Source organism: Panulirus ornatus, chromosome 68 (assembly GCF_036320965.1).
Source record: "Panulirus ornatus isolate Po-2019 chromosome 68, ASM3632096v1, whole genome shotgun sequence".
NCBI lineage: Eukaryota > Metazoa > Arthropoda > Malacostraca > Decapoda > Palinuridae > Panulirus > Panulirus ornatus.
Genome location: NC_092291.1, coordinates 25,433,555 through 25,505,643, shown reverse-complemented (window position 1 = coordinate 25,505,643; position 72,089 = coordinate 25,433,555). Strand labels below are relative to the sequence as shown.

Below are 72,089 nucleotides of genomic sequence, written 5' to 3'. Positions count from 1 at the left end.
AACGGCCTCGTGTGCACACATCCAGTCTCCAGCTGTCATACATAACGTACCAAAGCAAACAATAACAATCCGTATCCACTCCCTACAGACCACTTCACGGTTTACCTTGACCGATTCATGTGCCCTGGTTCAGTCTAGTAGCATAGCACATCGACCCCCATATACCACGTCAACTTAATTCATTTTATCCCAAGCACGCCTCTCACCCTCTTGAATAATACCCAGGCTCTGATACCTCAAAATCTCTTTAACTCGCCTATATTATCTTCTCGGTTTCTCCTACCCCATTGCTTCCAACGTTTCCAGCACAAAATTTCCATTTTGTCCGTCTCTCGTCCTTCATCCTTCCCGTTTATCCGAACCAGTTCAGCATAGCTCGTTATGTCACTCAGTATGACTACGCTGACAACCACACGAGTATGCTGTTATTATTTCTCTCACTATCCGCTCGCCTCACTCCACATATCGCTCTCAAGCACTTCACTTCAGCGCATCCACTTTCTTTCTTTCTTTTTCATTCAGGCGTCAAGGCACACGTCCAAGAAACATTCTCGGGATTGCAGTACCTTCAGACATACCCATTTCCTCCTCTCCTTCCCCCCCTTCCTGACACTGGCCGTTCCCCTTCCACACATTCCTTAGTGCAGCCAGGACCCCGCTCCCCTTCCACACATTCCTTAGTGCAGTCATGACCCGCTCCCCTTCCACACATTCCTTAGTGTAGTCAGGACCCGTTCCCCTTCCACACATTCCTTAGTGCAGCCAGGACCCGTTCCCCTTCCACACATTCCTTAGTGCAGTCAGGACCCGTTCCCCTTCCACACATTCCTTAGTGCAGTCAGGACCCGTTCCCCTTCCACAAATTCCTTAGTGCAGCCAGGACCCGTTCCCCTTCCACACATTCCTTAGTGCAGTCAGGACCCGTTCCCCTTCCACACATTCCTTAGTGCAGCCAGGACCCGCTCCCCTTCCACACATTCCTTAGTGCAGTCAGGACCCGTTCCCCTTCCACACATCCCTTAGTGCAGTCAGGACTTTACCTCCCTCTCCCAGCCTCTGATTCAGTTCAGTCCCAAGTTTTTCATTGAAGCAATAGCGTAGACCTGTCTCTAAGGATCCTCACATATAACCTTCTTCGCCACCGCAATCATGAACAGATTGAACAGCCATGTTGGCATCACATATCCTTGACTTTGACTAACCTTCACTAGGAACCAATTACTGTTTTCCCTTTCTACCCTCACAAATACCTTGCTCTCCCTGTGAAGATTCCCCAGACACATCGTCCTCAACTTCGCCCTCATCTTCATCTTCGTCCTCGTCTTCATCATTATCGTCTTCATCCTCATCTTAATGATAATGAAATACAAGGAAATGATAAAGGAAATGAATAGGAGCGATGTACATGGGAGTCATGGCAAAAAGAGAAAACAGTAAGCCCGTCTCCCCATGTCCAGATCAGCTTTTTACAACAAAGATATTACGATTTCTAATTTAGGGGAGTAAATTAAGGATACAATAGCAAAAAGGCATGAGGCAAATGCTATGCGGGGAGCGACGCACTGTCAGTAATGGCGTTTGGCGCCGCCAAAGGGGATTTTAATAAAACCTTCAGTTTCCCTCTATATTTTTGGATGCCTCCACGCCGCTCTATTGGCCTTTGGCACCCCCAAAGGGGCATTACAGTAAATCTTCCATTTGTCTCTTTGCCTTTTGATGCCGCTATGCCCCTGTAATTGGCTCTGGCGCCGCCAAAGAGGACTTGAATTAAACCTTTAGTTTCTCTTTTTATTTTTGGATGTCGCCATGCCACTCTATTGGAGTTTGGCACCCCCAAAGGGTCTTTTAAGTAAAATTTCAATTTCACTCTTTCCCTTTGGATGCCGCTATTCCCCTGTAATGGCCTTTGGCGTCGCCAAAGGGGATTTAAATCAAACCTTCAATTTCTCTTTTAATTTTTGGATGCCTCAGTGGCACTCTATTGGACTTTGGCAACCCCAAAGGGGCATTAAAGTAAACCTTCCAATTGAATCTTTAATCTTTGCCTTTGGTTGCCTCTGTGCCCCTGTAATTACCTTTGGCGCCGACAAAGGGGATTCAAATTACACCTTTAATTTGTCTTTTTATTTTTCGATGCCACCATGCCACTCTATTGGACTTTGGCACTCCCAAAGGGTCTTTTAAGTAAATTCCCTTTAGATGCCGCTATTCCCCTGTAATGGCATTTGGCGCCGCCAAAGGGGATTTCAATAAAACCTTCAGTTTCCCTTTATATTTTTGGATGCCTCCACGCCACTCTATTGGCCTTTAGCACCCCCAAAGGGGCATTAAAGTAAATCTTCCATTTGTCTTCTTGTCTTTTGATGCCGCTATGCCCCTGTAATTGCCTCTGACGCCGCCAAAGAGGATTTAGATTAAACCTTTATTTTCCCTTTTTATTCTTAGATGCCGCCATGCCACTCTGTTGGACTTTGGCACCCCCAAAGGGTCTTTTAAATAAACTTTCAATTATCTCTTTCACTTTAGATGCCACTACTCCCCTGTAAAGGCCTTTGGCGACGCCAAATGGGATTTAAATCAAACCTTAAATTTCCTTCTATATTTTTGGATGCCTCCACGCCACTCTCTTGTCATTTGGCATCCCCAAAGGGGCATTAAAGTAAACCTTCCATTTGTCTCTTTGCCTTTGGATGCCTTTATGCCTCTGTAATTGCCTTTGGCGCCGCCAAAGGGATTTAAGTTAAACCTTTAATTTCTCTTTTTATTTTTGGATGCCACCATACCCCTCTAGTGGACCTAGGCAGCCCCAAAGGGTCTTTTAAGTAAACTTTGAATTTGACTCTTTCCCTTTAGATGCCGCTATTCCCCTGTAATGGCCTTTGGGGTCGCCAAAGGGGATTTGAATTAAACCTTGAATTTCTCTTTTAAGTTTTGGATGCAGCCATGGCACTCTGTTGGACTTTGGCATCCCCAAAGGGGCATTAAGGTAAACCTTCCATTTGTCTCTCTGCCTTTGGATGCCTCTATGCTCCTGTAATTGCCTTTGATGCCGCCAAAGGGGATTTAAATTAAACCTTTAATTTCTTTTTTTATTTTTGGATGCCACCATGCCACTCTGTTGGACTTTGGCACCTCCAAAGAGTCTTTTAAGTAAACTGTCAATTTGTCTCTTTCACATTAGATGCCGCTATTCCCCTGTAATGGCGTTTGGCGCCGCCAAACGGGATTTCAATAAAACCTTCAATTTCCGTCTATATTTTTGGATGCCTCCACGCCACTCTCTTGCCATTTGGCACACTCAATGGGTCATTAAAGTAAACCTTCCATTTGTCTCTTTGCCTTTGCATGACTCTATGCCCCTGTAATTGCCTTTGGCGCCGCCAAAGGGGATTTGAATTAAATCTTTAATTTGTCTTTATTTTTGGATGCCACCATGCCACTCTGTTGGACTTCGGCACCCCCAAAGGGTTTTTTCAGTAACCTTTCAATTTGACTCTTTTCCTTTGGATGCCGCTATTCCCCTGTAATGGCTTTTGGCGCCACCAAAGGGGATTTCAATGTTACCTTCAGTTTCCCTCTATATTTTTGGATGCCTCCACGACACTTTCTTGCCCTTTGGCAGCCCCAAAGGGTCTTTTTTAAGTAAACTTTCAATTTGACTCTTTCCCTTTAGATGCCGCTGTTCCCCTATAAAGGCCTTTGGCGACGCCAAAGGGGATTTGAATTAAACCTTCAATTTCCCTATATATTTTTGGATGCCTCCACGACACTTTCTTGCCCTTTGGCATTCCCAAAGGGTCATTAAAGTAAATCTTCCATTTGTTTCTTTGCCTTTGGATGCCTTTATGCCCCTGTAATTGCCTTTGGCACCGCCAAAGGGGATTTGAATTAAACCTTTAATTTGTCTTTTTATTTTTGGATGCCACCATGCCACTCTATTGGACTTCGGCACCCCCAAAGGGTTTTTTCAGTAACCTTTCAATTTTACTCTTTCCCTTTGGATGTCGCTGTTCCCCTGTAATGGCATTTGGCGCCGCCAAAGGGGATTTCAATAAAACCTTCAATTTCCTTCTATATTTTTGGATGCCTCCACGCCACTCTGTTGGCCTTTAGCATCCCCAAAGGGGCATTAAAGTAAATCTTCCATTTGTCTCTTTGCCTTTTGATGCCGCTATGCCCCTGTAATTGCCTCTGGCGCTGCCAAAGGGGATTCAAATTATACCTTTAGTTTCTCTTTTTATTTTTGGATGCCGCCATGCCACTCTATTGGACTTTGACACCCCTAAAGGGTCTTTTAAGTAAACTTTAGATTTGTGTCTTTCCCTTTATATGCCGTTATTCCTCTGTAAAGGCCTTTGGCGACAACAAAGAGGATTTGAATTAAACCATCAATTTCCCTCTATATTTTTGGATGTCTCCACGTCACTCTCTTGCCCTTTGGCATCCCCAAAGGGGCATTAAATAAACCCTCCATTTGTCTATTTGCCTTTAGATGCCTCTATACCCCTGTAATTGCTTTTGGCGCCGCCAAAGGGGATTTGAATTAAACCTTTAATTTATCTTTTTATTTTTGGATGTCACCATGGCACTCTATTGGACTTTGGCACTCCCAAAGGGTCTTTTAAGTAAACTTTCAATTTGACTCTTTCCCTTTGGATGTCGCTGTTCCCCTGTAATGGCGTTTGGCGCCGCCAAAGGGGATTTCAATAAAACCTTCAGTTTCCCTCTATATTTTTGGATGCCTCCACGCCACTCTGTTGGCCTTTGGCTTTCCCGAAGGGGCATTAAAATAAACCTTCCATTTGTCGATGGGCATATGAAGCAGTCAGGGTCAACCACGGAATGGTCTGTGGGGCTGGGCTAAGGGTGGTGGGATCTGGTATCGATGCATTATATATGCATTCCACACATCTCTCTTACCCTTACATTACTTACTCGATCAAACCACCTCACACCACACATTGTCCTCAAGCATCTCATTTCCAGCACATCCACCCTCCTGCGCACAACTCTATCCATAGCCCACGCCTCGCAACCATACAACATTGTTGGAACCACTATTCCTTCAAACATACCCATTTTTGCTTTCCGAGATAATGTTCTCGACTTCCACACATTCTTCAAGGCTCCCAGGATTTTCGCCCCCTCCCCCACCCTATGATTCACTTCCGCTTCCATGGTTCCATCCGCTGACGAGATCCACTCCCAGATATCTAAAACACTTTACTTCCTCCAGTTTTTCTCCATTCAAACTTACCTCCCAATTGACTTGACCCTCAACCCTACTGTACCTAATTACCTTGCTCTTATTCACATTTACTCTTAACTTTCTTCTTTCACACACTTTATCAAACTCAGTCACCAGCTTCTGCAGTTTCTCACATGAATCAGCCACCAGCGCTGTATCATCAGCGAACAACAACTGACTCACTTCCCAAGCTCTCTCATCCACAACAGACTTCATACTTGCCCCTCTTTCCAAAACTCTTGCATTCACCTCCCTAACAACGCGTTGAAGACGATAAGTACCATGTGCTTGTTAAGCTTGATCACCGCATGAAAGTGTAGGGAAAGGGCAACAGAAATGGTACCAGACTTGTGACTGGTGACTTACAATGAGAGGTTAGATTTATCCACCATACGAGAGAAGAGTAACGGGTGATGATGATGACTTGGTTAGAATTTCAAAATCCTTAAGCCATTTCTGATAATAACAGGAAGCAGCTTAAAAGCAAATTAAGCCAGTCTTAATTAGGTCGTGGATGCCTGACATACTGAGATAGTTATTATGAATTAAACTTCAAATGAAAGGTTGGCGTCATAAAGACTTCACTTACTAATAATAATAATAAGGGGTCACTTACCTAATGCCATAGGCCTTGAACTGCACCATCCCCAGGAGAGAGACGTGGAAGCCGTGAGCCTGCTTGTGTCTCTCCTCCAGGAGGGAGATCAACCTCTCCTGCTCGTTGACGAGGACGATGTTCAGCAAGCCGACCACCACCAGGAGGCAAAATGCATTCGCTACGGATTTGATGGATACGCAAGAATATTTGTTTATCTCACGCAAGTAAATAGTTAAACGATTGTTGTAGCGGGAAAGTGCTACGGGAAAGCCAAGCAGAAATTTTGTGTTCAGAATCGTGGTTGTGGTAAGGACCGTCAGCGGTGGCTGGTGGTGGCTGTAGTGTCTGGAGGTGAAAGGGACGGGCGATGGGGATAGAATAAGGGAAGATGTGAAGATAGGTTCTTCTCCCCATCTTCGTCTAGAGAGAAGGTAAGATCACATGACGGAATTAGGTATGCAACTTACCCCGCTATGCCTTGTGGTCTTCACTTTAGTGGTAGTCGCTCACACGACATACCGAACGATATAGTGTTGTAAGGAATGTTGATATATATTTGTTTGTCTTGTCCAGCAGACGTTCACTTCATTTTTGATGTGAGTAATGATTGTTTGGTCTCTTGATAGCCTCATACGGTTGTCTGTCCCGGTGAGATGAGTGAAGAATATCGCTCAAGTTTTGTAATATTGCTGGAACCGTTCGAATTGCCTCTTGGCGAGGGATGGTCAGCGTAGGTTTAATGCTGTGTCGTTCGCTGTCTTGCGCAATTCACTTGTTCCGACGAAGTCAGATAATTTTGGATTGTATGACCAACGAAGTGCCTTTTTTTAGTTTTCGTTTTTTTTTGTTGGGGCATATGTGAAGTGTTCATATATGTGCATCTTTGTTTGGTTCAGTTGTACCTCTAAATCTGTGCAATTCGATGAGTCGAATATGTTCTGTGGCCGCCTTGGAGTGGGTATGACGGTGGAGGTACTCACTGACCCTGTTGAAGGAGACCAAACAGGGTTCACATGTAATATAACAAAATCGAGTACGCAGGAGTAGTGGTTGTAACGGCTTGGAACCTTTGTTGAGTATTTGGTTATATATTTCAGGTTGCTATGCTGAGGAAAAACAAAAGAGCCTAACCAAACCTTGTCGGATACATTGAAATCCTCAACATGGGGATGGAGGTGTGAGGAGCAATGCTTCGTGGCAAGACGTCGAAGAGTTATCGTACATAGAGGATGTTATAAGGGAATATACGAAACACAACAGCAAATTTCCAGGATAGACAATCATTTAACTGGATGGCAGCAGAGTTAAGAGCCAAGGTTCCCGATGCCAGCGACGGAATTTGGGCATTACAGTAACTTCGAACACCACCCTTGGTGTGGAAACGACCGTAGATATTGAAGTTAGAGATATGATAGTGTGTAGAGGGGCAGCAGCCTTGGACGGTTGGGTTTCAGAGAAAAGAATGTTAGAGGAAAAAAGTGGAGAGAAGATGTTCTATAGAGGAAAGGTTAGAGTTGACAGTGTCTGAGAGTGTGAATTGAGAAGAAATGATTGGATTAAGGGCCAGGCCCAGGAGACTGAAATAGGTAAATTAAAAGAAAGGGGGTAAAAGATGTTGATCTATCAACCATCACGGAGATGGAGTGACCCAAGAGGTAGCAGATGGGGGTAAAGTAAGGGAGGGAATCCAAACTTCGGTTGGACGTTCAAAGTGGCAGTGGGAACGTATGTGTATATACCGTTGCGTCGTAGCCGGTAATTTTCCAAGAACTACGCTAAAAACAAGAGCAAGTTGAAATAAAAGAACTGCCACTTGCGTAGGAGAATGCTACATGAGAGACTCAAAGAGCATAATAACCACAGAGAGAACATGCAAATTTGTGTAGGAAATATAAAAAGAAAGTTATACGTTAATGTAAATACGAAGTGAATGCTGATGAAAACAGCAAAAGAAGCCATGAAGAACTTTATAGTTACGTTAGAAGAAAGCGAGTCATTAATGACCCAGTCTGCTTGTTTAATAATTACGGAAGACGTTGACTTGGCTCAAGGCAATGAAGCCATGGCAAAGGTTGCATTAATTTTTCTATTTACTAATGAAGACAGTCTTTTTTATTTCCACAGTGGCTGAGACAGTCGGTGTATTGCTGTATCGTGAAGTTTTGCCACACTGAATCATCTAAACCCCTGCTGGGATGCGAGTACTCCTTATATACATATATAAAGGGTGGAAAAAAAAAAAGATATTCCTCATACCTAAAAGAACGAATGATAGAAGATTAATGTGATGTATCTCCAGCGAAAAGATAGGGTAAATGATGAATCTTATTCAAAACACGAACAAAACATAATCCACATTGTAGGGTGGATTGATGGATGTTCACTGTGGTAGTGATGAGGTTATCCTTGTGGCGGAATGTATGATCTTGGATGATATCAATGAGGTTTTGGTGCCGAACTGCGACTCGGGGACGAGGGATCTCACATAGCGGGATGTGACGGTGGCGAAAGAGGTGCAGTTAACTTCATCCAGAATTGCTGGATGAGGTCTGCATGATGGATGTAGATAATTGGGAGGGTAATTATCCTTCGCACCTTTTGGTAATTGGTTTAAGAGGGACCAAGGAAGGCCTTGCACGCACTCTCAGCTCCTTTTCTAGTAGATGCTATTATGTAGTGGATAAGGAGAAGGACCAGACAGGGTGGCACTGGTGATTTTGGAAAGACAGAAAGTTGTGTAGACGTTCTTGGGTTCTCAGGGAGTCCAAATGTCTAAGAGTCGACAAAAAATTAAAGAAACAGCAGCTTAAAATTTTTCTTTTGGAATTAACGCGTTCTTTCCTAGTTTGTCGCACAACGTGACTGGGAGGAGCTTGGAAGACGGAACAACCCGGAGGAAGGTGAGGACTAGTGAGACAAGCGGGGAGGGAGGGAGGTGATTGGTAGCGACCCGGACGTACATGACTACGGCCTTTCTGTGATTAATGGTTAATGGTGACGGGGGTGAGCAGTGATCCGGCACTGGAGGATGATGGAGGTATTCTGGAGAGCGTCGTGGTCGGGGGACCCGTTGTCATCGCTGATGGCAACGGTAGGTAGGATCGTCGAAGGACTTCTTCCACTGCTCATGTGCATCCATTGAGGCATCACAAATCAGGAAGCCGATGAATCCCTACTCTGTGACTTGTGAGTGACTGGAAAGCGGAGAAGGACCCTTAGAAGCTTATAGTCTGACTACAGACGCGCAGGTGAAAATTGCCATCGAATTAGACTTGGCAGCCCAAGGTTGATGGCTTCCTTGGTCGATATATCATGGTTAAGTTGATCGAACGTTTTGACATCGATGAGTGTAAGGGCCAAAAAGGTCTTGTGATTATCTCGGTTATAAATATAGGAAGGGAGTTGTACACTTGTGGGGTGCACTGGTATTTGTATCATATAAACTTTTGAATTTTCTTGTACTACCCAAATTTACTTCCTCTTCGCTTACCTTGTTCCACGTCCGCAACTGCTGATAAAAAAGATTCTTCCTGAGTTCTTTGACTTCACTTCGTACATTTCCCTTGCCCCGCTTGCAGTTCTGCCCTTCTGTTTTGGGTAGTCATGTGACTCATTTTACTGTTAACCTCATCGTGGCCTCTCAGGAATTTGCACGCTGTTGCCATGTCTCCCTGTATCCTTCTTTTTTTCCAAAATGGTCAAAGTAAGAATTGCCCTCTTGTATTGAATATAGCCATTCCTCTCATTCTGTAATTACTGCAGCGTCCCTTTGGGCCCCTTAAACAAGTGAAGTGGCCAGACTCTTGTGACAAACTGTTTTGGTGACATATTCACACTGACGTCAACTTCTTGGTCTGTTTCGCATTCCAGTACGACACAGTGAATTATTTACCGTCTGGTCTGTTTAATTAATACATTTCCCATCTACGTGACTGCCTCTTTTGTTGAATTTCATTAGCTATTTGTCTAAACAGCGCTGTTTTTTTTTTTCTTTTCTAGGCGTCTCACATTGTTTCGAGGTTCCAGTTACTTCGCCCTTCTTTCATAGTCTAGCCACTATCAGCAGACGTACTGAGGAATGACTCTATGTTGTGTCTGGCAGATCCTTCACATAGACCAGAAAGAACCGTGGCCCCAGCACTGACCCCTGAGGGATGCAACCCCACTTCTCACGCTCGCCCAGCTTGAAAAGCCTTCCCCCCCTCCCCCGACGTGAGTTCGCCGTTCCCTCCCAGTTTGGTAGCTGCCAATCCATTTAAGTAGCTCTCCTCTGACACCCGCTTGGACATTTAGCCTCATCATCAATCTCCCGTTGAGGAGAAAGTATGAAAGGCCTCGTGTCAGTCCGAGAAGACAAGTACACACAAGCCACGTGAGTGTTGGTTGGTGTGTATGTGGATGCTGTTTGTGTCTCCCGGGGAGAGAGTCCTACACTCGTGCTGCCCCGTCTCTTAACCTTGTGTACCTGTGGCATGTCTTTACTCCCATGCATGCATACAAATACACATACACACACACACACACACACACACACACACACACACACACACACACACACGCGCGCCAGCTTTGGCTGGTGTGTATGTTTGAGAGAGAGAGAGAGAGAGAGAGAGAGAGAGAGAGAGAGAGAGAGAGAGAGAGAGAGAGAGAGAGAGCGTGCCCGTGATGTGGGGGCGGAATGTAAAGGAACGATGTGCCGGCGACGCAGGAAGCACACCAGCGCCTCCAAGCAGAGAGAAAGTACTCGTGTGTGGGTTTCCTCGACACCTCGCTACACACACACACCCCGCCGCCGCCACCGTGTGCTGCGAATCAGACCAACTTTTCACATGGAAGAGAGCGACATTGTCTTCTTGTAACTGTGGTCTGTTTGCTGAAGTGTGTACTCTTAACATTGATCCTTCTAAGACTTGTCATTCAGCATTTTTGTTCCTCTTTTATAACTTGTGGCATCCAGCCATCACTCGTGACGTCTCCTCACCTGTCCTGACCTCACAATCTTACCCTTGACCTCCCCAAATCCCCTTCTCACCTTTCTAAAACTCTCTTGACCTGTGCTCATTGCCTACACATCTTACGGTCACTTTTTGACCTCCACCTCCCCCCCCTCCCCCCTCCAATACTCTGAAAGACCAACTTCGTAGCTCCCTTTACCACCCATCACCACTTAACAACCCCTTAGCTCCCTTCGCCACCCTACACCAACACGCTTTAAACGCCCCTTCCTTCCCTGTGCCATCCATCACCACCTGCCACCACCGTCCTTGGCATCCCTCTGCCGCCCCTGACCTTCCTCCCTCGTCCCTGACCTCCCATAGGAAGTCGTGAATGTACTATACAACCCCCTCCTCCCTCCCTGTACCTCGACCCTGTATAGCCCCTTCACACGCATGGTGACCCGTATGTGCCTCACCTTCTCAGCTAAAGGAGAACACGAAGGGCCAGATATACTCAGGGAAATAACTAATGGTCATAGATTTATACTGAACACCTGGAGATTGCGTTCGAGATTATTCGATTAGAGATAATAGATTGACGTTCACGGCCTTAATGACCCTGGCAGTTGATAAACCAGAAGCCTGGATAATTACCAACCCAAAGGAGAACACGAAACTTTGGAAAATTATTCTCCAGTGCTTTCCTGCTTTCCAGCCGGTCAGTGCACCGTGTTGACTATCAGTGATCATACACCGGATCCTGTTTAGTTCTGCGGGTGACATTGATTCAAGAGCTCTTGTAATGCCATCCCTTGTGCCATCTTGCCATCTTGATGTCTCGTGACCCTACGGTGTATACACGACCTCTGATGAACAGATCCCTCCACAATGCCACAGAGGCATTGATTGATCCGGTGGGATTAGAACGAGGCGAACACGATGAGGCTTACAAAAAGATTCTACCCCGAGCCGGAACAGGACTCAAATGAGTTTTGGAAAGCAGAGCATCGAGCGAGACCAAAGTGGTGGTGCTGGATCGTGTGAAAAACCAGTTCGAACTCGACGATCCTAAGGAAATGACAGCGAAGATGGAGGTTTTGCAACAGCGTAGATTTGGCCTCTGTTAAGGAGCGAGTAGTAGTTCCATCTGCCTAGGTCGTCCACCGACTTCGGCGAGGGGTTGGAACACACACACACAGCAGTTCGTTCACTTGGGTAACTAAAAAAGCCTCATCAGTAGAAAATAGAATTTCGATTTTATGTCTTGAAGATGGTGTAGAACATCCAGATCATCGGAGGCTTGAGCACGTGGAAAGTGATCCACCTTATTTTCGTGTGAAATTTGAATCTGTAGATTTCGATTGTGTTGTAGTTTGCTAAGCGTCAGCCATTCAAGTCACATTGCGGGAGGAGCGCTGATGACCTACCTACAAGGCCTTCTGCTCACGCCACACGACCTAAGTATTTCTGACAGGTCTTCCTCGAGTTGGAGGGAACCTGTGTCACAAGGTCTCCTGCACGAAGTGTACATCGTTTTCTCTGGCAGGCAACCACGGCGATGCCTCTTCTGGAACAGAAAGTGTGAGAGCGTCTTAGGTCCATGAGCTCATGTGTATACAGCCATCTTCTTTCTCCCGATCTTTCTCCACCTAACGCTTGACAACACGTGACTCACACGAGTCGTTCTTCGTAATCCTAGATTTTCTGCGGTGAGCGTTACGCGCCAGCCCCAGTCCTGCCTTTTGGCAAAAATCTCGTCGTAAGTGTTCGTAAGTCTCTCTCTCTCTCTCTCTCTCTCTCTCTCTCTCTCTCTCTCTCTCTCTCTCTCTCTCTCTCTCTCTCTCTCAGGAAGATGGAGAAACATCACCTTCACATCACCGTCTCGTAGAACAGAGAGGAGAATAATATTATCGTGGTTGAGTATCAGCTTCTATGGAGGCGACAGGAAGAAAGAGTCGCAAGAAATCAAATGAAAAACAAAATGACGAGTGTTCTCTTGGTACATTGTTGCTTATATGTGTCTGCCTCGGCGTAGCATCAGTCGTAAAAGTACTTAGGTACCAGATGCCACACTTTGTACCAAGGACTTTTCCCTTGCCTTTTAAACTACAACAAGTAAGGAACATTTTCCCGTGCCTTTTCATCGACCGCAAGTAAGGAACATTTTCGCATCTCGAAATTCGTTCATGTAACCGTCATTGTTGCCCCGGCGCTTTTGTGTGGAGTGTACATACCGGCGATGGTCTGACGAATTCCCCAAGCTGCATAACTCTGGACCTTCCCATCCGCTCAACTTTCTCGTCTCCTCTAAACTGGTATACTCTCCCTCTGTTGCTGACCTCCCTTTCCCTCCTTCCCCCTGAGCCTCCGGTCTGTCGCCTGGTATCTCCTTATCTCCCTGTGATCTTTGACCTCACTTAGCTTCCCACAGCTCACGGAGCCCCGCGCCCCCTCTCTACACCGTGACCTTACTGCTCTCTCCGCCTTCCTCTTTGCCCTCCTCAGTCTGATGAATGGGCCACAGACAGACCTATCAAAGCAAATCCTCACCCGAGGCGCAGCTTTACTTGGAAAGAAAGCTTAATCTTTTATATAAACTTAGAAAGTGTTTGGAGTCCTTTATTTGAGATTTCTAAGGCTCCGTTGACCGACTACAGCACCTGCCCGCCTCGCCGTTCCTCCGCATACCGCTAGCAGTGGTGGTCATAACCTCACCACGGATGATGTGTCCTGGACTTCCAGCGCAGCAGATGAACAGCGCACAGGCAGGGCCTCGGATCGCGACCTGGGGAGGACTCCAACTCGCCCACCGGTGTCAGGGAAGGGCTCAGTGTTCACTCCTGAAGAAGGCTGTGGTACAGTTTGAAGCCGAACTGAACCTGTCAGTACCAGTGGCTAGCCTGATAACACAGCACCAGAGGAACGAACCTCCACTCCACGTGTTGGCATCTCTATCCTTAAGGACCCGTGTATAATCTCTAAAAGGATTACGTTCTTGTCTGATATATTATGCAGATTGGTTGCTGTAAAGGCAACCGAGCCTAATATCAAGAAACTCCTCCGTATCAGAACTTATGCCTGACGTTATTTTGTTATACCAACACAGAAACGTTCCTTTAAGAAAAGAATGGATGGCGCGTTACTTAGCGTTACCCTCGCTGGAGTTGACCTAACCCTATTTATTTCCCAGTCAGTTTATGTTATAATCACCTGTGTCCTGCTTCCCCTTGCTGTGAGGAGTGTTGCCAGGTCTTACAACGGTGGGATCAAGAATGGGTTAGTATTTAAGTTAGTTTGGTATTCACTTTATTTCGCAGATGCGCAAGACCTTACAGGCTTTCAATATACTCTCAACTCAGGGGACAGATCTATGTAGGTGAGGTTGGGGCAAGTTACAGAGGTGTGCTGGAGGTCCAAGGTATTCAGTCCGTAGATACAAGCATGTTACAGGAGAGTTCAGTACACTTATACATATAGACGGTAGTGTAATACAGGTGTCACGTTACAAAGGTGGGTGTAGGTACTCGCGAAATAAGTGCATTACAGGATGGGCAGAAGTCAATAAGGTGGGCTGAGGGCTGTGTACTGCGTACAGCCGTGTGCAGGATGTGAACCATTTGCTGAGGTCGATGGGAAGGTCATCATGTGATGAATGAGAGGAATAGACGCCATAACTGGTGTCAGATGTTTATAAATGATATGGTTGTCACAGGTAAAGCGACCTCAGGTAGGGTAATCTAGTCTGGAGGACTGGATTAGGTGTAACGTGCACATGGGGGATGTGAGTAAATAGAAATCTCTCTCTCTCTCTCTCTCTCTCTCTCTCTCTCTCTCTCTCTCTCTCTCTCTCTCTCTCTCTCTCTCTCTCTCTCTCTCTCTCTCTCTCTCTCTCGCTCTCTCTCTTCACTCTTTACTTTTCATGTGTAATGCAACGTAACCACAGCCCCCTTACCACAACCAAGCACCAAAGGCTTTTCCCTGCTTTTCCACAGCCGTCTCATATGCTGTCGTTTAGCCTATTGTCAACACGTCGCCCCCTTTATACCACCTCTTTCCAGTTCGCTACATCCCGTGCACGCCTCCACCCTCCTGCATACTTGGCTCCGATTACTTAAAAGCCTTTTTCCCTCCATCCTTCCATTTTTCATTTGGTCTACTCATCCCTCATCCCCCTACTTCTAACATATATATCATCTCTGTTAACCTCTCCTCACTCATTCTCTTCATATGTCCAAACCGTTCCAGCTCACTCTCTTCATTCAGTTCCCTCAACCATGCTCTTCTTATTACCACAACTCCCTCTTACCTGTCATGTCTTGCTCGACGAACCCTCCGCACACCACATATTACCCTCAAATATTTCATTTCCAACGCAGTCGTCCTTTCTCGTATGTTCTGATCTAGAGAGTCCACGCCTCCCACCCGTGCATCGTCGGGCTACAGCACCTTCAAAACATGCCTATCTTTGCCCTTTCACGTAGTGTCCTCCTTTTGCACACACATACACACACACACACACACATACACACACACATATATATATATATATATATATATATATATATATATATATATATATATATATATATATATATATATATATATATGTATATTTTTTTTTTTTTTTTTTCCATACTATTCGCCATTTCCCGCGATAGCGAGGTAGCATTAAGAACAGAGGACTGGGCCTTGGAAGGAATATCCTCACCTGGCCCCCTTCTCTGTTCCTTCTTTTGGAAAATTAAAAAAAAAAAATGAGAGGTGAGGATTTCCAGCCCCCCGCTCCCTTCCCTTTTAGTCGCCTTCTACGACACGCAGGGAATACGTGGGAAGTGTTCTTTCTCCCCTGTCCCCAGGGATAATATATATATATATATATATATATATATATATATATATATATATATATATATATATATATATATATATATATGCTGTATAGTTATCTTAAATGAAAAGAGGACAAAGAAGAAACGGAAAGTGAATCTAATTTGTTTTTCATTGGGGTGATCACAGACGAGCAGGAGAAAACTTACTGGAATTTGTGGCGGAAGGAATGTAAAATATGGATAGTGGAAGGGAAGATAAACAGGAATAGTACTAAATAGAAATAATGTGGCGGAAAATGTTAGTCGGAGATGATAATTAAGGAACTGGTGAATGAAGATGACAGAAGTAATACGAAGGCTATAAAAGAAAGAGGAAAGATGATAGTGGTGGAAAAGAGAGTATGAAGTCCCCAGAAAAGAAAGAATGAAGATATCGAAGAGACATGCCGGTGCAGGAGGGGGTGGAGGGAGAACAGAGAACGTGCGGCAGATACACAAGAGAGAAATGAGAAGGAAAAGAGAAAGGCGAGATGGAACCTTAGACCGAGAAGTGAAATGAGAGGAAGACCAAGACCTTTAACATGGGCGGACACACTGGAATCAGGAGAGAGAGAGAGAGAGAGAGAGAGAGAGAGAGAGAGAGAGAGAGAGAGAGAGAGAGAGAGAGAGAGAGAGCATCTACGTGTATGAGCTGCTGCGTTTTCTTTGACCGTCTCCTTTCCTGTCTAGTCATCTGCTCTGCAAAAGCTTATGCAAGTTATCTCGTCATTCGCAACCTTACGAGACCAGAGAGATTACGTATGACCCTTCCTTGAGCCAGTATCAGTGCAGGTGTTGTGTATACTTTAAGGGACACATTATAACGTACCCAGTGTAAAGGATCGGTCGCCATAGAACAAAGGTCGTTTCTGACTTGCTTCGGCTAGCGAGTCAAATTCCTGGACACCGACGTTGTAAAGAACAAGTCACAGGGTGTTCCCACCGCTGGTGTTGTGTGGCCGAGGGATTATACCAGTCACCCGCAGCGTCCCAGATGAAGTGTGACACTTGTTATGGTAAAGGGAAAGTCGCGAGTTAGATGGCATGATACCTGAGGTATGGGCCGACCTCTACCAGGTGTGTCTCCTCACCTACACAAAAGACGGAGGCTGCTTCTTAAACGGCCCAGAAGCATCCCACTCTCCATTTTGGGATGGTTAGAGGGAGCCAACGCCATCGCATGCACATGCGGGATGCCTGGAAACTGCCAGCATGGTAATGGAAGGGCAAATTATCCCCTAGGGAGTAAGTTGAAGCAAACGAAACATTGTGACCAGGTTTACCCCTTGACCCAGCCGACCCAGGCGCGTCCCTTCGGCTTTCCCGCTCGCTCGATGTTTTTTTTTTTTTTTTTTTTTTTTTTGGTCGAGACGTCGGCGTGGTCGTGACTGGGCCGACAGACACCTCACAACCGACGTCTGGATGACTGTAATTTGTCCAACTTTAGTGTGGATGTGATCCGTGCACAGTGAGCCGAGATGCAACGGCAGGAGCAATTCATACACCTCGAACTAATCATATTCGGAGATCGATGGTGACCTCTCATTTGCCCTTACAGAGGTACTTGTTGACGGGATGATCTGCCTCAGATGTTCACATAATGTTCAATTGAAGCTATATATGGTATCATTTTCGCACAACAGTCTACCCAAACACAGACACACTGCCATCCGAATTAAAAGAATTATAAGTATGACTTGATTGTGTGTGGTTTTAAGTAGATGGTTTTATAGTGGAGTGAATTACATGTTTCTTATTCGGTAATGTAAGGTCACTTGACCGGTATACAACGTATAAACTATCGTAGCTTGGTGAGTTGTCTCCACACTCCCTGTGTACTGATCACCGCTACCGCAGCCACTCTGACCACCAGCCACTGTTGTTCCCCAGACAGTAGGGGGGATCAGTTCAGGTTCTAACAACACACCAGCGTTCAAAATCCATGGCGGCTGGCCTGGTTCCAGTCATGGTTGTAGGTGTAGCCAGCAGGACCGCTGAAGATGATAACATCTACTACGAAAAACTGTTATGCTATTCTTCAGCAGCCCACTACTCCACCACCCTCCAACACTTAGGCTGCCCAACATTACTACTCCACCCTCCAACACTTGCTCTACCCAGTATTACTCCTCCACCCTCCAACACTTATTCTGTCCAGTCTGTCCAGCATTACTCCTCCATCCTCCAACTCTTATTCCGCCTTATACTACTCCTTCACCCTCCAACACTTACTCTACCCAACACTACTCCACCGCCCTCCAACACTTACGCTGCCCAACACTGGTCCTCAACCTTTCAACACTTCTCCACCAGCGAACACTTGCTCTACCCATCCTTCCTTTGTCTTCATCATTCATTCGCGGGACGCCAAACATTACTTTCGTTACCCTTTTTCGTTTATCTTACATACCCACCTCATCCACTTCCCCTGAGGTCGAACCTACCAAAGTGTCTCCTGTAATCTACCATCATTCCCTTTGTTTCACACTACGTAACCGTTGATTCAGATGTCTGATTATTCCTCTGCTTCTTACACCACTGCAGACGATGATACTGACCATCCCTCGTGCATCCCTCGATTGTCCGAAGGCTCATCCGAACCATCCTTTAAGCTAAAAATCGGTTGGTGGTGTTATTTTCCCAGGATATCAGCCTAGCAAAGAATTTCGTCGAAATGACGACGGCTCTGTAGTCTAACCAAGCAACACATCCTTGTTTGAAGACTTCATCCCCTCTTTTAGTATTTCTGGTGGGGCGTTATAATTGTTGTTGGCAGTGAGACGGAAAATGGTTGCCTTTTATAACACTGCACGGGTTGTTCCTGTAAGAAAAAACGAGGCATCGCTCTGTGGACTACCAATGCTGCCATTTTCTGATATAGATAAATGATAAAGAAATATCTTGAAAATTTTATGAAACATCCTTATTATTTGCATATCATTCACTTAACACGATGGGGAGAAATAATACTTCCCACGTATTCCCTGCGTGTCGAAGAAGGCGACTTAAAGGGGAGGGAGCGGGGAGCTGGAAATCCTCCCCTTTCGTTTTTTAATTTCCCAAAAGAAGGAACAGAGAAGGGGGCCAAGTGAGGATATTTCCTTAAAGGCTCAGTCCTCTGTTCTTAACCCTACCTTGCTAACGCTGGGAATGGCGAGTAGTATTAAAAAGTATATATAGAAAGGTGATAATAGAACAATAAGAAAGGTCTCTCCAAATCCTCAGGGAATAAAAGCCGGCAGGAAGAATGGTGTGGAAATAAAGACATCATGTTATTGTAGATTTGAATGAATATGCATTTATATTTATTTGAAGATTTCATGAATTATGTAACAATACATAGACCTTAACCTTTCTGTATCCTATCCCTTCAGTAGTGTCTTAAACCGGCTTTGCATCATCACACACACAACTCAAAATAAATGGGGCAGTGCGCAGGTATCCATAAGAATATTATTAGTTACACGTCCTGCTATGCGAAATTAACTACATCTAGTGATATACGATGGATAAGAAATTCAAAGGTATGAGTAAAATATTTGTATTATCACCTCGTTGTGCAGTGATCTTCCTGTAGCTGGAAGTCATCAAGTGCTGATATATGAACAGAGAATCTCTGTTTAGATATATTTGCACCAGTAGCTTCCAGCTTCCGTGTAGATCAAACAAATCAAATATAGCTAAAGATTACAACACGCCATATTAACTGATATGAATGCACACATTCGAAAATGCTAAACCATCCTCTTGTGTTTGTCGGTAAAGAAGTTGACAAGGTTATCCACTTTGATCCGTTTTTTGCCTTTCGTAGATGGATCCTAATCACTGAAACAGCAGACTGATTATCACCACACAAATAGTTTATTAGGCAATTCTTAACCTGTTTCAATGACAAAAAAATATATGTCATAAGTGGCAGGTACATTGGCTAGTACAGTCTGTACAAGTCCCCGGGAATGTATCCTTGTATTGTGTTAGGAAAGTTGACGGTTCCACAACACTTTAGTGGTAATCTTAACACCAGAAACTTGTTTACTTTCCATTAAGTGTTTAGCTTGTTTTAACTCATCTAGAAATTCTGGATCAGCGAGTTTTGTCGTTGAGCGTTATAGCGAATTGTCGTTGTGAATGATCGTTTATGTTGTAAGAATTTAGCGAAGTATGAGTTACGAGCTGAGACAGATTGGAGAAGGGATTTGTTTGTTATGTCGAATTAGGATTCATTCTCAGCCTGTGATCTGTCCATTACAGGATAATAAAGAGCGTTTCAAGTGATTCAGTCTCTGCCAATGATCTGTCCATTACAAGGTAATACAAAGAGTTTCTAGTGATTCAGTCTTTGCCAATGATGTCTCATTTCTAGCATTTATTTCTGTGATTCCTACAAAAAGAAAAGACATCGATTAATGATGGTGCAACTTAAGTAAGTACTTACCTTTTGAATCAATTTATAACTAAGAAAAGACAAGAAGATCAATATTTTCAACACATACACGACGTATACTGAAGTTCGTACGTGTAAGTTACCATACTAGCTAAGTTAGGCCATAAGTTACCATAATAGCTAAGTTAGGCCATAAGTTACCATAATAGCTAAGTTAGGCCATAAGTTACCATAATAGCTAAGTTAGGCCATAAGTTACCACAATAGCTAAGTTAGGCCATAAGTTACCACAATAGCTAAATTAGGCCATAAGTTATCATAATAGCTAAGTTAGGCCATAGGTTACCACAATAGCTAAATTAGGCCATAAGTTACCACAATAGCTAAATTAGGCCATAAGTTATCATAATAGCTAAGTTAGGCCGTAAGTTACCATAATAGCTAAGTTAGGCCATAATTTACCATAATAGCTAAGTTAGGCCATAAGTTTCATGGTTTTCTACGAAGACTCCTCACCCTTACAGACAACGGATGTAAACATCGTTATCATCATGGTCGGCTACTGCTTATAAATCAACAAACAAAGCATTGTGTGCAGTACTAGGAAGTGAACAGACTTAAAGCTTACCACACAGCGAAATAAGAGGCTTTAGTGACCAGTCGTTCAGGAAATATAATAGTTGGAGCTGTCGTCTCAGTTCATCATCGTAAGTTCTTTAGAAAACTGTCAGGAAAGTGCCGACATGTACTGTAAGATCTCCTTTGATTATGTAATACAAGATCTTTTAGTTAATTATGCCTAGTTTCGGGAGACTGCATCTTACTTAACGTTAGATTTCGTTGTGATTCTAGTACCATTATCAACGAAAATCGATGGATTTATTGTAGATAGTAGAACTGTGTTATACTAGTAGAATCACCTGAGTGTTAAGGGTAAGATTTCTTAGGTTGATATTTTTCTGGATTACGATAGACATTAATGAAAAGAAAGGCAGTCCCATTCCAGGATACCTAACCTAATCAATCCCAACGTATCACAGTAAAATCAAGTGTATTTAATCTTAACCTGTCAAACATGAAATGATTAATATTATTGGAATGAAGCAAGATAAGAACTCGTTCTTGTAGCTGTCTGATATGAGATGCTATTCTTTACCTGTAACTATTTCAAAAAGTGCTGAAATTATCATATCGGATAAACCAGTCATTCATAATTACATTCTCTTTGCCTCAACAAAATCATGTAAACATCTGGACTTCCGCATCTCTCACTTCAAGTGAGAACATTAAAATGACATCGAAGAGTTTGCTTAGATCCATCAGATGTAAGTCTGTCCAGTTGCATCTCATGACAAATAGAAAATGTATCCCATAATACTCTGATCCTCATTGAGAGCTGCACAGTGCTGTGGACCTTATAAAAGTAAACAATAATTTCAAAGCCCAAGCACCAGTAAACCAAGATGTGGTGGAAGCAGTTATGAAACGAGGCATCACCACAAGTTTTGATCATAAATCAGCATAACATAGTCTTTTGAATGTTGTGAAGAAAATAAGCATTACAAGTGTGTGCAGATCATATTATCAACATTTAGCTAATGTCACACTTTCATTGATAGTTTTTCCTTAAAACAAGACAGGCTGAAATTGATTTGACTCTTCTTCCTTGGTTAGTGTGATACTAATAGGTATTTCGAAAAAAAATAACTGCGTTTGTACAATGGCACTATGCATGCATTCTGCCATTCCTCAGGCACTTCACCATGATCCATGCATACATTACCAGCCAATCAACAATACAGTCACCCCCCCTTTTTTTTTTAATAAATTCCACTGCAATACCATCCAAACCCACTGCCTTGCCGGATTTCATTTTCTGCAAAGCTTTCTCTGCCTCCTCTCTCTTTACCAAACCTGACCAAAACACCCTACATCTACCACTCTGTCGTCCAACACATTCAACAAACCTTCAAAATACTCACTCCATCTCCCTCTCACTTCATCACTACCTGTTATTACCTCCCCACTTGCCCCCTTCACCGATGTTCCTAATATTGTCTAAAGACAATATTGACTTGTTGTTACAGTTGAGTTATTAAATGATGTCCCAACATCCAGATATGAGTAATGACCTAGGAAAATATCAAGAGTAATTGCTTGTGCTTTAGATAACCAGTGTTATGGCTTTGTCCTGAATAAAGCCAGTAATGACCACTAATGAAACAAGTGGGTTTTTTGATGTCCCAATATTTAGATTTCATTGACATTTGTTACATGAGCCTGTGACCATGCACTGGGTAGGGGATATGCAGCATACAATTATCTCTTATACCTGATACTTGTTATCAGGGCCTGGGAGAAAGACAGCGGACCTGGCACTTCTGTTGCCTTACCCCTTATCCCCCTAATTAACAAAATGCTCCCCCCACAATCTTGTATGTTATTTTTTCTCCTTCACAAGATTCACTAATCAGTTTTCTTTAAATTACATCAAACGTGCATAATCATTGCCTCAGTATATTTCAAATATTTTATTGAGCCCAGGCTCCATCAAAGGATGAACCCTAGTGCTTTGCACCATGTGTACCCCCAATCTCTCAGAGTCTACTTATCGTAGTGTCTGTGTACCTGTTTTCCAAACTAGCTCTATCGTTACCTGTGATTTTGGGACAAACTTTAGCTGTTTAAGAAAATTTTTGGCATGAAAACTTGTAATTTTTGCCCAAAAATTATGTTTAAAGTTTGAATGAAAAATTCACTAAGAAATCTCTTTCATTATTGAAGGTCTTTTGAATTTTCCCTTTAATTATATAGCCCTAGGACCCTTATTGTGGGGCTCTTGCAGCTCAGCAATCTTTAGCAGGGAAACGATGGACTCCTTTAGAGTGAAAAGTTCCTCAACATCAAGGAAGAACTTTACCTGTGGTGTAAGGTCATGCAGAATCCAGTCTTTTGACTAAGGGCAGGAAATGAGTGACTTTTTCATCCTGTAGACATTCATTGCAGCTGCCATACCATCACCAACTTATTAGACTCAGATAGACTTCTCTAAAATGAACATGATGAGTGAAGGTACTCATTTCTTATCCATTCTTACATTGTTCTGGACAAGTATGTCCAGACTCCAACTTGAAATATGACCTGGATTTGAGATTCCATTTACCAGTAGATTTAAGTAGGAAGGAAAACTTGAATTCATATAGAATACAAAGAGATACCAAGACAAGAGAAGCTGTTATATTCTCAGCTCTCCACATTTAGGCTATGAAAATTTTTGCATCACCAAGACTGTTTTTCGTTTTGGTGTAAATAAAAGAAAACCCAAGGCTTAGTTCATATGTATGGTTGGTTGGGAGGACAGTCAGATGATGGAGTGCATTTGAGTGTCACATTCAGATGTGCAATAGTTAAGTAGTTACATTTTTCAGTCTTTGGTAAAATTTAAGTCCAGTATACACATGCACTTTCTGAAGGAAACATTCTATTTGAATAAAGGAATGGGTCTCCATGAACATAGCAAGTTAGTCACAAGAATATATGAATAGTACAATGATTGAGCAATTCATTTATTATTGTGTGAATGCAGTTTCATTTTATCAGTGTCAGTCAGTTTTGCAAAGTATTTAAGTGGGTTCCATTATTTTGGTATGAACTATTTTCAGAACTGTCAAAGTTTTAAGACCTCAGAGATTTTAGAATTGATAGATTGATTTTAGATACATCCACACACATATGTATTGTGTACTTTTTTCCAAACAAATGTAATGAACCTTGCATGACACACACTTACTGTCAGAATTTTTTTCCATTGAACTGATTTAGAACATGAATAAGATTTCCTACCATTAAATGAATTCTTTATTGCCTGTGCCTTGAATGAAAAGAAAATTATGCTTATCACATGAACTACTATTCATCTCTGATTGTTATATTCATTTTTATATTAGGAATTTTTATTTATAAACATAAGAATACTTAACATTGCAATACATGTACCAGACTGGTAACAAATATAGTTTTAATTTCTAATTCTTCTCTTGGTGATTCAGATGGCTTACATGACAGGCTTGCTTGTTTTAACTCAGCCAGTCCGAAAGATTATCCCAAGCCTGCCCAAGGTTAGTGATTTGTATTTTTATGCAGAGATGTATTAGATCATCCCTTTAAATGCATCTACTCTGTGTATTTGGTTGAGATTAGATTTCTGATAAATTATGATATATCAAAAGATTTTGTATGAATAAGTTTGAAATTTGAAGTGAAATATCGTCAAGCATTAGTTTATTAAGTATTTTTACATAATATGTAATGAAGATGTTATCATAGTTGAAAATTATATTACATTGTTATGGTGTGCCAGGATGTATAGAGACTTGTATCTCTAGATTGCAGAAGTTATGTGTAATGTGTTCATTTCTGACCATGCTCAGACCATCATAGAAATCATTACCCTTGATGTAAAGTATTGCTCACTGATGATAGGCAAAGGATCCTCCTCCTCGATGCAAACCTGAAAATATGACGAGGAAGAATGTATCAATTAAATCCTCAAAATGTCTGTAAGATACCAAAAAGATTCCAAATAAGAATATGCAAGTACCTAGCTAAAAGATAGTGGGCCATATCTGTATTTTGCCTAGTAGAATTAAAATTCCACAGGGAGTGATTACCAAATCCTTCAGAGGCTGTTTGAAATAAATGGCTAAAAACAATTCTAGGTACATTGCACATAGCATTAGAGAATGACAGCATTGTCAAATCAGCTGTATAGTTCAATGAGTCCTACACAAGAACCCTGTCTTGAGGTGAAATTCATTGTAGGTACTCACAGGAAGGTACATTTTTACTTATAAAAGAGCTTGGAAATGCAGTGGGAGCACTGATAGAAAAAAGAAAATAATGGGAATCAGGCAGCAGTAGCATGCCAAAATCAAGTTGATGATAAGCCAAAGCATATCAGTCACAGAGAATAGCAAAAATGTAAAATGAAGTAGTGATAGAATTAAATGAAAGAAAGGATTGAAAATGAGGGGGCAGAATCATAACAGTGGTTTATGTTATATGCACAAGAACAGAATTACTACACATTCTTTTTATTTTCCACACTTGATTGCCATTTCCTGCAGTAGCAAGGTAGCACCAGGAATGGAAGAAAGAAGACCACATCCATTCTTTAGCTGTCATGTGTAATGCACCTAAACCACAGCTCCCTATCAACAACCAGGCCCCACAGACCTTTCCATGGTTTACCCCCGATGCTTTACATTGAGAACGTGTGACCCATGTTTACCCCATCATTCCAGTTCTTTCCATCCCATGCATGCCTTTCACCCTCCTGCCTGTTCACATCATTCAAAGTCTTTTTACTCCATCCTTCCATCTCCAATTTTGCCTCCCCATTCTACATGTTTCTTCCACTTCTAACACACAATATCCCTTTTGTCAACCTATCCTCACTCACTCTCTTCATGTGTCCAAACCATTTCAATACACCCTCTTCAGCTCTCTCGGCCACACTTTTTATACCACACATCTCTCTTACCCTTTCATTACTTACTCGATCAAACCTCCTCACACCACATAATATCCTCAAACATTCATTTCCAGCTCATCTAACCTCCTCTGCACAACCCTATCTGTAGCCCACGCCTCACAACCATATAACATTGTTGGAACCACTATTCCTTCAAACATACCCATTTTTGCTCTCTGAGATAATGCTCTTGCCTTCCAAACATTCTTCAATGCTCCCAGAACCTTCAAGCCTTCCCCCAACCCTGTGACTCACTTCTGCTTCCATGGTTCCATCTGCTGATAAGTCCACTCCCAGATATCTAAAACACTTCACTTCCTCCAGTTTTTCTCCATTCAAACTTACCTCCCAATTAACTTGTCCCTCAACCCTTATTTACATTTACTCTCAACTTTCCTCCTTCACACACTTTACCAAACTCAGTCACCAACTTCTGCAGTTTCTCACCCAAATCAGCCACCAGCACTGTATCATCAGCGGACAACAACTTACTCACTTCCTAAGCCCTCTTATCCAGAACAGACTGCATACTTGCCCCTCTCTCCTAAAACTCTTGCATTCGCCTCCCTAACCACCCCTATCCATAAACAAATTAAACAGCCATGGAGACATCATGCACCCCTGCCATGAACCGACATTCACTGGGAACCAATCACTTTCCTCTCTTCCTACTCATACACATGCCTTACATCCTTGGTAAAACCTTTTCACTGCTTCTAGCAACTTACCTCCGAAACCACATACTCTTAAAACCTTCCACAAAGCATCTCCATCAACCCTATGCCCTCTCCATATCCATAAATGTTACATACAAATCCATCTGTTTTCCAAGTATTTCTCACAAAAATTCTTCAAAGCAAACTCCTCTACCACTTCAGAAACCATGCTGCTCTTCTACAATCTGATGCTCTGTGCATGCCTTTACCCTCTTAATCAATACCCTTTCATATAATTTCTCAGGAGTACTCAGCAAACGTATGCCTCTGTAATTTGAATACTTGCCATACTAATATATATTGTGAAAATGCTTTAAGGATTTTAAAAATTTAGAAAACATCATGTTTCAGTCTATAAGGTTATTCAGAGGGAAAAATAATGGTTTTTACATTTGTAATCAAACATAGCATCCACTTGATTGAATCTGTTTAGCCAAATTCAGCAGTGGAAGAAATCATGCACAATGTACCAATGATGATGACTGTAAGTGTGAATGATATAGTTTGATATATTGTTAGGATAAAGTCACTAACAGCTACCTGAGCTAAGTAACCAAGGTTGTTATATATTTTTTTTTACTTGCAAAGCTAGTGGTGACAAGGATGCAGCCAAACTAATCAGCTATAACCTAAAAAGGATGAATCAGCAGAGGATATTAGATGTAACATGCTAAATGTGAATATAAACAAAAATATAATGTCCATAAAGAAAGGGATCTTGCACGTGAACAACAAAGAACATATTTCCATTAAAAGATGCATTAAAACAAAGGGACATTGGTTGATCTTATAATTAAGAGGATATGAAATCGCATACCAAAGAAATGCAAATTCTGTATTAAGGTTAATATAAAGTAAATAGAAACATGATCCTCATAATTAGATGCATAAGTTGTTGTCTTGGCATGCATGAGTTCCACATTGGAAATATATGGTAGAAGAATAAGGTTGTTTTGATTATGACATGTTTAGTAAATAAGACATGTTTAGTCAAAGATGGCACAGACAACCTAATAAGAGCTGAACAGCAGAAGCAAATAGTGATGAAGATGATGAATAGAATGGTTTGATGGACAGTTAAGATAGCAAAAGTTATGATGATGATGGAAGCCAGTAAAGGAAGTTATATCATACATGAAAAGGAGAAGACAATTGAACAACACTGACAAAGATGAAGAAACAAAGTAAAATGTACCAGAAAATGAAAAGTTGTTAGACATTGCTACTTTGGAAGATTTACATTCAGTGATACATGTAGAGATGATTATGCTCTTTTATGCTGTAAGATGTATTACAGTAAACACATATATGCAGAAAGATGTAAAGGTCAACAAATATATAATTTCAGACATTCAGAAGTGTGCAAATCTCTTGACCAAAACAGGATGGCCTTACTGTGTGTTGCTTCATGCTCTGCTGCTTTACTTTATTGTAGTGTTCTTTTCATTCTGATACCCTTATTCATTTACTAGTTAGCATCATTCACTGTAATGCTGTTAGTGGTAAAGTGGTGATTAAGTTATTAAAGAAAGTGAATGGGTCTATGATGAATTTTTTTGAAATACTGAGACAATGAAAGAATGTGGAAAGACTGTTACTTCTTTATCTGCTCTGAAGTTAAGCAGAAATAGGGATCCAGTAACACTAGAAATGGAAAGGTTTTTTTCTTTTCTAAGCTGAGATAGCGTGAGCAGCTGAGGTCCTAATCAAGGCCATCCCAGTAATGCTCAAGGGTAAAGGGGAAGAGTGGTTTGGGAATGTCTTGGGAGTAAAGTCAGGGGTTGGTGAGAGGACAAGAGCAAGGGAAGGAGTGGCACTGCTCCTGAAACAGGAGTTGTGGGAGTATGTGATAGAGTGTAAGAAAGTAAATTCTAGATTAATATGGGTAAAACTGAAGGTTGATGGGGAGAGATGGGTGATTATTGGTGCATATGCACCTGGGCATGAGAAGAAAGATCATGAGAGGCAAGTGTTTTGGGAGCAGCTGAATGAGTGTGTTAGTGGTTTTGATGCACAAGACCGTCTTATAGTGATGGGTGATTTGAATGCAAAGATGAGTAATGTGGCAGTTGAGGGAATAATTGGTATACATGGGGTGTTCAGTGTTGTAAATGGAAATGGTGAAGAGCTTGTAGATTTATGTGCTGAAAAAGGACTGGTGATTGGGAATACCTGGTTTAAAAAGCGATATACATAAGTATACGTATGTAAGTAGGAGAGATGGCCAGAGAGCGTTATTGGATTACGTGTTAATTGATAGGCATGTGAAAGAGAGACTTTTGGATGTTAATGTGCTGAGAGGTGCAACTGGAAGGACGTCTGATCATTATCTTGTGGATGCGAAGGTGAAGATTTGTAGGGGTTTTCAGAAAAGAAGAGAGAATGTTGGGGTGAAGAGAGTGGTCAGAGTAAGTGAGCTTGGGAAGGAGACTTGTGTGAGGAAGTACCAGGACAGACTGAGTATAGAATGGGACAGACTGAGTATAGAATGGAAAAAGGTGAGAACAAAGGAGGTAAGGGGAGTGGGGGAGGAATGGGATGTATTTAGGGAAGCAGTGATGGCTTGCACAAAAGATGCTTGTGGCATGAGAAGAGTGGGAGGTGGGTTGATTAGAAAGGGTAGTGAGTGGTGGGATGAAGAAGTAAGATTATTAGTGAAAGAGAAGAGAGAGGCATTTGGACGATTTTTACAGGGAAAAAATGCAAATGAGTGGGAGATGTATAAAAGAAAGAGGCAGGAGGTCAAGAGAAAGGTGCAAGAGGTGAAAAAGAGGGCAAATGAGAGTTGGGGTGAGAGAGTATCATTAAATTTTAGGGAGAATAAAAAGATGTTCTGGAAGGAGGTAATAAAGTGCGTAAGACAAGTGAGCAAATAGGAACTTCACTGAAGGACGCTAATGGGGAGGTGATAACAATTAGTGGTGATGTGAGAAGGAGATGGAGTGAGTATTTTGAAGGTTTGTTGAATGTGTTTGATGATAGAGTGGCAGATATAGGGTATTTTGGTCGAGGTGGTGTGCAAAGTGAGAGGGTTAGGGAAAATGATTTGGTAAACAGAGAAGAGGTAGTAAAAGCTTTACGGAAGAAGAAAGCTGGCAAGGCAGCAGGTTTGGATGGTATTGCAGTGGAATTTATTAAAAAAGGGGGTTAGTATATTGTTGACTGGTTGGTAAGGTTATTTAATGTATGTATGATTCATGGTGAGGTGCCTGAGGACTGGCGGAATGCTTGCATAGTGCCATTGTACAAAGGCAAAGGGGATAAGAGTGAGTGCTCATATTACAGAGGTATGAGTTTGTTGAGTATTCCTGGTAAATTATATGGGAGGGTATTGATTGAGAGGGTGAAGGCATGTACAGAGCATCAGATTACGGAAGAGAAGTGTGGTTTCAGAAGTGGTAGAGGATGTGTAGATCAGGTGTTTGCTTTGAAGAATGTATGTGAGAAATACTTAGAAAAGCAAATGGATTTGTATGTGGCATTTATAGATCTGGAGAAGGCATATGATAGAGTTGATAGAGATGCTCTGTGGAAGGTACCAAGAATATATGATGTGGGAGGCAAGTTGTTAGAAGCAGTGAAAAGTTTTTATCGAGGATGTAAGGCATGTGTACATGTAGGAAGAGAGGAAAGTGATTGGTTCTCAGTGAATGTAGGTTTGTGGCAGGGGTGTGTGATGTCTCCATGGTTGTTTAATTTGCTTGTGGATGGGGTTGTTAGGGAGGTGAATGCAAGAGTTTTGGAAAGAGGGGCAAGTATGCAGTCTGTTGTGGATGAGAGAGCTTGGGAAGTGAGTCAGTTGTTGTTCGCTGATGATACAGCGCTGGTGGCTGATTCATGTGAGAAACTGCAGAAGCTGGTGACTGAGTTTGGTAAAGTGTGTGAAAGAAGAAAGTTAAGAGTAAATGTGAATAAGAGCAAGGTTATTAGGTACAGTAGGGATGAGGGTCAAGTCAATTGGGAGGTAAGTTTGAATGGAGAAAAACTGGAGGAAGTGAAGTGTTTTAGATATCTGGGAGTGGATTTGGCAGCGGATGGAACCATGGAAGTGGAAGTGAATCATAGGGTGGGGGAGGGGGTGAAAATCCTGGGAGCCTTGAAGAATGTTTGGAAGCCAAGAACATTATCTCCAAAAGCAAAAATGGGTATGTTTAAGGGAATAGTGGTTCCAACAATGTTGTATGGTTGAGAGGCTTGGGCTATGGATAGAGTTGTGCGCAGGAGGGTGGATGTGCTGGAAATGAGATGTTTGAGGACAATATGTGGTGTGAGGTGATTTGATCGAGTAAGTAATGTAAGGGTAAGAGAGATGTGTGGAAATAAAAAGAGCGTGGTTGAGAGAGCAGAAGAGGGTGTTTTGAAATGGTTTGGTCACATGGAGAGAATGAGTGAGGAAAGATTGACCAAGAGGATATATGTGTCGGAGGTGGAGGGAACGAGAAGTGGGAGACCAAATTGGAGGTGGAAAGATGGAGTGAAAAAGAATTTGAGTGATCGGGGCCTGAACATGCAGGAGGGTGAAAGGCATGCAAGGAATAGAGTGAATTGGAAGCGATGTGGTATACCGAGGTCGACGGGCTGTCAATGGATTGAATCAGGGCATGTGAAGCGTCTGGGGTAAACCATGGAAAGTTGTGTGGGGCCTGGATGTGGAAAGGGAGCTGTGGTTTCGGGCATTATTACATGACAGCTAGAGACTGAGTGTGAACGAATGGGGCCTTTGTTGTCTTTTCCTAGCACTACCTTGCACACTTGAGGGGGGAGGGGGATGTTACTCCAGGTGTGGCGAGGTGGCGATGGGAATAGATAAAGGCAAACAGTATGAATTATGTACATGTGTATATATGTATATGTCTGTGTGTGTATATATATGTGTACATTGATGTATAGGTATGTATATTTGCGTGTGTGGATGTGTATGTATATACATGTGTATGGGGGTGGGTTGGGCCATTTCTTTCGTCTGTTTCCTTGTGCTACCTAGCAAACACGGGTGACAGCGACAAAGCAAAATAAATAAATAATGAATATATATATATATATTTTTTTCTTTTAAACTATTCACCGTTTCCCGCGTTAGCGAGGTAACATTAAGAACAGAGGACTGGGCCTTTTTTGGAATATCCTCATCTGGCCCCCTCTGTTCCTGCATTAGCAAGGTAGTGCTGAGAACAGAGGACTGGGTCTGTGAGGGAATATCCCCACCTGGCCCCATTCTCTGATCCTTTTTTTGGAAAATTTAAAAAAAATATGAGGGGAGGATTTCCAGCCCCCCGCTCCCTCCCCTTTTAGTCGCCTTTTACGACACGCAGGTAAGACGTGGGAAGTATTCTTTCTCCCCTATCCCCAGGGATAATATATATATATTTTTTTTTTTTTTTTTTTTTTTTTTTTATACTTTGTCGCTGTCTCCCGCGTTTGCGAGGTAGCGCAAGGAAACAGACGAAAGAAATGGCCCAACCCACCCCCATACACATGTATATACACACGTCCACACACGCAAATATACATACCTACACAGCTTTCCATGGTTTACCCCGGACGCTTCACATGCCTTGATTCAATCCACTGACAGCACGTCAACCCCTGTATACCACATCGCTCCAATTCACTCTATTCCTTGCCCTCCTTTCACCCTCCTGCATGTTCAGGCCCCGATCACACAAAATCCTTTTCACTCCATCTTTCCACCTCCAATTTGGTCTCCCTCTTCTCCTCGTTCCCTCCACCTCCGACACATATATCCTCTTGGTCAATCTTTCCTCACTCATTCTCTCCATGTGCCCAAACCATTTCAAAACACCCTCTTCTGCTCTCTCAACCACGCTCTTTTTATTTCCACACATCTCTCTTACCCTTACGTTACTTACTCGATCAAACCACCTCACACCACACATTGTCCTCAAACATCTCATTTCCAGCACATCCATCCTCCTGCGCACAACTCTATCCATAGCCCACGCCTCGCAACCATACAACATTGTTGGAACTACTATTCCTTCAAACATACCCATTTTTGCTTTCCGGGATAATGTTCTCGACTTCCACACATTTTTCAAGGCTCCCAAAATTTTCGCCCCCTCCCCCACCCTATGATCCACTTCCGCTTCCATGGTTCCATCCGCTGACAGATCCACTCCCAGATATCTAAAACACTTCACTTCCTCCAGTTTTTCTCCATTCAAACTCACCTCCCAATTGACTTGACCCTCACCCCTACTGTACCTAATAACCTAATAATTGGAGCGATGTGGTATACAGGGGTTGACGTGCTGTCAGTGGATTGAATCAAGGCATGTGAAGCGTCTGGGGTAAACCATGGAAAGCTGTGTAGGTATGTATATTTGCGTGTGTGGACGTGTGTATGTACATGTGTATGGGGGGGGGTTGGGCCATTTCTTTTGTCTGTTTCCTTGCGCTACCTCGCAAACGCGGGAGACAGCGACAAAGTATAAAAAAAAAAAAAAAAAAAAAAAAATATATATATATATATATATATATATATATATATATATATATATATATATATATATATATATATATATATATATATATACACACACACACATATATATACATATACCAGGAGAGACTGAATACAGAATGGAAAAAGGTGAGAACAAAGGACATAAGGGGAGTGGGGAAGGAATGGGATGTATTTAGGGAAGCAGTGATGGCTTGCGCAAAAGATGCTTGTGGATTGAGAAGTGTGGGAGGTGGGCAGATTAGAAAGGGTAGTGAGTGGTGGGATGAAGAAGTAAGATTATTAGTGAAAGAGAAGAGAGAGGCATTTGGAAGATTTTTGAAGGGAAATAATGCAAATGAGTGGGAGATGTATAAAAGAAAGAGGCAGGAGGTCAAGAGAAAGGTTCAAGAGGTGAAAAAGAGGGCAAATGAGAGTTGGGGTGAGAGAGTATCATTAAATTTTATTGAGAATAAAAAGATATTTTGGAAGAATGTAAATAAAGTGCGTAATACAAGGAAACAAATGGGAACTTCAGTGACAGGGGCTAATGGGGAAATGATAACAAGTAATGGTGATGTGAGAAGGAGATGGAGTTAATATTTTGAAGGTTTGTTCAATGTGTTTGATGATAGAGTGGCAGATATAAAGTGTTTTGGTCGAGGTGGTGTGCAAAGTGAGATGGTTAGGGAAAATGATTTGGTGAACAGAGAAGAAGTAGTAAAAGCTTTGCGGAAGATGAAAGCCGGCAAGGCAGCGGGTTTGTATGGTATTGCAGTGGAGTTTATTAAAAAAGGGGGTTAGTATATTGTTAACTGGTTGGTAAGGTTATTTAATGTATGTATGATTCATGGTGAGGTGCCTGAGGATTGGCGGAATGCTTGCATAGTGCCATTGTATAAAGGCAAAGGGGATAAGAGTGAATGCTCAGATTACAGAGGTATAAGTTTGTTGAGTATTCCTGGTAAATTATATGGGAGGGTATTGATCGAGAGGGTGAAGGCATGTACAGAGCATGAGATTGGGGAAGAGCAGTGTGGTTTCAGAAGTGGTAGAGGATGTGTGGATCAGGTGTTTGCTTTGAAGAATGTATGTGAGAAATACTTAGAAAAGCAAATGGATTTGTATGTATCATTTATGGATCTGGAGAAGGCATATGATAGAGTTGATAGAGATGCTCTGTGGAAGGTATTAAGGATATATGGTGTGGGAGGCAAGTTGTTAGAAGCAGTGAAAAGTTTTTATCGAGGATGTAAGGCATGTGTACGTGTGGGAAGAGAGGAAAGTGATTGGTTCTCAGTGAATGTAGGTTAGTGGCAGGGGTGTGTGATGTCTCCATGGTTGTTTCATTTGTTTGTGGATGGGGTTCTTAGGGAGGAGAATGCAAAAGTTTTGGAAAGGGGCAAGTATAAAGTCTGTTGTGGATGAGAGAGCTTGGGATGTGAGTCAGTTGTTGTTCGCTGATGATACAGTGCTGGTGGCTGATTCATGTGAGAAACTGCAGAAGCTGGTGACTGAGTTTGGTAAAGTGTGTGAAAGAAGAAAGTTGAGAGTAAATATGAATAAGAGTAAGGTTATTCGGTACAGTAGGGTTGATGGTCAAGTCAGTTGGAAGGTAAGTTTGAATGGAGAAAAACTGGAGGAAGTGAAGTGTTTTAGATATCTGGTAGTTGATTTGGCAGCGGATGGAACCATGGAAGCGGAAGTGAACCATAGGGTGGGGGAGCGGGCAAAAATTCTGGGAGCCTTGAAGAATGTGTGGAAATCGAGAACATTATCTCAGAAAGCAAAAATGGGTATGTTTGGAGGAATAGTGGTTCCAACAATGTTGTATGGTTGCAAGGCGTGGGCTATGGTTAGAGTTGTGCACAGGAGGGTGGATATGCTGGAAATGAGATGTTTGAGGACAATATGTGGTTTGATCGAGTAACAATGGGGTAAGAGAGATGTGTGGAAATAAAAAGAGTGTGGTTGAGAGAGCAGAAGAGGGTTTTTTGAAATGGTTTGGTCACATGGAGAGGATGAGTGAGGAAAGATTGACCAAGAAGATATATGTGTCGGAGGTGGAGGGAACGAGGAGAAGTGGGAGACCAAATTGGAGGTGGAAAGATGGAGTGAAAAGATTTTGAGTGGTCGGGGCCTAAACATGCAGGAGAGTGAAAGGCGTGCAAGGAATGGAGTGAATTGGAACGATGTGGTATACCGTGGTTGACCTGCTGTCAATAGATTGAACCATGGCATGTGAAGCATCTGGGGTAAACCATGGAAAGTTCTGTGGGACTTGGATGTGGATAGGGAGCTGTGGTTTCAGTCCATTATTACATGATATCTAGAGACTGAGTGTGAATGAATGGAGCCTTTGTTGTCTTTTCCTAGCGCAACCTCGCACACATGAGGGGGGAGGGGGTTGTTATTCCATGTGTGTCGGGGTGGCGATGGGAATAAATAAAGGCAGACCGTATGAATTATGTACATGTGTATATATGTATATGTCTGTGTGTGTATATATATATGTGTACATTGAGATGTATAGGTATTTATATTTGCGTGTGTGGACATGTATGTATATACATGTGTATGTGGGCGGGTTGGGCCATTGTTTCGTCTGTTTCCTTGCGCTACCTGGCTAATGCGGGAGACAGCGACAAAGCAAAATAAATATATATAAATATATATTCAAACTTACCTCCCAATTGACTTGTCCCTCAACTCTACTGTACCTAATAACCTTGCTCTTATTCACATTTACTCTCAGCTTTCTTCTTTCACATATTTTACCAAACTAAGTCACCAGCTTCTGCAGTTTCTCACACGAATCAGCCACCAGCACTGTAATATCAGCGAACAAAAACTGACTTTTTTCTCAAGCTCTCTCATCCACAACAGATTTCATACTTGCCCCTCTTTCCAAAACTCTTGCATTCTCCTCCCTAACAACCCCATCCATAAACAAATTAAACAACCATGGAGACATCACACACCCCTGCTGCAAACCTACATTCACTGAGAACCAGTCACTTTCGTCTTTTCCCACACATGCACATGCCTTACATCCTCAATAAAAACTTTTCATTGCTTCTAACAACTTGCCTTCGTCACCATATATTTTTAATACCTTCCACAGAGCATCTCTGTCAATTCTATCATATGCCTTCTCCAGACCCATAAATGCTACATACAAATCCATTTGCTTTTCTAAGTATTTCTCACATACATTCTTCAAAGCAAACACCTGATCTACACATCCTCTACCACATCTGAAACCTCACTGCTGTTCCCCAATCTGATGCTCTGTACATGCCTTCACCCTCTCAATCAATACCCTCCCATATAATTTCTCAAGAATTCTCAACAAACTTATATCTGTAATTTGAGCACTCACATTTTTCCCCTTTGCCTTTGTACAATGGCACTATGCAAGTATTCTGCCAATCCTCATGCACCTCACCATGAATCATAGATAATAAAATAACCTTAGCAACCAGTCAACAATACAGTCACCCCCTTTTTTAATAATTTCCACTGCAATACCATATAAACCCGCTGCCTTGCCCGCTTTCATCTTCCGCAAAGCTTTTACTACCTCTTCTCTGTTTTTTTATTTTTTTTATTATACTTTGTCGCTGTCTCCCGCGTTTGCGAGGTAGCGCAAGGAAACAGACGAAAGAAATGGCCCAACCCCCCCCCCATACACATGTATATAAATACGTCCACACACGCAAATATACATACCTACACAGCTTTCCATGGTTTACCCCAGACGCTTCACATGCCTTGATTCAATCCAGTGACAGCACGTCAACCCCGGTATACCACATCGCTCCAATTCACTCTATTCCTTGCCCTCCTTTCACCCTCCTGCATGTTCAGGCCCCGATCACACAAAATCTTTTTCACTCCATCTTTCCACCTCCAATTTGGTCTCCCTCTTCTCCTCATTCCCTCCACCTCCGACACATATATCCTCTTGGTCAATCTTTCCTCACTCATTCTCTCCATGTGCCCAAACCATTTCAAAACACCCTCTTCTGCTCTCTCAACCACGCTCTTTTTATTTCCACACATCTCTCTTACCCTTACGTTACTCACTCGATCAAACCACCTCACACCACACATTGTCCTCAAACATCTCATTTCCAGCACATCCATCCTCCTATGCACAACTCTATCCATAGCCCACGCCTCGCAGCCATACAACATTGTTGGAACCACTATTCCTTCAAACATACCCATTTTTGCTTTCCGAGATAATGTTCTCGACTTCCACACATTCTTCAAGGCCCCCAGAATTTTCGCCCCCTCCCCCACCCTATGATCCACTTCCGCTTCCATGGTTCCATCCGCTGCCAGATCCACTCCCAGATATCTAAAACACTTCACTTCCTCCAGTTTTTCTCCATTCAAACTCACCTCCCAATTGACTTGACCCTCAACCCTACTGTACCTAATAACCTTGCTCTTATTCACATTTACTCTTAACTTTCTTCTTCCACACACTTTACCAAACTCAGTCACCAGCTTCTGCAGTTTCTCACATGAATCAGCCACCAGCGCTGTATCATCAGCGAACAACAACTGACTCACTTCCCAAGCTCTCTCATCCCTAACAGACTTCATACTTGCCCCTCTTTCCAAAACTCTTGCATTTACCTCCCTAACAACCCCATCCATAAACAAATTAAACAACCATGGAGACATCACACACCCCTGCCGCAAACCTACATTCACTGAGAACCGATCACTTTCCTCTCTTCCTACACGTACACATGCCTTACATCCTCGATAAAAACTTTTCACTGCTTCTAACAACATTCCTCCCACACCATATATTCTTAATACCTTCCACAGAGTATCTCTATCAACTCTGTCATATGCCTTCTCCAGATCCATAAATGCTACATACAAATCCATTTGCTTTTCTAAGTATTTCTCACATACATTCTTCAAAGCAAACACCTGATCCACACATCCTCTACCACTTCTGAAACCACACTGCTCTTCCCAAATCTGATGCTCTGTACATGCCTTCACCCTCTCAATCAATACCCTCCCATATAATGTACCAGGAATACTCAACAAACTTATACCTCTGTAATTTGAGCACTCACTCTTATCCCCTTTGCCTTTGTACAGTGGCACTATGCACGCATTCCGCCAATCCTCAGGCACCTCACCATGAGTCATACATACATTAAATAACCTTACCAACCAGTCAACAATACAGTCACCCCCTTTTTTAATAAATTCCACTGCAATACCATCCAAACCTGCTGCCTTGCCGGCTTTCATCTTCCGCAAAGCTTTCACTAACTCTTCTCTGTTTACCAAATCATTTTCCCTAACCCTCTCACTTTGCACACCACCTCGACCAAAACACCCTATATCTGCCACTCTATCATCAAACACATTCAACAAACCTTCAAAATACTCACTCCATCTCCTTCTCACATCACCACTACTTGTTATCACCTCCCCATTTGCACCCTTCACTGAAGTTCCTATTTGCTCCCTTGTCTTACGCACTTTATTTACCTCCTTCCAGAACATCTTTTTATTCTCTCTAAAATTTAATGATACTCTCTCACCCCAACTCTCATTTGCCCTTTTTTTCACCTCTTGCACCTTTCTCTTGACCTCCTGTCTCTTTCTTTTATACATCTCCCACTCAATTGCATTTTTTCCCTGCAAAAATCGTCCAAATGCCTCTCTCTTCTCTTTCACTAATACTCACTTCTTCATCCCACCACTCACTACCCTTTCTAATCAACCCACCTCCCACTCTTCTCATGCCACAAGCATCTTTTGCGCAATCCATCACTGATTCCCTAAATACATCCCATTCCTCCCCCACTACCCTTACTTCCATTGTTCTCACCTTTTTCCATTCTGTACTCAGTCTCTCCTGGTACTTCCTCACACAGGTCTCCTTCCCAAGCTCACTTACTCTCACCACCCTCTTCACCCCAACATTCACTCTTCTTTTCTGAAAACCCATACAAATCTTCACCTTAGCCTCCACAAGATAATGATCAGACATCCCTCCAGTTGCACCTCTCAGCACATTAACATCCAAAAGTCTCTCTTTCGCATGCCTGTCAATTAACACGTAATCCAGTAACGCTCTCTGGCCATCTCTCCTACTTACATAAGTATACTTATGTATATCTCGCTTTTTAAACCAGGTATTCCTAATCATCAGTCCTTTTTCAGCACATAAATCTACAAGCTCTTCACCATTTCCATTTACAACACTGAACACCCCATGTATACCAATTATTCCCTCAACTGCCACATTACTCACCTTTGCATTCAAATCACCCATCACTATAACCCGGTCTCGTGCATCAAAACCACTAACACACTCATTCAGCTGCTCCCAAAACACTTGCCTCTCATGATCTTTCTTCTTATGCCCAGGTGCATATGCACCAATAATCACCCACCTCTCTCCATCAACTTTCAGTTTTACCCATATTAATCGAGAATTTACTTTCTTACATTCTATCACATACTCCCACAACTCCTGTTTCAGGAGTATTGCTACTCCTTCCCTTGCTCTTGTCCTCTCACTAACCCCTGACTTTACTCCCAAGACATTCCCAAACCACTCTTCCCCTTTACCCTTGAGCTTCATTTCACTCAGAGCCAAAACATCCAGGTTCCTTTCCTCAAACATACTACCTATCTCTCCTTTTTTTCACATCTTGGTTACATCCACACACATTTAGGCACCCCACTCTGAGCCTTCGAGGAGGATGAGCAATCCCCGCGTGACTCCTTCTTCTGTTTCCCATTTTAGAAAGTTAATACAAGGAGGGGAGGATTTCTGGCCCCCCGCTCCCGTCCCCTCTAGTCGCTTTCTACGACACGTGAGGAATACGTGGGAAGTATTCTTTCACCCCTATCCCCAGGGATAATATATATATATATATATATACATATACACATACACACACATACACATACATACGCACTTATACACACACACACACACATACATATATATACATATGAAAAATGTAAGAAACAATTTAGAAAACTGAAACTTCTAGCTTGAAATGAATGAAAAAAATGAATGTCACATAATGGTTCAACCTCTGGCTATGGAAAAAGGAAATGTATAATTTATTTACACAAACGTCAATAGCAGTTCTCATCAATTTAACCACTGTATCAATAAGCTTCAATGTCTAAGCTTCAATGTCTTCTCTGTTTACCAAATCATTTTCCCTAACCCTCTCACTTTGCACATCACCTCAATCAAAACACCCTACATCTGCCACTCTATCATCAAACACATTCAACAAACCTTCAAAATACTCACTGCATCTCCTTCTTACATCACTGCTACTTGTTATCACCTCCCCATTAGCCCCCTATACTGACATTCCCATTTGTTCCCTTGTCTTACGCACTTTATTTTCCTCCTTCCAAAATATTTTTTTTTTTTTTTTTTTTTTTTTTTTTTTGCCGCTGTCTCCCGTGTTTGCGAGGTAGCGCAAGGAAACAGACGAAAGAAATGGCCCAACCCACCCCCATACACATGTATATACACACGTCCACACACGCAAAGACACATACCTACACAGCTTTCCATGGTTTACCCCAGACGCTTCACATGCCTTGATTCAATCCACTGACAGCATGTCAACCCCGGTATACCACATCGCTCCAATTCACTCTATTCCTTGCCCTCCTTTCACCCTCCTGCATGTTCAGGCCCCGATCACACAAAATCTTTTTCACTCCATCTTTCCACCTGCAATTTGGTCTCCCTCTTCTCGTTTGCTCCACCTCAGACACATATATTCTCTTGGTCAATCTTTCCTCACTCATTCTCTCCATGTGCCCGAACCATTTCAAAACACCCTCTTCTGCTCTCTCAACCACGCTCTTTTTATTTCCACACATCTCTCTTACCCTTACGTTACTTACTCGATCAAACCACCTCACACCACACATTGTCCTCAAACATCTCATTTCCAGCACATCTATCCTCCTGCGCACAACTCTATCTATAGCCCACGCCTCGCAACCATACAACATTGTTGGAACCACTATATTCTTTTATTCTCCCTAAAATTTAATGATACTCTCTTACCCCAACTCTCATTTGCCCTCTTTTTCACCTCTTGCTCCTTTCTCTTGGCTTCCTGCCTCTTTCTTTTATACATCTCCCACTCGTTTGCATTATTTCCCCATCAAAAATCATCGAAATGCCTCTCTCTTCTCTTTCACTAATAATCTTACTTCTTCATCCCGCCACTCACTACCCTTTCTAATCTGCCCGCCTCCCACGCTTCTCATGCCACAAGCATCCCTTGCGCAAGCCTTCACTACTTCCCTAAATACATCCCATTCCTCCCCCACTCCCCTTACATCCTTTGTTCTCATCTTTTTCCATTTTTTACTCGGTCTCTCCTGGTACTTCCTCCCACAAGTCTCCTTCCCAAGCTCACTTGCTCTCACCACTCTTTTCACCCCAACATTCCCTCTTCTTTCCTGAAAACTTCTACAAATCTTCGCCTTCGCCTTCACAAAATAATGATCAGAAATCCATCCAGTTGCCCCTTTCAGCAAATTAACATCCAAAAGTCTCTCTTTCGCATGCCTATCAATTAACACGTAATCCAATAACGCTCTCTGGCCATCTCTCCTACTTATATATGTATACTTATGTATATCTCTCTTTTTAAACCAGGTATTCCCAATCACCAGTCCTTTTTCAGCACATAAATCTACAAGCTTTTCACCATTTCCATTTACAACACTAAGCACTCCATGTACACCAATTATTCACTCAACTGCCACATTACTCACCTTTGCATTCAAATCACCCATCACTATAACCCGGTCTCGTGCATCAAAACTACTGACACGCTCATTCAGCTTCTCCAAAAAGACTTCCCTCTCATGATCTTTCTTCTCATGCCCAGGTGTATATGCACCAATAACCACCCATCTCTCTCCATCCACTTTCAGTTTTACCCATATCAATCTAGAGTTTACTTTCTTACACTCTGTCACATACTCCCACCACTCTTGTTTCAGGAGTAGTGCTACTCCTTCCCTTGCTCATGTCCTCTCACTAACCCCTAACTTTACTCCCAAGACATTCCTTAACTTCTCTTCCCATTTACCCTTGAGCTTCGTTTCACTCAAGAGCCAAAACATCCAGGTTCCTTTCCTCAAACATTCTACCTATCTCTCCTTTTTTCTCATCTTGGTTACATCCACACACATTTAGACACTCCAATCTGAACCTTCGAGGAGGAAGAGCACTCCTGCATGACTCCTTCTTCTGTTTCCCCTTTTAGAAAGTTAAAATACATTGTGTATTATCCCTGGGGATAAGGGAGAAAGAATACTTCCCATGTATTCCCTGCGTGTCATAGAAGGCGACTAAAAGGGGAGGGAGCGAGGAGCTGGAAATCCTCCACTCTCGTTTTTGATTTTCCAAAAGGAGGAACAGAGAAGTGGGCCAAGTGAAGATTTCCCTCAAAGGCTCAGTCCTCTGTTCTTAAAGCTACCTCGCCAATGCGGGAGATGGCCAATAGTATGAATAAAAAAGACAAAAAATCTTTGTGTATGTATATCGTAGCCTGAACCAGGTACTCATATTATCAACCAACCATTAGGAATGGATGAATAGCTGGGTTGACTATGGACCGTCTGCTGTGACCAGGATTTGAACCTGTGCACTCAACCTGAGTGGCCTGTGAATTCCTCATAGTCAGGAACGCTAACTGCTACACCACCACGGTTGTCCATGTTGATTGAGGATAGAATTCAATACTACATTCCTCTTACTTGATTGCTTTTTCCAAAGAAAAGTGGCAATCTATGTGAGAATATAAAGAAAGAATATCCTTGGGTGTTTGATTTTGAACCTTTCAGTTCCATTAAGGGGTCATTTCTTTTGTCCAAGCCTTGACGAGCATCTTTGGCTTGGACAGAAGAATTAGTGTATACAGGATGGATGTTAGAAGGCATAGGATGTCAAATGCAGTTATTGGTAATACTCATTGAACAAAGGTATCACAATCTCAGTTTGGATGAGCTAAAATTTATATAGCCAAAGTTGCATTTGTATGTGCTTTCCTAATGCCTATCTTTCATGTTTAGATCCTTGCATATGTACCTCTTCACCTTCCCACCTTGTAATAGGTGGTCTGGCCCATGGCAAATAATGATAGCAGTCGTGAATACTTGGTCTGGAGCCTCAGTATTTTATCACCTTACTTTCAATTTCACAAAATGATTCTTATACATTCAGTGACATACAGATATGTTACAACTTATCTTTTTGAATGAAAAGAACAGTTTAAGTATCAAACAGCATGAGCGGATCCATTTCATAATAACAGTATACAAAGATTTTTATTTATAGTTTTCTTTATTCTTTTTATCAGTTTGTCAGGTAGAAATTATGATTTTATTCAAAGGTCTTTAATGTGGCAAGGTCACTGATATGTCCAGAGTGCAAATAATGCCTCTTAGGATTGAATCAATATCTTGTTGCTTGAGAGTGCAGAGCATTGCTTGAGAGTGCAGAGCACTATCACTGTGCTGTGATGTCTGATTGCATTTCTAACAAATTTTTTCCCTCCCAAGGTTCTGAAAGCTGCAGCGCAGCATGTCAGCAAGACCCTGTACATTCATCTTGATCCTCTGGCTAAGACAAAGTTACCAGAGATGAAACAAGATCTTGCCCTCTACAGTCGCATTATCACAAATATATATTCCAGTTCAATGGCTCAATGTCAGGATTTAGATGTAAGAGTCCTCTTGGCAGGATTCAAAGGCCCTTCAGAAGTTCCTCTTGAGACACACGCAAAAGTTGATTTATTGCTTTTTGATCAAGCCACAAATGACAGGTTAATTGATTTGGAAGAGAGATATAAAAGCTATTTATGTAACAGTGAAAAGAAGGTTTTCCTCTTTGAACAGGAATTACAGAATGAGGAAGAGATAGAGGTTCCACATTCTACAAAACATGAAATTGCAAACATACTTCATTCCAGTGTTGCTATAGGAGGAACATTTGATTGCATTCATGCTGGACACAAAATTCTCTTATCTGAAGCACTTTTGAGATGTAAAAACAAACTCACTTGTGGTATTGCAGATGGCCCACTGCTTGAAAACAAAGTCCTTTCTGAATTTGTTGTGCCTTGTGATCAGAGAATTAGTGCAGTTAAGGAATTTGCCACTGATATAGATCCCACTGTTGAATATGATATTGTACAAATTACAGACCCAATGGGACCTACTAGATGGGATCCAGATATGGATATGATTGTAGCTAGTGAAGAGACAAGAAAAGGTGTCACAAGCATCAATAAGATACGTGAAGAAAGTGGTCTGAAACCTTTAGACGTACATATCATTGGGCTGGTGGAGGATCAGTGTAGAGAATTTACTGAAGAAGAGGTAAAAGTAAGTGCTAGTTCCCAGAGAATGAGACGTCTTGGAACCTTTCTTAAACCTGTAGTCCCTAACCCTACCATTGCATTCCACCCATATGTAATTGGACTGACAGGTGGATCTGCAAGTGGTAAGTCAAGTGTTGCAAACCGATTTGCAAAGCTGGGAGCTGGCATAATTAACTGTGATAGATTGGGCCATGAAGCTTATAAGAAGAACACAGAGTGTTACAAGAAACTAGTTGAAACCTTTAGCTCAGATATTATTGGTAGTGATGATGAAATCAACCGTAAGGCCTTGGGTGCAAAGGTTTTCAGTGATGAGAAAGCCCTTGAAACATTAAATAGCATAGTCTGGCCAGAGATTGGACATTTGATACAGAAACAGAAAAAAGACTTAACAGATGAAGGATTCAAAATTGTTATACTGGATGCAGCAGTGCTTCTTGAGGCTGGCTGGGAAAAATATTGTCATCAGGTGAGTTAAAGCTAAATATTACTTTTGTATCAAGTTCTTTTCTCTTGTTTCTATTAAATAAGTAATTTATTATATTTCTAATATTATTGCTAATTTAGCATTGTTCAACTTTTTTAAGTATTCTTGTATTCTTCTCAAGTAAATTACCTACAAGTCAGCCATAGTTCAGTGCAGAAGTAGAACCAAACTCAGGTGGAAATCAGTGGTGTAATTCTTTTTTGGTATGCAGTAACACATTTCCTGACATGTTACTTTCTCTAAGTGGGAGAAAAGTACAAGATACAGGTATAGATAGACAAGTTAAGGATCAGGAGAGAAGTGATTGACCATTGAGAGAGTAGATGAGGTTGGCACAGCTACTCCCTTGTCTGACCATTGAAAGCTCACCACCTCTGGTTGGCCAGGTGTGCATGGATATATGAAGCAAGTGGAATGAAAAGGGCAGAAAAAGTGTTAATTAGTGGAATTCCTTATAGAGGTAAAGGAAGTGGGACAACATGTTATGAGTGCATAGTCCAGGGACAAATATGGAGAGTATTCCAGAATATGTTGACTCTTTTTGATTACCTTGGTGTATGTGCTAATTTAGCCAACACTTAATCTGAATATCCTTGCTTTACTTTATCTTTGTTTATTTTATGTTGGTAGGAGTTAGGGAGTAAACACTACATATTTTAGTTTTTAACTCTAATGCTTTGTATTACATTGAATTTTTTTAATGAAATATTTTTATCAAAAGGTATGGGTGTGTGTTATCAAAAGAGAAGAGGCAATCCGTCGAATTATAGAACGAGATGGGAAATCACAAGTAGAAGCAGAACAGAGAGTTGACAGTCAAATGTCCAACAAAGATCGTATTGCCAAGGCAAATGTTGTGTTTTGCACTGAGTGGTCTGGTGAATATACTCAGCAACAAGTTGAAAAAGCATGGACTATTCTTAATACCTATATTAGAGAGCAAAAAAGTAGTGGGAAGGCACAGCTATAATTTAAAACTTTTTTGTCACAGGGATGAGAATGATGTAAATGATCTTGTTTATGAAATTGTTTTGAGGATATAGACAATTTTAAGGAGGAATTCTGTATTGTTTTGGTTTTTACAGAGCACTTAAAGAGATATACATTATTTTTGTAAAATGTAATGTAAACTATTTGTACAAGGGTTGACACAGATTTTCTGTCTGTCTCGTTATTAGTTATCTCTTTAGATATATTATAGGCCTTATCCAGCAATACAGCAAGATAGCCTATGGAGAACCTCCACTATAAATGGATCTTGGCACACTTTTGCAGATTTTTCTGTAAGTGTAAGATACATCCCTTCACACATATATTTCCTCACTTTATCACTGTATCTAATAAGTAGTTTTTCCATGCTAGTAGTCTTTTCACTTCTCAGATATGCTCTTTTCCTTCCACCATACTAGTGACCTGTGCACTGCACTTAGATGTTGTTTTTCTCACCCATGGCATGTACTATGTCACTGCTCCATTTGTTGAACTACACTGTATTCATTACTTCATTTACAGTACCATATCTACCATGAACATCTCTGTTTTCAGAAATTTAGACAAGCTATTCACATTCTTCTTGTCTTTATACTCTATATAGGCCATGTTTTTACTGTTAGTCAGAAGGGTGATGTGCCACTTATTCTTGTGAATCTTCCCACATTTAGTGATTCCTTTCTTAGTATTTTATATTTATTTCTTTATTTTGCTTTGTCGCTGTCTCCCGCGTCAGCGAGGTAGCGCAAGGAAACAGATGAAAGAATGGCCCAACCCACCCACATACACATGTATATACATACACGTCCACACACGCAAATATACATACCTATACATCTCAATGTACAAATATATATATACACACACAGACATATACATATATACACATGTACATAATTCATACTGTTTGCCTTTATTTATTCCCATCGCCACCCCGCCACACATGGAATAACAACCCCCTCCCCCCTCATGTGTGCGAGGTAGTCCTAGGAAAAGACAACAAAGGCTCCATTCATTCACACTCAGTCTCTAGCTGTCATGTAATAATGCACCGAAACCACAGCTCCCTTTCCACATCCAGGCCCCACAGAACTTTCCATGGTTTACCCCAGACGCTTCACATGCCCTGGTTCAATCCATTGACAGCACGTCGACCACGGTATACCACATCGTTCCAATTCACTCTATTCCTTGCACGCCTCTCACCCTCCTGCATGTTTAGGCCCTGATCACTCAAAATCTTTTTCACTCCATCTTTCCACCTCCAATTTGGTCTCCCACTTCTCCTCGTTCCCTCCACCTCCAACACACATATCCTCTTGGTCAATCTTTCCTCACTCATTCTCTCCATGTGACCAAACCATTTCAAAACACCCTCTTCTGCTCTCTCAACCACACTCTAGTTATTTCCACACATCTCTCTTACCCTTACATTACTTACTTGATCAAACCAGCTCACACCACATATTGTCCTCAAACATCTTATTTCCAGCACATCCACCCTCTTGTGCACAACTCTATCCATAGCCCACGCCTCGCAACCATACAACATTGTTGAACCACTATTCCTTCAAACATAGCCATTTTTGCTTACGGAGATAATATTCTCGACTTCCAAACATTCTTCAAGGCTCCCAGGATTTTCGCCCCTTCCCCCACCGTATGATTCACTTCTGCTTCCATGGTTCCATCCGCTGCCAGATCCACTCCCAGATATCTAAAACACTTCACTTCCTCCAGTTTTTCTCCATTCAAACTTACCTCCCAATTGACTTGACCCTCAACCCTACTGTACCTAATAACCTTGCTCTTATTCACATTTACTCTTAACTTTCTCCTTTCACACACTTTACCAAACTCAGTCACCAGCTTCTGCAGTTTCTCACATGAATCAGCCACCAGCGCTGTATCATCAGCGAACGACAACTGATTCACTTCCCAAGCTCTCTCATCCACAACAGACTGCATACTTGCCCCTTTCCAAAACTCTTTCATTCACCTCACTAACAACCCCATTGACAAACAAATCAAACAACCATGGAGACATCACACACCCCTTCCGCAAACCTACATTCACTAAGAACCAATCACTTTCCTCTCTTCCCACTCATACACATGCCTTTCATCCTCGATAAAAACTTTTCACTGCTTCTAACAATTTGCCTCCCACACCGTATATTCTTAATACTTTCCACAGAGCATCTCCATCAACTCTATCATATGCCTTCTCCAGATTCATAAATGCTACATACAAATCCATTTGCTTTTCTAAGTATTTCTCACGTACATTCTTCAAAGCAAACACCTGATCCACACATCCTCTACCACTTCTGAAACCACACTGCTCTTCCCCAGTCTGATGCTCTGTACATGCCTTCACCCTCTCAATCAATACCCTCCCGTATAATTTACCAGGAATACTCAACAAACTTATACCTCTGTAATTTGAGCACTCACTCTTATCCCCTTTGCCTTTGTACAATGGCACTATGCAAGCATTCCGCCAATCCTCAGGCGCCTCACCATGAATCATACATACATTAAATAACCTTAGCAACCAGTCGACAATACAGTCACCCCCTTTTTTAATAAATTCCATTGCAGTACCATCCAAACCTGCTGCCTTGCTGACTTTCATCTTCCGCAAAGCTTTTACTACCTCTTCACTGTTTACCAAATCAGTTTCCCTAACCCTCTCACTTTGCACACCACCTCGACCAAAACACCCTATATCTGCCACTTTATCATCAAACACATTGAACAAACCTTCAAAATACTCACTCCATCTCCTTCTCACATCACCACTACTTGTTATCACCTCCCCATTAGCCCCCTTCACTGAAGTTCCCATTTGCTTCCTTGTCTTATGCACTTTATTTACCTCCTTCCAAAACAGCTTTTTATTCTCCCTACAATTTAATGATACTCTCTCACCCCAACTCTCATTTGCCCTCTTTTTCACATCTTGCACCTTTCTCTTGACCTCCTGCCTCTTTATTTTATACATCTCCCACTCATTTGCATTTTTTCCCTGCAAAAATCGTCCAAATGCCTCTCTCTTCTCTTTCACTAATAATCTTACTTCTTCATCCCACCACTCACTACCCTTTCTAATCAACCCACCTCCCACGCTTCTCATGCCACAAGCATCTTTTGCGCAAGCCAACACTGTTTCTCTAAATACATCCCATTCCTCCCCTACTCCCCTTACCTCCTTTGTTCTCACCTTTATCCATTCTGTACTCAGTCTCTCCTGGTACTTCCTCATACAAGTCTCTTTCCCAAGCTCACTTACTCTCACCACTCTTTTCACCCCAACATCCCAATCACCAGTCCTTTTTACCACATAAATCTACAAGCTCTTCACCATTTCCTTTTACAACACTAAACACCCCATGTACACCAATTATTCCCTCAACTGCCACATTAATCACCATTGCTTTCAAATCACCCATCACTATGACCCGGTCTCGTGCATCAAAACTACTAACACACTCGCTCAGCTGCTCCCAAAACACTTGCCTCTCATGATCTTTCTTCTCATGCCCAGGTGCATATGCACCAATAATCACCCATCTCTCTCCATCCACTTTCAGTTTTACCCATATCAATCTAGAGTTTGCTTTCTTACGCTCTATCACATACTCCCACCACTCCTGTTTCAGGAATAGTGCTACTCCTCCCCTTACTCTTGTCCTCTCACTAACCCCTGACTTTACTCCCAAGACATTCCCAAATCACTCTTCCCCTTTACCCTTGAGCTTCTTTTCACTCAGAGCCAAAACATCCAGGTTCCTTTTCTCAAACATACTCCCTATCTCTCCTTTTTTCTCATCTTGGTTACATCCACACACATTTAGACACCCCACTCTGAGCCTTCGAAGAGGATGAGCACTCCTTGCGTGACTCCTTCTTCTGTTTCCCCTTTTAGAAAGTTGAAATACAAGGTAGGGGAGGGTTTCTAGCACCCCGCTCCCATCCCCTTTAGTTGCCTTCTACGGCATGTGAGGAATGCGTGGAAAGTATTCTTTCTCCCCTATCCCCAGGGATAGGGGAGTATTATTATTATTTTTTTTTTTCATACAGCTTTGCCATTTCCTGTATTAACAAGGTAGCATCAAGAACAGATGAATGGGTCTTAGAGGGAAAAATCTTCACGTGGCCCCCTTCTCTGTCCCTTCTTTTGGAAAAGTAAAATAGAAGGGGAAGATTTCCTGACCCCTGCTCCTATCCCTTTTTGTTGCCTTCTATGACATGCAAGGAAGTATTCTTTCTCCCCTACTATGTTGTTGTTATTATTATTATTATTATTATTATTATTATTATTATTATTATTATTATTTTATAATTGTTGTTATTATGATTGATATTAGTATATGTAGTTCAGGGAAGAAAAAATTGTACCTCCATATTCCTTGCATGATGTAGAAGGTAATTGAATGGGGCAGGAGTGAGAGGCTGAAGCCCTACTCCTTGTATTTCAATTTCTTAAAGATGGAACTGAAGAAAGTGCCAGGCAAGGAATGCATATCCTTGTTGAATCCTTAGGCTTGGGTGTCTGAATGTGCATGGATGTAAACAAGATGAGAAGAATTGAGAGATAGGTAGTATGCGTAAGGAAAGGACCCTTGATATTCTGCCTTTGAATGAGATAAAACTCAAGACTAAAAGGGAAGAAGGGTTTGAAAATGTCTTAGTCGTAAAGTCAGGTTCACGGCAGTACTGTTGACGCAGGAGTTGTGGGACTGTGTGAAAGAGTGTAAGGAAGTGAGCTGCAGACATGAGTAAAAATGAAGGTGGATTGCAAGAGATGGGTGATTATTAGTGTGTGTGCACCTGGCCATGAGAAGAAAGATCTTGAGATGCAAGTGTTTTTGGAGCAGCTGAGTGAGTGAGTCAGAAGTTTGATGCAAGAGACTGGATATTGGTGATGGGTGATTTAAATGTGAAGGTGAGTAATGTTGCAGTTGATACAGTAATTGGGAGGCATGGGCTATTCAGTTATGTGAATGAAAATGGTGAACAGCTTGTGGATTTTTTCTTTCATACAAATTTGCCATTTCCCACATTATCAAGATAGTGTTAAGAACAGAGGACTGAGTCTTAGAGAGAATATCCTCACTAGGCCCCTTCTCTGTTCTCCCTTTTGGAAAAGCAAAAACAGGAGGGAAGGATTTCCAGCTTGTGGACTTGTGTATTGAAAAAGGATTGATGATAGGGAACATAAGGTTCAAGAAGAGGGACATTTACAAGTACATGTATATGAGTTGGAAAGATGGTTATTGGACATTATTGGATTGCATACTGATTGATAGGCATGTAAAAGAGAGACTTTAGGATGTGAATGTGCTGAGAGGGGCAGCTGGTGGAATTTCTGATCATTACCTTGTGGAGGCAAGAATGAAGAACTGTAGAGTTTTGGAAGAAGAAACATTATGGGTGAAAAGAAAGTGATGAAAGTAAGTGAGCTTTGAAAAGAAATATGTTAGAGGAGTGAAGGAATGGGAGGTATTTAGGGAAGCAGCCCTGGCACGTGTGAGAGATTCGTCTAGCATGCATAAGTTGGGAGGTGGGCAGGTTAGAAAGGATGGTAAATGGTGGGATGATGGAGTAAGGTCGCTCTAAAAGAGAAAAGAGAGGTGTATGGATGATACATACAGGGAATGAGTGCAGATGATTGTGAAATGTATGAGAAATCAGCTGGAGGTGAAGAGGAAGGTGCAGGGGTTGAATAAGAGGGCAAGTATGAGTTGGGCTGAGTGAGTATTAGTAAACTTCAGGGAGAATAAGATGTTTTGGAAGGAAGTTAATAGTGGGAACATTGGTGAATGGGGCAAATGGCGAAGTGGTAATTGGAAGTGATGAAGTGAGGAGGATATAGATTGAATATTTTGAAGAAGTGTTAAATGTGTTTGATGATAGGGTGGCAGATGTAGTGTGTTTAGGTTGGGGTGGTATGTGAAGTTAGAGTCATGGAGTGTGGTTTGGTGAAGAGTGAAAAGGTGGTGAAAGCCTTAAGTAAGAAGAAATTGTTGCAAGCTACTGGAGTAGATGATATTGCAGATCAAATTCTTAAGAAAGGGGGTGTCTTTCTTGTTGATTGGTTAGTTAGGACTTTCAGTGTATGTATGGTTCATGGTAAGGTGCCTGAGGATTTGTGGAATGCATGTATAGTGCCATGTATAAAGGAGAGGGGGACAAAAGTGTTTGTTCAAACTACAAAAGTTTAAGTTTGTTTAGTGTACCTGTTAAGTTGCATGAGAAAGTAGTGATTGAGAGGGAGAAGGCATGGGACAGAGCAGCAGATTGGGAGGTAAGAATTCGGTTTCAGAGGTGGTAGAGGATATGTAGACCAGGTATTTGCTTTAAAGAGTGTGTGAGAAATACTTTAGGAAACAAAAGCATTCGTATGTGGCATTTATGGATCTGGAGACAGCATATGATAGTGTTGGTAGAGATGCGTAGTGGAAGGTCTTAGGAATATATGGTGTGGGATGAAAGCAACTAGAAGCAGAGAAGTTTCTATCAAGGGTGTAAGGTGTGTATACACTTAGGAAGAGAGGAGAGTAAGTGGTTCCAAGTAAAGATTCATCTGTGGCAGGGGTGTGTAATGACATTATGACTGCTTACTTTGTATATGGATGAGTTAGTGAGGGACTTAAATGCAGGAATCTTGGAAAGAGGGATGAGTATGCAGTCTGTACAGGATCAGGGGGCCTGGGAAGTTGTTTACAGTTGACACAGCAGTGGTGGCAGATTCAAGTGAGAAACTGCAATTGGTGACTGAGTTTGGAAGATTGTGTCAAAGGAGGAAGTTGAAAGGAATGTTATTCGATTCAGCAGGATAGAGGAGTTGGTTAGTTGGGATGTGAGTGTGAATGGAGAAAATTTGGAGGAACTGAAGTGTTTTATATACCTAGTAGTGGACATAGCAGCAGATAGAATCATGGAAGTAGAAGTGAGTCATGAGATGGGTGAGGGGGAAGTATGAAGAATGTGTGGAAATAGAGGTCATTATTTGGGAGGGCAAAAATGGGTATGGTTGAAGTTATAGTCATCCCAATAATGCTTTGTGGATGAGAGGCATGGACTATCAATGACAATGTGTGGAGGAGGGTGGAAGTGTTGGAAGTGAAATGTTTGAGGATAAAGTGCCATGTTAGAGATTTGATTGAGTAAGTGACAAAAGGGTAGGAAAAAGGTGTGTCAGAGTTGAAGGGGACAAAGAGAAAGGGAAACCAGATTGGAGACAGGAGGATGGAGTTGAAAAGATTTTTAAAGATTGGGTTTGAATATGCAGGAGGTGAGAAGCATGCATGAGATAGAGTGAACTGGAACCAAATGGTGCACAGGGGTTGATGTGTTGTCAGTAGACTGAACCAGAGCATGTGAAGTAGCCAGGGATACCATGGAAAGATCTGGGGAGAGTGGGCTTTGGTTTCAGTGTATTGCACATGACATCTAGAGAATGGATGTTGGCGAATGCAGCCTTTCTCTGATCCTGGTGCTACCTTACTAATGCAGGAAATGGTAAACAAGTATGAAAATTAGGTTGGGTATTAGTTCCTATCATTTTACCAAAATACTTCTCCCAGTTGAGTCCTATAGCATTAGAAACAAACAATGTATCTCATTTGCATATGTCCAGCCTAGCTTTCTTGTGTAACTTACTGAAGCTAAAAGACTACCATTCACAGTAGAGCTCCAGAGGCGACTTTATAGTTTACTTTGACCACTTCGTATGCTATGCTTCAGCCCAGTTAACAGAACCTTGCTATTCCCCAGCCCAGCCCCATATACCACACTGCTCCAGTTTATTCAGTGAATGTATGTATCTGTTGGTCATAAATATTCAGGGCTCATTATGTCAAAGCCTCTTTCACTCCACCTCCCATCTCTCCCTTGTCTTCCCCTCTGACTTGCTTCCTCTATTTCTGACACATAGAAACTCTTTTTCAGTCTTTCTTTACTTTCTTCTTCATGTGCCCAAACTGTTTTAGCACACACTAGTCAGACTTCTCAGTTAGACTTCACTTACTACCACACCTCTGTCTGACACTGTCTGTAACTTAAGTAGGTTTTCTTAAAGGTCTGATGCTTTATAAACTTTTCAGAATTGCTATACCTGTGCCTCCCTTTGCTTACTGAAGTACTACCTCGGTACTGAGAGACTGACTTCCAACTTTTAATTTTGTCACCAGTCGGTCCTGTCACACCTAATGCTGACACATCTTTCAGTCACTTGCTCTCTTGTGCATTTAAATTGATTTTACTAACATACTCTGCTGTGGAAGGTAATTTTTTCTTATTTGTCAGCTTCACATTTTATACAGATTCCTCTATCAGTTATCCTGCTCTTTTGTGCATTCACATTCACCCTTCTCATATACTCTCTCAGGAACCTTTACCGTGTTTTGTAATTCTTTTTGCCTGCCTCACTGCTGTCAGTGTTAGAATCAAATGTTATATCCACTCCAGGTGTACACAAAATTTTACTGTGTGAAGAAAATATTATGTTCCAGCAGTGAAAGAGATTACTTCCTACTTGAAAATAGCTAAAATGAAAGCATTGTATCTTAGGACTGGCAACACATGGAATGAGTGTGTCTAATAAGAAAATTAATCACTGTAAATTTTTAGTAAGATTGATTACAGCATTACTTGGTAAGAATGTAAAAAGATACTTACTGTGTAATATGCTTTGGCTATTTAGCTGTCTGAGAACCACTTATAAATTAGATAGACATCAAAAATTAAATAATTGGGCTGCAAGGTCTTTTAAGGTTCCCCTAAAGACTTCTTTGTGCCCCCTCATTGTTCATTTAATGTACCTTATTTTCTTGTGTAATTGGTTATGGTGTGTATTCAGTGATACTGTGCAGCCATGAATGAATTAACTTGTAAACTCCCATAGCTAGTGCCATCTGTTTTTATGGTTCTTCCCTCTACAGTCTGTTCCATAATTCATGAGAAATACTTTAGGATATTCCTAGGATAAGATGGATTAAGACATTCCAACCCTTAGTGTTCCTGGTGAAGAAACACTGCTTTTCTTTAGCACTCTTTGACACACACCCAACCATTGTTGTGGCATCTAGCTGGTTTTGGGCCTACCATTGACCAATCAGAAACTGCTACAGAGATTACACCAGTGACCTAAATATTTCTAGCCATTCAACAGCTCAGTTCAGACATTTCTTACAAGACCAACTTTCTTCATCCATGTTGTCCATTTTTTAATGTTCATAATGGGTAAACAGACTTGGCATTTAATGTACTGGCATTTGGCCTATACATAACCACATATATTGTTATTAGAGTAATTTCAGCCATGCCTCTAAAACTACTTTGCTGTGAAGGAATACTGTAACTCTGGTTTACCTTAACATTTTTAAGATTTTTCATCTCCCAGGATGTCCTAAATGGGAATTTTATTTTCGATTACCAGTACTGTGGCACTCCACAACTTGATAAACAGAGGCTCTTTCAGATCCTTAACTTCCTTAGAGTTTGTTAAAAAGACTGTCATCCAGTCCAAAGGTCTGTCATTCTCTGCCTTTTATTTCAAAGGGGTATGCAGTGTCTTCACAGAAGACCTATTAAGATCAGACACAATATCAACAGAAATCTCTACAGGGAGGGAGGTTTTCCATTGGATCCTTTCCATAGGAGTGGCACCCCAGGTGTATCCCTGCCCCTTTTAGAGTCAGTGGAAAAGATTCTCTCCCAGTCCAAAAGTGTGCTTTCTCTGCTGTCAAAACCTCTTATTACAAAGGGTTATGTAGGGTCTTAGCAGGAGGATGCTTTCCATTGGATCCTTTCATTGGACTGGCACCCTAGATGGATCCCTTTGTGACCAAAACCAATGTAGTTTTAGTACTACCGATGTATGTATATTCAGTTTGAGACACGAGGGAAGTTGCGACAAATGTTTTGTTGAATCGGAATTATTGGAACCAGATTTATCTTTTTCCCCTATTATGTCTTTTAGGAAGAGTTTTCAGACTAGTTGTTTTCAGGGTTAAGTAATGCTTGTACCTCAAAGTAAGACAAACAGAATTAGTGGAGAAATTATTTCAGCTGTGCCAGATGTTTCTATACCCACATCAGCATTTCTTGCAGTACCCCACCCGCAATGTCCTGGAATTTACACATATAGATTTTGCAAACACTTTTACAGGCAGAGGTGTGAAGAATGCCCAACAGATAATCTTTTACATAACATTCATCTTTTTTTCCTCAAAGACAATACCAATCAGTATGGAAAGCCTTTCAGTCCTTCATTGAAGAATCTGTCACAGAAGTGATTGAAGCTTCATGTTTGGAGTTTTTCTCTAGCCTTTCGTGATAAGGATAAGGCTTGTAATAGTTGGATGTAGTTGACAGGCAGCCAATGAACTGGAAGTACTGCCCACCTGGGTATCGGGAGGGTTAGAGACATTTGCTTAATGAGCCTGCACTTTAGTGGATATTAAGTCGCACTCCTCTGACCCAGGTAGCTGTCTTTTCTTTCTGCCTCACAAACATGTGGATTACTGGCATTCTGTCCACAAACATACAATTTCTCCTGCTCATGCATAACACTTGACAACACTTAACTCACATAGCTCATTCTTCATAACCTTTGTTCTTCCTGTGATGAGCACTATGGGCTAGCCTTTTTTTTTTTCTTAGCAAAATGGTGGGAGCGGTAGATAGTAGTAAGTAGGAACATTTAGGCTGGAGCATTAGTTAGAAATAGTTGGAAGGAGCAGTTTTTTTTTTTTTTTTTTTTTTTTTTTTTTATACCTCGTCGCTGTCTCCCGCGTTTGCGAGGTAGTGCAAGGAAACAGACGAAAGAAATGGCCCAACCCCCCCCATACACATGTACATACACACGTCCACACACGCAAATATACATACCTACACAGCTTTCCATGGTTTACCCCGGACGCTTCACATGCCTTGATTCAATCCACTGACAGCACGTCAACCCCTGTATACCACATCGCTCCAATTCACTCTATTCCTTGCCCTCCTTTCACCCTCCTGCATGTTCAGGCCCCGATCACACAAAATCCTTTTCACTCCATCTTCCCACCTCCAATTTGGTCTCCCTCTTCTCCTCGTTCCCTCCACCTCCGACACATATATCCTCTTGGTCAATCTTTCCTCACTCATTCTCTCCATGTGCCCAAACCATTTCAAAACACCCTCTTCTGCTCTCTCAACCACGCTCTTTTTATTTCCACACATCTCTCTTACCCTTACGTTACTTACTCGATCAAACCACCTCACACCACACATTGTCCTCAAACATCTCATTTCCAGCACATCCATCCTCCTGCGAACAACTCTATCCATAGCCCACGCCTCGCAACCATACAACATTGTTGGAACCACTATTCCTTCAAACATACCCATTTTTGCTTTCCGGGATAATGTTCTCGACTTCCACACATTCTTCAAGGCTCCCAAAATTTTCGCCCCCTCCCCCACCCTATGATCCACTTCCGCTTCCATGGTTCCATCCGCTGACAGATCCACTCCCAGATATCTAAAACACTTCACTTCCTCCAGTTTTTCTCCATTCAAACTCACCTCCCAATTGACTTGACCCTCAACCCTACTGTACCTAATAACCTTGCTCTTCTTCACATTTACTCTTAACTTTCTTCTTCCACACACTTTACCAAACTCCGTCACCAGCTTCTGCAGTTTCTCACATGAATCCGCCACCAGCGCTGTATCATCAGCGAACAACAACTGACTCACTTCCCAAGCTCTCTCATCCCCAACAGACTTCATACTTGCCCCTCTTTCCAAGACTCTTGCATTTACCTCCCTAACAGCCCCATCCATAAACAAATTAAACAACCATGGAGACATCACACACCCCTGCCGCAAACCTACATTCACTGAGAACCAATCACTTTCCTCTCTTCCTACACGTACACATGCCTTACATCCTCGATAAAAACCTTTCACTGCTTCTAACAACTTGCCTCCCACACCATATATTCTTAATACCTTCCACAGAGCATCTCTATCAACTGTATCATATGCCTTCTCCAGATCCATAAATGCTACATACAAATCCATTTGCTTTTCTAAGTATTTCTCACATACATTCTTCAAAGCAAACACCTGATCCACACATCCTCTACCACTTCTGAAACCACACTGCTCTTCCCCAATCTGATGCTCTGTACATGCCTTCACCCTCTCAATCAATACCCTCCCATATAATTTACCAGGAATACTCAACAAACTTATACCTCTGTAATTTGAGCACTCACTCTTATCCCCTTTGCCTTTGTACAATGGCACTATGCACGCATTCCGCCAATCCTCAGGCACCTCACCATGAGTCATACACACATTAAATAACCTTACCAACCAGTCAACAACGCAGTCACCCCCTTTTTTAATAAATTCCACTGCAATACCATCCAAACCTGCTGCCTTGCCAGCTTTCATCTTCCGCAAAGCTTTTACTACCTCTTCTCTGTTTACCAAATCATTTTCCCTAACCCTCTCACTTTGCACACCACCTCGACCCAAACACCCTATATCTGCCACTCTGTCATCAGACACATTCAACAAACCTTCAAAATACTCATTCCATCTCCTTCTCACATCACCACTACCTGTTATCACCTCCCCATTTACGCCCTTCACTGAAGTTCCCATTTGCTCCCTTGTCTTACGCACCCTATTTACCTCCCTCCAGAACATCTTTTTATTCTCCCTAAAATTTACTGATAGTCTCTCACCCCAACTCTCATTTGCCCTTTTTTTCACCTCTCGCACCTTTCTCTTGACCTCCTGTCTCTTTCTTTTATACTTCTCCCACTCAATTGCATTTTTTCCCTGCAAAAATCGTCCAAATGCCTCTCTCTTCTCTTTCACTAATACTCTTACTTCTTCATCCCACCACTCACTACCCTTTCTAAGCAGCCCACCTCCCACTCTTCTCATGCCACAAGCATCTTTTGCGCAATCCATCACTGATTCCCTAAATACATCCCATTCCTCCCCCACTCCCCTTACTTCCATTGTTCTCACCTTTTTCCATTCTGTACACAGTCTCTCCTGATACTTCCTCACACAGGTCTCCTTCCCAAGCTCACTTGCTCTCACCACCTTCTTCACCCCAACATTCACTCTTCTTTTCTGAAAACCCATACTAATCTTCACCTTAGCCTCCACAAGATAATGATTAGACATCCCTCCAGTTGCACCTCTCAGCACATTGACATCCAAAAATCTCTCTTTCGCACGCCTGTCAATTAACACGTAATCCAATAACGCTCTCTGGCCATCTCTCCTACTTACATAAGTATACTTATGTATATCTCGCTTTTTAAACCAGGTTGTGCTGATTGGGAAGGAGCAGTAGATACAAGTATTCAGTAGGAACATTAGGTAGGAGCCTCAGCAAACACTGAGCTAGAGCTACCCTCTGCCAGTGGCCTGTTAAGGGTGAGGCACTAAAGGCTTAGAAGCAGCACTGGAATTCACTTGTTATGGTGACTCAATTGCTGTGGCCACCCCTTTGAGGGAATTCCAATTGGAAGAGGCATCAGAGATATAGATAGATAGCATAGTATTTAAAGAGTACCCTTCATGAAACTGTCTCTGGGTTTTGGCATTAATCTGATGGGCCATGTTTGTAATAAACATATTTGCATTTTCTTGCAGAGGAAAATTGTTACTTCTGTGTAAGAGTCCTAGAAATTTTACTGTCAAAATATTCTTGTGGCAGTTCAGCTCCTCAATGTCTTCTTTTGAAAACTTTTCCTTTTATCCTTGAGCCTTTGGAGGAGTGTTTATGAATTACAAGCTATGTTCAGACACAAGAACATTCTCTGTGATGACAATCGTTTTTGGTTAAGATAAAACCAAACCCTATATTTTGGCTAGGGATGAAACTGCTTGATTTAGAAGTGGTCCTAATGTCATCATATCTTGGCAGATTTCAAGATACCATCATGACTTATGCCCAGTTAAATTCCTGAAACCTTTTGGAATTTTGAGAACATCATTTATTTGTGCACCTGGAGTAATTCTTTTTTTTTTGGGGGGGGAGGGGGTAAACCTGGGTTTTATACTAGAGCAATGATATGAGGAAGGTGGTTTTTATCTTATCCTTCTTAAGAAACCATCAATTGGAAGAAATCATCAAAAAGGATCTACCAATTTTGTCTGATGGTACGTTAGCCAAGACATTTTGGATCAGCTTTGGCCCCAGGAATTCCTCTCAAAAGAGACCGATTCCAGTTTGTTGCTGAATCATCATTGAATGTATTTATTTTCACGTGAGCTGCCACTTCCTTGGTTGGTGCATGGTGCATTTCAAAGGATAGGGAAAGCCAGTGCTTTCTTACCTGAAACACTAAAGTTTGGAAGGTTTCAACCCTGTTTGTCCTAAAGAAGCTCTCATGTTTGTAGAACAACGCCCTAAGGAGAACAAGTTTTTCGCTTTTCTAAATCTACATTTAGCACTGAAACACACACATTGATTTAAAAGCATTCTCTAAGTACTTCATTGGATATGTACCCTTGACTATAATTTTAGGTTGAAGTACCCACTTGAAATCTACTTTTCATCTTAAGTTCAAATTATTTTATTTATCACACCCTAATACACTGCATTCATTTAGGACCACATGGCAGAACCTCTTATAGAGTGTGACATCTGTCTTCCATGTCCTGAAACACCAATATCTGGTTTTTATCTGTCCATGTATCTAATTCCATATCCCTTACTATAAAGCAAAGAAACGTGCAGACAAAACCACTCACCACCACTCGAGATCATAGAAAAATTCAAGCTGCATACATCATCATCACAAACCTAAACTTTTAAAAGCTAACAGCAGAGTGCATATTAAACGCTAACAGTAGAGTGGCACAAAACCAACAGCAACCACACTTCCTACACCACCCCAGCTTCCATTAATGATGCATTTCACTTTGACCAACATTGTCCCTTTTCCTAAAAAGCACACAAAAATAGTTTTTAAAATCCACCTATCCTTTGCTGCTTCTGTTTTTCCCAAAACAAATAAAACCTTAAAGAGTTCTCCTGCAACAGACCCTGACAACACAGCAAACATCCATGTAAAACCAGCTCCAATCCAAGAACTTTTGTTTAATACCCCAGAACCATGTATTGGTTCCAGTCTGAATCACTTTATAACTAACCACAACCTCTTATTAGAAATGAAAAATTTTTTTTTTTTTTTTTTTTTTTTTTGCTTTGTCGCTGTCTCCCGCGTTTGCGAGGTAGCGCAAGGAAACAGACGAAAGAAATGGCCCAACCCACACCCATACACATGTATATACATACGTCCACACACGCAAATATACATACCTACACAGCTTTCCATGGTTTACCCCAGACGCTTCACATGCCTTGATTCAATCCACTGACAGCACGTCAACCCCGGTATACCACATCGCTCCAATTCACTCTATTCCTTGCCCTCCTTACACCCTCCTGCATGTTCAGGCCCCGATCACACAAAATCTTTTCACTCCATCTTTCCACCTCCAATTTGGTCTCCCTCTTCTCCTCGTTCCCTCCACCTCCGACACATATATCCTCTTGGTCAATCTTTCCTCACTCATTCTCTCCATGTGCCCAAACCATTTCAAAACACCCTCTTCTGCTCTCTCAACCACGCTCTTTTTATTTCCACACATCTCTCTTACCCTTACGTTACTTATTCGATCAAACCACCTCACACCACACATTGTCCTCAAACATCTCATTTCCAGCACATCCATCCTCCTGCGCACAACTCTATCCATAGCCCACGCCTCGCAACCATACAACATTGTTGGAACCACTATTCCTTCAAACATACCCATTTTTGCTTTCCGAGATAATGTTCTCGACTTCCACACATTCTTCAAGGCTCCCAGAATTTTCGCCCCCTCCCCCACCCTATGATCCACTTCCGCTTCCATGGTTCCATCCGCTGACAGATCCACTCCCAGATATCTAAAACACTTCACTTCCTCCAGTTTTTCTCCATTCAAACTCACCTCCCAATTGACTTGACCCTCAACCCTACTGTACCTAATAACCTTGCTCTTATTCACATTTACTCTTAACTTTCTTCTTTCACACACTTTACCAAACTCAGTCACCAGCTTCTGCAGTTTCTCACATGAATCAGCCACCAGCGCTGTATCATCAGCGAACAACAACTGACTCACTTCCCAAGCTCCCTCATCCCCAACAGACTTCATACTTGCCCCTCTTTCCAAAACTCTTGCATTCACCTCCCTAACAACCCCATCCATAAACAAATTAAACAACCATGGAGACATCACACACCCCTGCCGCAAACCTACATTCACTGAGAACCAATCACTTTCCTCTCTTCCTACATGTACACATGCCTTACATCCTCAATAAAAACTTTTCACTGCTTCTAACAACTTGCCTCCCACACCATATATTCTTAATACCTTCCTCAGAGCATCTCTATCAACTCTATCATATGCCTTCTCCAGATCCATAAATGCTACATACAAATCCATTTGCTTTTCTAAGTATTTCTCACATACATTCTTCAAAGCAAACACCTGATCCACACATCCTCTACCACTTCTGAAACCACACTGCTCTTCCCCAATCTGATGCTCTGTACATGCTTTCACCCTCTCAATCAATACCCTCCCATATAATTTACCAGGAATACTCAACAAACTTATACCTCTGTAATTTGAGCACTCACTCTTATCCCCTTTGCCTTTGTACAATGGCATTATGCAAGCATTCCGCCAATCCTCAGGCACCTCACCATGAGTCATACATACATTATACCTTACCAACCAGTCAACAATACAGTCACCCCCTTTTTTAATAAATTCCACTGCAATACCATCCAAACCTGCTGCCTTGCCGGCTTTCATCTTCCGCAAAGCTTTTACTACCTCTTCTCTGTTTACCAAATCATTTTCCCTAACCATCTCACTTTGCACACCACCTCGACCAAAACACCCTATATCTGCCACTCTATCATCAAACACGTTCAACAAACCTTCAAAATACTCACTCCATCTCCTTCTCACATCACCACTACTTGTTATCACCTCCCCATTTACGCCCTTCACTGAAGTTCCCATTTGCTCCCTTGTCTTACGCACCCTATTTACCTCCCTCCAGAACATCTTTTTATTCTCCCTAAAATTTACTGATAGTCTCTCACCCCAACTCTCATTTGCCCTTTTTTTCACCTCTCGCACCTTTCTCTTGACCTCCTGTCTCTTTCTTTTATACGTCTCCCACTCAATTGCATTTTTTCCCTGCAAAAATCGTCCAAATGCCTCTCTCTTCTCTTTCACTAATACTCTTACTTCTTCATCCCACCACTCACTACCCTTTCTAATCAACCCACCTCCCACTCTTCTCATGCCACAAGCATCTTTTGCGCAATCCATCACTGATTCCCTAAATACATCCCATTCCTCCCCCACTCCCCTTACTTCCATTGTTCTCACCTTTTTCCATTCTGTACTCAGTCTCTCCTGGTACTTCCTCACACAAGTCTCCTTCCCAAGCTCACTTACTCTCACCACCCTCTTCACCCCAACATTCACTCCTCTTTTCTGAAAACCCATACAAATCTTCACCTTAGCCTCCACAAGATAATGATCAGACATCCCTCCAGTTGCACCTCTCAGCACATTAACATCCAAAAGTCTCTCTTTCGCATGCCTGTCAATTAACACGTAATCCAATAACGCTTTCTGGCCATCTCTCCTACTTACATAAGTATACTTATGTATATCTCGCTTTTTAAACCAGGTATTCCCAATCATCAGTCCTTTTTCAGCACATAAATCTACAAGCTCTTCACCATTTCCATTTACAACACTGAACACCCCATGTATACCAATTATTCCCTCAACTGCCACGTTACTCACCTTTGCATTCAAATCACCCCTCACTATAACCTGGTCTCGTGCATCAAAACCACTAACACACTCATTCAGCTGCTCCCAAAACACTTGCCTCTCATGATCTTTCTTCTCATGCCCAGGTGCATGTGCACCAATAATCACCTATCTCTCTCCATCAACTTTCAGTTTTACCCATATTAATCGAGAATTTACTTTCTTACATTCTATCACATACTCCCACAACTCCTGTTTCAGGAGTACTGCTACTCCTTCCCTTGCTCTTGTCCTCTCACTAACCCCTGACTTTACTCCCAAGACATTCCCAAACCACTCTTCCCCTTTACCCTTGAGCTTCGTTTCACTCAGAGCCAAAACATCCAGGTTCCTTTCCTCAAACATACTACCTATCTCTCCTTTTTTCACATCTTGGTTACATCCACACACATTTAGGCACCCCAATCTGAGCCTTCGAGGAGGATGAGCACTCCCCGCGTGACTCCTTCTTCTGTTTCCCATTTTTAGAAAATTTAAAAAATACAATTTTAATGCAATTTTACACTTCAACAGTTTATACTCACAGATATACCACCTCCTCCAACAAACATGACACTGATAAATCACCTACACATTGCTGTAACCTAATAAGCATTAAAACTGCTCTACTAACCCAGTCATACACACCACTTCCCCAGACATGCACCCATTTGAAACCACATTTTCCAGACATATACAGGTTACCCTTTTTTTTTGCCAGCATTTTGGACAACATGCATATTTCCAGTGCTACAAACATTAGTGTAACTTTTTGGAAGAGCATTTATGCCTATGATGCATGTTCCACATTGATGACACAAAAGATTTACTCCTCATTAGTCCTGTGCTTAACCCCCTGCCCCCAACACACACACACATGCACACACATATGTATATAAAACATCTTTACTTTCCCTTTAGATATCTGGGAGTGGATCTGGCAGCGGATGGAACCATGGAAGCGGAAGTGGATCATAGGGTGGGGGAGGGGGCGAAAATTTTGGGAGCCTTGAAGAATATGTGGAAGTCGAGAACATTATCTCGGAAAGCAAAAATGGGTATGTTTGAAGGAATAGTGGTTCCAACAATGTTGTATGGTTGCGAGGCGTGGGCTATGGATAGAGTTGTGCGCAGGAGGATGGATGTGCTGGAAATGAGATGTTTGAGGACAATGTGTGGTGTGAGGTGGTTTGATCGAGTAAGTAATGTAAGGGTAAGAGAGATGTGTGGAAATAAAAAGAGCGTGGTTGAGAGAGCAGAAGAGGGTGTTTTGAAATGGTTTGGGCACATGGAGAGAATAAGTGAGGAAAGATTGACCAAGAGGATATATGTGTCGGTGGTGGAGGGAACGAGGAGAAGTGGGAGACCAAATTGGAGGTGGAAAGATGGAGTGAAAAAGATTTTGTGTGATTGGGGCCTGAACATGCAGGAGGGTGAAAGGAGGGCAAGGAATAGAGTGAATTGGATCGATGTGGTATACCAGGGATGGATTGAATCAGGGCATGTGAAGCGTCTGGGGTAAACCATGGAAAGCTGTGTAGGTATGTATGTTTGCGTGTGTGGACATATGTATATACATGTGTTGTATGGGGGTGGGTTGGGCCATTTCTTTCGTCTGTTTCCTTGCACTATCTCGCAAACGCGGGAGACAGCGAAAAAAAAAAAAAACACTTTCCCTGACCATATGGCACAACCTTATGAACTTGGCTGGCTTCCTGACCACTATGGGCCCCCATAGGAAGGGATCCTAGGGCATAATCCACAGAATAATGTATTTTTCCTAAACTACAAATGGCTGACTCTTAATTCTTTAGATTCTGTAAAAGAAAAAATTATTTTGCATTTATGTGCATATTATATGAATACAAAAGTTTAGATATGAAAGTGGATATAATCTGCATGCATAGGATCAGCTAATCTGTTGGATGAGGTATTTTTGTTAGACAAAGAAAAGTATAATCTTCATTCATTACCTTTACACTGACTATGTGAAAACTTGGCAAACAATATATCTCAGATTTATTGTATGCTTATAAAATTAGAGACATGCATGCATAGGTATGAAAAATGAAAAAAGAATCTTTAATACTCTTGTTTTGCCCTAGTGGAGTGTTAAAGTTTAGAAAGCTACACTTGGTGAGTGTAAAAAAGCTCTTAAAGACTATATTCAAATAAGATTGAATATGTGCTTGCTGAAATGGAAAAAATAAATCCTTTCTCTCCCTTTGTTTAGTTGTGATGATGTTGAGGTTAAGGATTTTTTTCATTTTACGTTTTGGCTTTTTTTTTATTTGTTTTACTCGATGGAGGCTAAGAAAAGTAAAGTGGATACTGAAAGGGCTAAAGGAATATATATAAGAGTCAGATATGGTAACTAAGTATTACACTGAAAATTTAGAACATTATACAAGATTAATTAGTTTATTGCACAACTCCAGACCTATTTTTATAGGACTCATAGAGCTTCAAGGCTGCACTCCCATCAGGAGCAGGAGAAATGATGGACTCCTTTGGAGGGAGAAAGTCCTTGTCATGACTGTACATCTTTCCGTCCAGTAACAATGGTACATCCTTGCTGAAGGTATTTTCCTACGTGTACATCCTTGCTGAAGTTAATTTCTTACATGTGGTTAACCACTTGTAGGCAGAGTTTAGTGATGCTGTTTTACATGATTTTGCTGTGCTCTCCATTTGTAAAGCCACCCATATTCAAAAACATCCTAACAAGTACTTTATATATAGCCATATACAGAAAACATTTTATAAAAATTTTAAGACAAATAACTTTGAAAAGAGTAAGCATACAACTTCAAAATCCTTGAAATATGATTACATGTTCCACATTGATGACACAAAAGATTTACTCTTGATAACTATATATCAGAAGATGTTGCATATAGGGCTGAGACTTTTCTGTTATCTTTAATTCAGTTTCCATTTATATGGGTTAAGCTTGAATATCCTTTCACTTCATGTGTATCTTGAATTATATGTATAGTATTACATGAACAACATCAACAGTACTGTACATGAACAGAATCAACAGTGGTGTGTGCTACACAAACACTGTACTCACTCTTTGTTCAAGGTGATTTCTTAGATGGTAATGATGTCTTAATTTCGTCTTTAATCCTTCACTCACAAAACAGCTGCACTGCTTATTATCAGCAGTCGTTCATTAGTCGTCTCTACCTGAAATATTCATGTCCTTCAGCAGTTCATTGACATCTGTCCACATATTGTTTTTTCATTTACCTTGCATTCTTGTATCTGTGCCTTATTAACCTGTTATCCTCCTGACCATACCATCTTAACAGGCTTTCATCTTTGAGCCTCTCAGTATCTTCACACCATTTATCTTCCTCATACATTCATTCTTTTGTGTCGACTCTCCTAAGTCTGAGTATACTTTGTACTGTAGTTTATCCATCTCTACTCTTATTTCTTTACCAGTCTGGATTTAGAAAATGATGGGTATGGATATTCATAGGAATTGGGACAAAAACTCCAATCACATTTTTTTTTACTTGCCTGGACCTAGGAAAATTAAAGTCCTAAATCCATTTATAAATGTTTGGACAAACATTCCATCACAGAGGAATCCTGCACAGTATGCTTACGTATTTCCCATTCGACAGTTCTCTTGGTTTCAGCATGCACCAGTGACTGTATGTTATTTGTCTCTTTGGACTTTCCAGCTGTATGCACTGGCATCTGTTGTCTCTCCTAATGGCTGTCATGTAAGAGGAAAGCTGCTGAGGGAGTAAGGGTTTTGTAATGAGGTAACATGATACATACTAGGGAATTTAAGGTTTTAGAACCAAATGTGCTTTTATAAGCTCATAATAAAAGCATTTGTACTTGTTAGTTTCTTATATCCTTTTTTTATTGGGCATCAAATATTTATGAATTGAACTACTATTCCTTAGACCACATAACTGGCAGTGTGAGACGAGCCACTTTATCACTATCATGTATCACACTATGAAACAATAAATACATTTTCTATTAACATTTAATTTTTACTTCAGTTCTCCAAAAATGGTTGTATAGGGTATGATTGAGTGAAATTTGCATAATTTATGATTGTCAGCAACTGTGGAATGGAATGGTGGGCCCCAACTCCTAGGGAGATGGCATGGCCCCAGAATAGTGCCCAGGCCAACTTATCAACTCTTTCAGGGAAACCACAGAAATTGATTCACTTGCCGTATACTGAAGTGTTGGTTCACTTTCCATCTTCTTTAGGTAATAATTTATTTTTTGCTCCTGAGAACCAGTTGCTTTTGTTCTATCATGTATGTATGTATGACTATGTATTTCTTGGCAAGCTACTTCGTTATATGATTAGTGTGTGGCTGTTGGCAACTCAAAGGTGGGCCATTTTGATATCTGCTTCCTTACAGCTCAGAGCTTTGGAATTCTCTACCCACCTCATGTCCTTTTAAAAAACTATGACCTGGACCTTTTCAAAGACTGATTTTGCACTTCCTTTAAAATACTCTAAATATTTTCCTTTTCCTCCCTGTCATTTGCCTTCTTTGTACTTCAATTAAAGCATGGCCTTGGTGTGGACTTAGCATGTATTTGTTACTGGAGCCATTAACATAGAAATTGGTGCTAGGGTTTTTAATAAATGCGGTACAGTGGAAAAGAGTTTCACACTCGTTTCTTGGCTGCAAATGGCTCATTTTCAAGTTACCCTTTCTGGCAGAAATTCATTTCAAATCCAAATGGGTGAGCAACCATGTGACCTTACACAGCCCTGAAATACCCCACAGGTATTGCAAGCTCATATGACTAATTACTTTCATTACTTCTGTTCTGAAAGCTTGTTGAACCATTCAATAGTTTTTGAGGCATATGGTCAGTTTTTGCCATTTTGAAACATAGAGATTCTGCCTTTACCATCTGCTTAAATGTAAAATGCTGGTGTACATATCTCTTTCTTCATAAATCCTCCCTGGTTTAGACCTGTGTAAGTTTTAGTAGCCCATTTATCCTGTTTATTCACAATCCTTCCATAAAGCTTACAAGCAATGCTTTAAGAATGTATTTCTCTTAATTCTGAGTCATTTTACTCTTAATGCTGTCTCATGGAACACAACCACTACAGCCTACTGCCAAACTTTCCACCAATGTCCAACTGCTGTGTCAGCATGTCTCACTACTTCACTCACCCTCTTCTTTTTCATTTTTCAAATGCATTAAATCTTTCACCTCTTTTGACATTATTTCCCCCAATTCTTTCAGCTTCCTTTTACATTGAACAATTACTCACATCTGTTATGTCAGCACTCCAGTATGTACTTTCACCATCTTTTATCATTCTTATTTAAAGGCAGTCTCTCTGCCTTGGGTGGAATAGCTTCACTTTTCATACAGACATCTTTCTGCAGGGCTCTGTCTTGGTATTGTTGCTTTTCATGATCTATGTAAATGACAGATTAGGACTGAACTCATACCTCAATATATCTTGCACTTGCTTCTCTTTTGAAATATCAATGTATTTTACATTAGATTTTAATCCTGTCTCTTAAGATTTTGTTTGAATTCTTCAGTTGCGCATGCACCAATTATAGTTTTTTAAGAGTACATTCTTAGCATTTTGCCTTCAATATATCAATATTTTACCAAAAGATTCAGCTTCCAAATGCATTTTACATCAACCTATTTTTTTGTATCTTCATCTTATCAAGCACTTCATCTGTTCTCACAAACCAGTCATATAGTTCCACATACCCATATGATAGCTTCTGTTACTGTTTTTACATTACTTTCAACTTGCTTGATTCCATCTTAACATTATCCTTTTTCTACTGGAGTAACTTTCTTGTAAAGCATTTTATACTTTCATTTCTCATCTTTATGTATTATTACTGTCATTCACATTCTGTAATGCATCATCAGAAACAGTACTGTCATATCATCATCCATTGTGATAAAGCCTCTTGTATTCTTCATAACCACACTGATGCCATATTCTTTTCTACCTTTTTTCATTTTCACCTCTAATACAAATAGATATGGATATCTTTGAACTGAAAATATGCATATGGACACATACCCAGTGATGCTCATGTTCTATTCATCCTCTCACCATTTTTATTTTCACATGAACACAATTCATGTTTATTACAGCTACCCATGTTATGTCACCAAGTCATTCTTCATATCACCCATAAGAATAACATTACATTCTGGATCACATTCCGAAATAGTTTTTACCAGGTAACACTAGAGTGTAACATTTTCTGCCTTTCCTTAATATGGATGTAAATATACTGAGAGGTGCAACTGGAGGGATGTTTGGTCATTATCTTGTGGAGGCGAAGGTGAAGATTTATAGAGGTTTTCAGAAAAGAAGAGAAAATGTTGGGGTGAAGAGAGTGGTGAGAGTAAGTGAGCTTGGGAAGGAGACTTGTGTGAAGAAGTACCAGGAGAGACTGAGTACAGAATGGAAAAAGGTGAGAACAAAAGAGATAAGGGGAGTGGGGGAGGAATGGGATGTATTTAGGGAAGCAGTAATGGCTTGCACAAAAGATGCTTGTGGCATGAGAAGCGTGGGAGGTGGGCAGATTAGAAAGGGTACTGGGTGGTGGGATGAAGAAGTAAGATTATTAGTGAAAGAGAAGAGAGAGGCATTTGGACGATTTTTGCATGGAAATAATGCAAATGAGTCGGAAATGTATAAAAGAAAGAGGCAGGAGGTCAAGAGAAAGGTGCAAGAGGTGAAAAAGAGGGCAAATGAGAGTTGGGGTGAGAGAGTATCATTAAATATTAGGGAGAATAAAAAGATGTTTTGGAAGGAGGGAAATAAAGTATGTAAGACAAGGGAACAAATGGGAACTTCAGTGAAGGGGGCTAATGGGGAGGTGATAACAAGTAGTGGTGATGTGAGAAGGAGATGGAGTGAGTATTTTGAAGGTTTGTTGAATGTGTTTGATGATAGAGTGGCAGATATAGGGTGCTTTAGTCAAGGTGGTATGCAAAGTGAGATGGTTAGGGAGAATGATTTGTTAAACAGAGAAGAGGTTGTAAAAGTTTTGCGGAAGATGAAAGCCGGCAAGGCTGCGGGTTTGGATGGTACTGCAGTGGAATTTAATAGAAAAGGGGGTGACTGTATTGTTGACTGGTTTGTAAGGTTATTAAATGTATGTATGACTCATGGTGAGGTACCTGAGGATTGGCAGAATGCTTGCATAGTGCCATCGTACAAAGGCAAAGGGGATAAAAGCGAGTGCTCAAATTACAGAGGTATAAGTTTGTTGAGTATTCCTGGTAAATTATATGGGAGGGTATTGATTGAAAGAGCGAAGGCATGTACAGAGCATCAGATTGGGGAAGAGCAGTGTGGTTTCAGAAGTGGTAGAGGATGTGTGGATCAGGTGTTTGCTTTGAAGAATGTATGTGAGAAATCCTTAGAAAAGCAAATGGATTTGTATGTAGCATTTATGGATCTGGAGAAGGCATATGATAGAGTTGATAGAGATGCTCTTTGGAAGGTATCAAGAATATATGGTGTGTGAGGTAGGTTGTTAGAAGCAGTGAAAAGTTTTTATCGAGGATGTAAGGCATGTGTACGTGTAGGAAGAGAGGAAAGTGATTGGTTGTCAGTGAATGTAGGTTTGCATCAGGGGTGTGTGATGTCTCCATGGTTGTTTAATTTGTTTATGGATGGGGTTGTTAGGGAGGAGAATAAAAGAGTTTTGGAAAGAGGGGCAAGTATGAAGTCTGTTGTGGATGAGAGAGCTTGGGATGTGAGTCAGTTGTTGTTCGCTGATGATACAGCGCTGGTGGCTGATTCGTGTGTGAAACTGCAGAAGCTGGTGACTGAGTTTGGTAAAGTGTGTGAAAGAAGAAATCTTAGAGTAATGTGAATAAGGGCAAGGTTATTAGGTACAGTAAGGTTGAGGGATAAGTCAATTGGGAGTTAAGTTTGAATTGAGAAAAACTGGAGGATGTGAAGTGTTTTAGATATCTGGGAGTGGATTTGGCAGCAGATGGAACCATGGAAGCGGAAGTGAATCATAGGGTGAGGGAGGGGGCGAAAGTTCTGGAAGCGTTGAAGAATGCGTGGAAGTTGAGAACATTATCTCAGAAAGCAAAAATGGCTATGTTTGAAGGAATAGTGGTTCCAACTGTGTTATATGGTTGTGAGGCGTTGGCTGTGGATAGAGTTGTGCGAAGGAGGGTGGATGTGTTGGAAATGAGATGTGTTAGGACAATATGTGGTGTGAGGTGGTTTGATCGAGTAAGTAATGATAAGGTAAGAGAGATGTGCGGTAATAAAAGAGTGTGGTTGAGAGAGCAGAAGAGGGTGTTTTGAAATGGTTTGGTCACATGGAGAGAATGAGTGAGGAAAGATTAACCAAGAGGATATATGTGTCAGAGGTGGAGGGAACAAGGAGAAGTGGGAGATCAAATTGGAGGTGGAAAGATGGAAATGAAAAATGTTGAGCGATCGGGGCCTGAACATGCAGGAGGGTGAAATGC

At 41.6% G+C, this 72,089-nt stretch overlaps 1 protein-coding gene across 1 annotated transcript; it reads left to right on the top strand.

Annotated features, from left to right (window-relative positions):
• The first annotated feature begins 20,562 nt into the window (after positions 1–20,562).
• Ppat-Dpck (Bifunctional Phosphopantetheine adenylyltransferase - Dephospho-CoA kinase) lies at positions 20,563–67,606 on the top strand. The gene is made up of 4 exons (XM_071659789.1): positions 20,563–20,742; positions 24,085–24,153; positions 43,362–44,651; positions 45,391–67,606. The coding sequence occupies exons 2-4, from the start codon at positions 24,085–24,087 to the stop codon at positions 45,637–45,639; spliced, it is 1,608 nt and encodes a 535-aa protein (XP_071515890.1). The 5' UTR covers positions 20,563–20,742; the 3' UTR covers positions 45,640–67,606.
• The last annotated feature ends 4,483 nt before the right edge of the window (positions 67,607–72,089 follow it).

Coding starts and splice junctions, on each gene's coding strand:
- Ppat-Dpck (XM_071659789.1), top strand. CDS start 24,085: ATGGCTTACATGACAGGCTTGCTTGTTTTAACTCAGCCAGTCCGAAAG. Junction 24,154..43,361: donor TTATCCCAAGCCTGCCCAAG/GTTAGTGATTTG, acceptor TTCCCTCCCAAG/GTTCTGAAAGCTGCAGCGCA. Junction 44,652..45,390: donor GGGAAAAATATTGTCATCAG/GTGAGTTAAAGC, acceptor TTTTATCAAAAG/GTATGGGTGTGTGTTATCAA.